This window comes from Mytilus californianus, unplaced genomic scaffold, assembly GCF_021869535.1.
Source record: "Mytilus californianus isolate M0D057914Y unplaced genomic scaffold, xbMytCali1.0.p SCAF_2, whole genome shotgun sequence".
Lineage (NCBI taxonomy): Eukaryota > Metazoa > Mollusca > Bivalvia > Mytilida > Mytilidae > Mytilus > Mytilus californianus.
This window is the reverse complement of record NW_026262668.1, coordinates 75,585,570-75,657,658: the sequence shown is the minus strand read 5'-3', so window position 1 is coordinate 75,657,658 and position 72,089 is coordinate 75,585,570. Positions and strand designations below refer to the sequence as shown.

Below are 72,089 nucleotides of genomic sequence, written 5' to 3'. Positions count from 1 at the left end.
TACTCAAAATAAACAAAATTTGTCCTCGAACCATCAAATCCAATATGTTGATTGGTTGACTTCTGAGTCTAAGTACGATAATCGTTCTAGAAATTTGTATGACCTACAAGCACATTTACCTTTAATTAGATAGATATTTCTGTTTCTGTTTTGGTAGTGCATATACCGGTAATTAAAAAGACATCGCTATTGTTGTTATTTTCCTGGTACATGTATATGTACCAGAACTTCAGTAGACATTGATGTTAAATATTTGAACATGTACCAGTCATTAACATAGGCTACAGTAGTTTACGATGTACAAAGCCCGTAAATCGATTAGGAAAAGACAAATCAAGGTAACAAATAAAAACAGGGGGAATCGCCAGAACCACAAAGGGAGCCATTCCGGGTGCGTAGACAGGATAAGCGTCTCATGATATGACTTAAAACCCACCAAGTCAAAAAGTCCCAATAGGGAATAGGACACAATCGGTTGAATTATAGATCGGACGACTATACTGGTATATAAAGATTTAAGACTGCGAAAACATGTCGCTAGTGAGTTGAGACACCGCGACATTGTATCGGTTTACCAATTCGTGATGGTGACCGTCAAACGTATGCTTTGTCGTTTTCAGTCATTCTTCCTCGTAACTCTTAAAAAAATTAAAACAACACGTTATAAATAAATTGATTGACTGAAAAGCCATCAATAAATCTGAAATTGAAATTTAATACTTTATGTTTGATGCTTTTTGAGTAGGTTTTGTATGAAAACTGTTTTAAATGAGTACAAAAATAAGTCGACCAGAAGTGGTGCAAAACTAATACCAATTTGAATACCGACAGCCTGCTGAAATATCAATCCACTAAACTCAATAAATATGTTGCCGATCAAAAGGTTCGGTATTTTGATGATATCATCTGCGGTGTATTTGTTGAAGGAATCAATGTGGTTCTTCACAAAGTTAGATTTTCATGACCTTAAACAAAGAATGTGTAACGATGTAGTCGATCTTTCAATTGAGTATGAGGAATAAAAGTGTTAAGTGTAGAAAAATTAAAGGTTTTGATAATACTGCAAATTGGTAAAGATTTTGAAGATTTTTGGAGTATATCTTTAGAATTTTTAAGAATCCATATCTGATCGACACCACTGGTTGAATATACATTGTCAATATTTCTGAAGGCCATATTTCCTGACAACAAAATCGTGCATGGTAAGTTTAGAAAGATATTTAGTCAGAAATCTGGACGATCCGCCTATGTATCGTTCTTTTTAAGAATTTGGTGAAGTTTAGGTATCCAGTATAGAGATGGGGTATTTTCATCGTCCTTTATATTAATACCAAACAAGAGAAGGACAAAATTGCAATTTCCTAAAATCTCCTCTTTCGTGTATGATGTAGGGGTATAAGAAGGATTCCCAGTTTTGCTGAGAATTCCAAGTTCTTCATTAGCACGTTCCAAATAATGGTGTTTGCATATACAAACAATATTGGTTGAGGCTTTGTCTGCTGGATCAACAACATATGTTTCGTGAAGGGAGGATAGGCATCCACAACCTCGGGCTTCTGTTAAAGGCCGGAATAAAAACCCGTAGGCTCATTGTACATCGTAGATTTTGAATGCGCTTCTTCTGAATGCATGACAGGATAGCTTTGGTCCATTCAGATAAAGTGTCTTATTTTGGTTCATCTGGTTCGCACTTTACAAAATTGCTAGCATAGTCCTCAGCTGCACCCATCAGTAACCTGAAAGTCTTCTACCAGTTGATGGGATAGGAAATTCGATATTCCGGGCCTTTGGCTAACAATTCTCTAAGTTGTTCATTGTTTTTTTTTTCTTTTGTCATTGATGTTTGGATTTTACCTGAAGGTAAAGGTCTTTAATATCTTCTCGTGGATGAAAGTCTTCGACGTAATAAGTTTGGTGCAGGAACATGTATATGAATGACAGATGTAGTTTATCTTTGAAATAATCAGTTATCAGTTTCTGCACAGATTTGTGGTTGAAAAGATTGCTAATAATGATGGCATCCAAACCCTTATAAGCAAATTTTACATGAGGAAAAAAACTAGGTTTGGTCGTTTCTGTTGTTTTTATATTTTTGGAGTGTCAAAAATTCGTCGGAAGTACTTGATAAGTTGCATGGTCATATTGGTGCTTTCGAATCTGTTGAAAGTTTTGATTTTCTATCCTATATACCACTTTGACTCATAATATCATTAAGAAAAAAAATCTCATACCTAATTAAATGAGCATTTAAAAAGTCAGAATCCATATATATATATATATATATGTTCAAAATATTTTGGGTAATTTTTTAGTAACAACAAACAAAAGAACTATGTCAATTCGACATTTTTTGCTTGCTTTGGAGTTTCTGTATATCGCCAAGTTATCGGAATTCCAATGGGGACTAGCTTTGCACCACTTATTGCAGACCTGTTTCTGTATTGTTACGAATTACAATTTATGACTAAAATCAACGACGACAAAACCGAAACAACATCTGATACAAACATTCAATAACACGTTTAGATATTTGGATGATACATTGGTCCCCAATAATGACGACTTCGGTATGTACACTAAAGAGATTTATCCTGTTGAACTGACATTAAATAACGCTAATACTAAAAATGAATACTGCCCTTTCCATGATCTTGATATATATATATCTTTAACGGGAAGCTTAATACTAAAATGTACGTTAGAAGAGATGATTTTTCATTTCCTATAATCATTAATTATATACTTTTAGATGGTGACGTTCCTTTGGCACCATCTTATGAGGTTTATATATCTCAACTTGTTCGATTCGCTCGTGTATGTAAAAACGTATTTGATTTTAACCAAAAAAATTTTATCATCAGTACAAGGACATCATACGTAAATATAAATCAACTTGCAGACATCCCATCTTTTATGATAGTATTCTATACAAAGCACAAACATGTCGGCATTCACCTCAAAGGGTAACCAAACCTTTAAACAGACTTATTCAGTAGGGATATAGTTACGATACTGTTGTCAAGTCATTAAAAGAGAGGCGAAATATACCAAAGGGACATTCAAACTCATAAGTCAAAAATAAACTGACAACGCCATGACTAAAAAAGAAAAAGACAAACAACTGTACACAAAACACAATTAACATAGAAAACTATAGACTGAGCAACACGAACCCCACCAAAAACAGGGGGGTTATCTCAAGTGCTTCGGAAGGGTAAGCAGATCCTGCTCCACATGTGGCACCCGTTGTGTTGCTCATGTTAGTACAAACCCGGTAATAAGTATAATTTGGTAGGTCATATTCGAGGAAATGGGGACGGTATTGTAGTTACGACGATTGGAACATATCATTACAGATGGCATTTGTTGGAATTAATATTGATTCACTCATAGGATCTTTGCATCGGAAATAATTACATTTATTCTAAAAACAGTTGTTGGCATGAATACGGGTTATGTTCTTCTCGTATAATTTATGATGGCATGATACTAAACCCTTAACGGTAGGAATTGTGCTTGATTTTCATATAATGGAGACATAATCTTTCGATCAGTTTAACTGAGGTCTGGAGCTGGAATGTCAGTAACTACTATAGTCCTTTGTTAATTTATGTTGATCATTGTCATTATGCTTAGTTTCTTCTGTTATGTATTCTCAAATCGGAGTCGGACTTCTTTTAAACTGAGATTTACTATGCGTATTGTGTTTGTTTATTCAACATTGGCTACAGGTATAGGGGGAGGGTTGTGATCTCACAAAACATGTTTAACCTCCCCGCCATTTTGCGGTCCCCGGTCAGAAACCTCTTGCCTTTGTTAGTCTTGTGTGTTTTTTAATTTTGGTTCATTTCTATGTTTCGGAGTTTAGTGTGGCGTCCATTTCGCTAAACTAGTATACATAATTGTTTAGGAACCAGCTGGAGCCCGCCCTCGGGTGCGGGATATTTTTCGCTGCGTTGGAGAACCATTGTAAGCCTTGGGCTGTTTTCTGCTCTTTGGTCGGGTTGTTGTCTCTTTGACACATTCCCCGTTTCCATTCTCAATTCAATTTAAGATGGTATCAATGTTGTCAGAAATGTATTTCCTTTAAACTTGTACCAATAACACATTTAGTTTTGCTACTCGCTGCCTTTTCGGTGTTATTTGACTATACATTGTTATACCCCAATAAGAACTGTCAACGGCAATTTATGAAATATGCATTGCCCGTTGAATGTATTCCCGTGACATTATAGTGTAATCCGTACACGTCTTTCAAAAAGTTCATCGAAAAGTACCAAGACCTATTAATATTCAGTGGCTACTTCACAAATAATGCAAGATGGTCTTGAGATAAAGATTCGAGGTGCCGAAGTTGTGTATTTTTTATCTACTTTACAGTTTTCCCTTTATTTGTCTTTGTTCTATTATATTCCTTTTGGTCGTATGGCTCTTGACGTGACTCGGTATTTATGCATCCAACTATCGGGTGTTTGGTTTTGTGCGTTCCTTGTGCTGTTGGATCAAGAGGTATTCTGACGAAAGAGTTTTTTTGGCGTCTTTGTCAAATTTACTATCAACTACAAAAAAAAAATCTTTTCGTCTATGTCAAAGTTACTATCAACTACAACTTTATTGTTGGCGTCTTCGTTAGATTTATTTGTATATTTGTTTGAATTGTTTTATAGTGAGTTGTGTTGTATGTCTGTGATGTATGTTTACACAGTTTTGGCTTTGGATCTCAATAATTGTCATATAAACCTATTATATCTGTTCTGGTAGTTCACCCAATTTTGTCAATATAACGGAACTATAAACAAAAGTCATACAATTGAGAGGTTTAGCTAGCTGTGAAACCAGGTTAAACCCACCGGGTTTATTTTTGTTTTTTTTTTCTGGAAAATGCCTGAAACAAGTCAGGTATATATCAGTCGTAATCCATTCGATTTTGTCTGTTTTTATGGACTTCCCTCTTTTAATTTACCTTGGAGTTCGGTATTTTTGTTATATTTGTTTCCATGAATTTATATTACGGTTCAAATTAATGACAAGTACATGTAATACAGAGTTGTTTGTATTGACAATGAATGAAGAATATGGAAGAATTGAATATGCTGCATATATGGATGTGAACGACGTGCAAAAATATATCCTTTTTTTATTAATTTTTAAATCCCGAGAGCCTCATTATCTCTTTAAACATAACTTTCCCCCTTTTTTTTAGTTAATTTATTATCGTTTGAATCATCATAATGTGTTTTTATCCTTAGAAGTATAGCCATAGTGTTTTTATTAAAATAAGTTTAAAATATTGTTTTTATTCAGAAGACGAAAACATGTCTTTAAACAGAAGTTAGATATAACTTAGGATTGTCCGAAGACCATCCTGATTATGAATTTCTATAAACAGTTTTGATTTACAATCTAAGACGTGTCCTATGATAGTTCTTAAATAGTCCTAAAATCTTTATAGGACATGTCATATGAAACTCAAAAACCAGGCACCAGAATAGGTTTAAACCTGAATGAGGTTCATGAAGATATAGTATAATCTGTATTTACTTTACAAATATATCGTAGACCTTCAAAGTTATAAAATAATTATGATTTCCAAATAAATCTTTATCTTTTATCAAATATTACGTTTTTCTTGATTGAACAGTGATTGTTATTCTTTTCGTCAGTTATTAATTCTGATTCATTAATTTAAATACGATTTAAGTATCTCTGTATTGATTCCAAAAACGATATATAGGAAATAAAAATATAGTTGACATCGCTGCTTTCCATTAAAAGTAAACATTTGCCATATAAAAGAGATAACGGGGCAAACATGACAAGTGAAGTTCCGGAAGTGCATTGAATAAAAGAAAGAATCTAGACTGTCTTCTGTAGCGGAAATACGCAGGTCGCGTGAATTAAAGCATTCAAAAGGGCACGATGCCAGATTTATTGTTTTAACTTCCGTCAAGGTAGTACCCGGTAATGAGTGAATGAGATTTTGATCACCATTTTCATAATTGACATTTAAACTGTATTTTCCTTTCACTTTTACCTATTGACAGAAACAATTGAATGTTGTTTCAATTGAACATGAATCATTTGAAAACTATATCTTTATAGCGTTTCCATGTTAAGTTAGTCATCTGTGAAAGTAAATTGGTGTTGGATCCTTGTTTAAAATAACAGTTTCTCTTCTTTGATTATTTTTCTATATCTTTTTACTTTGTTTCTCTTTGATTTCAAGTTAGCAATGTATTTTTGCCACACAACCCGATGTCTATAACCAATCATTTAAAATAATAATTTTGATAACTAAAACCTATAAATGCCACTTCGAAATTTTGAACATTGACAGGACACTCACACATACAGGTACATGTACTAGTATTATAAAACTTTCTCAGTGGTAACATGTTTTTGTCCCCACGTATGACGTTTATATGTCTATGTTGATATGTTACGCACGTTCTTGTATGTTTACATTATAAGGATTTCATTAACCATTAACTGGATGTGCCCTTAACACTAAAACTCCTTCAGCAGGATTTCGAGTAAGCAGGATTGAATTCAACACGTCCATACAAGTTTTACGTTCATCCTCATGAATTTGTTGACTGTTAAGATGTGTACGAGTATCAAATTATGATAGACATGTTTTCGTGGTCTTAGATCTTTGGACACCAGAAGTGTCGTCTGATATCTTACGTCCTGTTCCCTGTCGTGGACATTTTTACCTAGTCGGGATTTCATGGCGGTTAATGTATGCAAAGACGCACCTCTTCTGTTACAAGTATCACAATATCTTGTTTCTTCCTAGTGAATTTTTTTAAGACTTTTTTCGGCAATTTCTTCACAATCTGGGTGTGTGCATCTTGCATTCAGGAAAACTATTGAACTATTGAATGCAATTTTCACACTATTTTCAGCAAATTTAAGTAAGAGTTCATGCCTTACCTAAAAAGCTATTTTACCCACCTTAACATCTTAGTATGAGACACCGTGTAGTAAAATATGTTTTGGGGTCAGGCCTTGACACATATCCAAATATAAAAAGATCTTAAAATGAAACTTATTTTTGCAGTTATTAATTTAAAGCAAATAATTTGAAGTCCTAGCTCAAATGTGCAGGACACAATTCGAAAATTTAAAATTTAATATCTGACAGACTTTTGTCTTGGGAACATTTGAAGAATGCGCGTTGGTGAAAATATTCGTATTTATTTAATTTTCGAATTAAAAAAAAAAGGTGGCCTTATCATAGCTTCTCATTTAGTTATGTCCTGAATTGATCCTATAAACCAGCAAATAAAACTAGAGGACCAAAGATCACGTGTCGCTCACCTGGATCTATCAGCATCTTCAACAATGGCCACTCTCTTATAGTATATACTAGAATATAATTCAAGACTATTCACAGTTTCTCTCAATCTACTAAAGCTTTTTCTAGAAAAAAATGATTAAAAATCATTATTTCTTTATTTAAGGGCAATAACTCCCAAAGGTAATAGACCGACTATTTTAGATTTGTTGACCTATTTGTTGATCGTGTCATGCTGATAACTTTACTGTTTACAGTGTCTCTCTTTTTTCATCAGTTTTTTGCCTAAAACACCAAAAAGCGTAAAAATTGTCATTTAAGGGTCGACTGTCAGTTTCGTCTATGTTAACAGTTCGTAGGTAGTAACTCAAATAAGCAGTTGACTGAAGAGTTTTGGTCATGCGGACTCATTTGTAGATCTTGTCTTGATGGTCATGTTTAGGCAATTTGACATATCTGTAGATCCTACCTTGCTGATCATTCTTGAAGTCTAAAATTCATCTCAATGTATTATAGTTTTCAAGATAAAAAGCGAAAATAAAAAAGGGTAAAAATAATTATGTAATGGCTATATCTCCTATACGCAGTTTTCTGACAGTTTTATTGTAAATAGACAGGAAGTAAATCTCAATCTTCAGATTTTCTCTTTTTATAGCTGTTTGCAAGATAAGAGACAAAACTTGCATTTTACCCCTTTGTTTTTAGCCATTTCAGCCATGTTGGTTAGAAGGCGGAATCACTGGACACATGTTTTTAACTAGATACCCCGATGATGGATATGGCCCAGTTTGGATCCAATTGACCCGTAGTTTCAGAGGATAAGATTTGTGTAAAAAAGAAGCGAACGACGGACGCCAAGTGATAAGAAAATCTCAATTGACCCTTTAGGTCAGGTTAGCTAAAAAGGGTTCAAAATATTTTAAAATATAGGGAAAGACACTTAAGGGCCTTTTAAACAAAAAGTTTAAACATTGCATGTCAGTACTTGCTGTGTAAACCCTACTAAGTCTAGGACTTTGAAAACACGTGTGTGCGTCATAAGGAATAGAACTTGTTCTAACTCATAAGCCTTAACCTGGCAAATAGACCAATCAGAATGAGGATTACCAGGTTTTGCACAAATAAACCTCCTCAGCAAACCCATGGTTTATGAAGACAATGGAGATGCAGAAAATGTTAATTCCAATTAAAAATAGAAGTTTTTTAAGTGAAACTCAAAATATCTATATCAAGAAAATGTGCATATCTTTGGAATATCTAAGTCTCTAATCAATACCGCCATAGAGGTCAAAGAAATGCTGCATTTAACATTAATGTATGGTGGTCCCGTGTCTGATTCTTCGTCGCAATTTTTATAGTAGACGAAACATATTTTATAAAATCATAACTTTTGATCAAAAGTCTGTCGAGCCCATTACAATCCTACATATAGCTTAAAACCCATATTCAAGTGTAAGATAACAACACAAAATTTAATTGAATTGCAAATACTGTTTATATTAAAAGGAAATTGGTATTTATTCTTTTTAATTTCAATCGGAAATGTTTCATAGATCAGTTGTACGTTAATGGCGAAGTACATGCATTGTGAAGTGTACTTTTTTCTCTTTTGTTTTATGTAGTTATTGAAAAAAGTTGTGTTTTCTGAACAAAATAAAATATAGTGCAGGCTTGAGGTAAACCATTTTAGTTAAATTGATTTATACTTCATCAGCTGTTAAAGTAATGTTTAGCGTCAACTAATGACTTCTTTATATCTGTTTACAATTATTAATTTATCGACGTGACACTACGGAAGTGAAAGGCATTTTCCACAAAACAAATGTATCAATTTTCAAATGTATCTAATAAAAAATGCCAAGAAACTTGAAATCATTAAAGTTAATTATGTTTGACATTGTTTACTGAGACAAGATTATAAAAAATCAGTTATGTAGGGAAATTCGTGGTGATTTTTCATTTCTTATAACTGTTGTGGAAAAATTGGCCAGAGGGAAACGCGAAGGCATGACACGAGTATAGGTCACGAGCTCATCATGATGTTTTAAACGACAATGCGCCACTCAGCGGGTTGGACAGATGTAATAGTCCTAATTTTTAACACATTCTTTGAAATTGCGCCTACATTGCGTTTAAATTAGCTCTTCTCGCAAGGAACGGATAAAATGGCAAATTAAATTGACAGTGTTCGATTTTGATTAAAGACCAAGATGCCAATGGCAAAAATTTTAAATGTTTCATAGGAAGGAAAAGCAAATGACCCGTTTATTTTCTTCATTTCAAAGTTTTGTTAACCTCTTTACAGACGACAGTTATGCACGTGCAGCTATTCAATTGTTCTAAATCTACTATACCTGGAAGTTGAAACACAGGAAGTTGCGCAAGTTATGGGGAAAATATGAAGACTTCTTCTTTTGAAAAGTATAACGAAATCAATCTATGAATTTTAATACAAAGGAAAGCCATTATTATTAGCTTTTATTTCAAATTATTTAATTTCCGAGTAAGTGTAAATGAATATTTGATGACCAAATGAATTTGAATCCAAGTGATTTATTATTGAAGTCTTTTTGTAAAGAAATGCTCGATCAGTCATACATTTCTTTAAATTTACGGCGTTGCTTCATTTTAAAATGAAAAATAAGATTAATGAGGGTTGTCAGTAACAGATCACCTAGTCCGGTAACAGATCACCTAGTCCGGACTTTATTCATACGTTTAGGAGACGATTAAGTATAGTACAAGCATTATCTAAACGTTAATGATCAAATCAAAAATAAATCATTGCAAACGAAAATAAGAGTTGACTAAAACAAAATCTGTAACACTGCCTTATTTTTTTCTTCTTTCTTTTCTTATATGAATACGAAATAGTTTATGGTCTATTTATTTATCACCAAGTCAATATAAAATATTTCAATTGTTTCTGATTTTTTTTCCTTTAAGATTCTTTACCGTGGCTTCAAGGCAGTTCTATAAGATGTAGCGATATTATTTGCAGTCATTGATAATTCATACACATTCGAGTAATTACTGATACTTCATTTAATGTTTCTATATGTATTAATCCTATTAATATGTGTAAGGCTAGTATTACAAACTTTATTCTCTTATTCGTTTGAATAAGTAAATCTAAAATATTGGGAAATCTAAAAGACATCATTCACGACAATTTGAAAATATGTTTGCTGTCCAATCATAATACCATATGGCACGTACCAGGTGAGTTTATTCAAGGACTTTAACAGTGAAAGAAAAATTGCTTTATTAAAATATAAAAAAAAATCTTCGTATACTAGATACATGCACATATATGGTAAAATATAAAAATGAGGAGATGAGGTATGATTGCCAATTAGACAACTATCCACCAAAGTTCAAATGAAGTGGCTGTAAGAAATTATAGGCAACCGTGCGTCCTTCAACAATGAGAAAAACCCATACCGTATAGTCGGCCCCGACATAAAAAAAATATGAAACAATTCAATTGAGAAAACTAACGGCCAAATTTATAACAAAACAATTTACGAAAAACAAATATGACCGACTTGAACCAACGGCAACCACTGAACTACAGGCTCCTGACTTGGGACCGGCACATAAAGAATGTAGCGGGGTTAAACATGTTTGTGAGCACTCAACCCTCCCCCTTACCTGGGACAGTGGTGAAACAGCACAACATAAGAACAAACTATAAGAATCAGTTGAAAAAGGCTTTACTCATCATATCGATACAAAGCAGAACAATCAAACAAAAACACAGATCGGACGTGGCAGGATATTTATCTATCCCTCATCCCTAACAACAAAAAGGACAGGAAGCACAGGTCTGAGAGTACTCAGAATGAGAATGTGCATTTGATAGAAACCGTTAAGGTAATGGCGCAAGGCTTTTTTATTTCATCATTTTGTTCCGATGCCCATAATTACTTATGTATGTTAGACCATAGAATACCCCAAACCCCAACCCTCTTTCCTCTGTGTTGTTCTTTTTGTTTGATATTCCCGACGTCAGTTACTTTTTCCATATTTGGTACCTTACAGAACCACGTATCGTGTGTGTGGAAATTGGTATTAGTCTGGGAGAACATTATTTAATTATCAGTAGAAATTGGTATAAGTCTGGGAGAACATTATTTAATTATCAGTAGAAATTCTCTTTAAAATAGGGTTCAGTAACTGCAAGTTTTCTAAGATCGGCACTTTGTGTCTTTTGTCTTTATTTGTTTTCGTGCCAATCTGATAAGTCAAGCCATTTCCAACTGTTTCTTCTTATGTTGTGCTGTTACATCACTGTCCAGGGTAAGGGAAGGATTTAGGGCTCACAAACATGTAAACCTCACCACATTATATGATGTGCATTACCCAATTCAGCAGATTGTATTTCAGTGGTTGTCGTTTGTTGCTGTTTGTTATATTTCTTTTTAGTTTTTGTTTTGTCCTAAAGCATGCTGTCGGTTTTATCGTTTAAATTGTTTCACATTTTTCTCATGCCTTTTGTAGCTGACTATACGGTATGGGATTTGCTCACTGTTGAAGGTCGTACGATGACCTTAAGTTGGTTAAATCCGCGTAAGTTGAACTATTTTGGATAGTTGTCTCATTGGCAATCATACCACATATATTCATTTTATATTACACTAACTGAGAACAATGCTTAGCCAACTGAATACTTAAACTTCTAAGTTGATATGGAAAAATAATCATAAATTATACTTTTTACAATTTATTTTTAAGAAACTCAGAATATATTTCATACCACTAGCATCGCCATTTAAATTTGAACGAAAGATCGGACGAAACCATCCAAATTCAGACTTATTCAATATCAGATCCAAATGTAGAGTATATAGACAAGTTTGAAAGTCGTGCATCGCTCAATTTTGCAGACAAAGGTTAAGTCATTATAAAATGTTGAACGTTGAAAACAAAGAATAAATATTCTATCAAATTCACATTCGCTTATTTTCTAATTTTTCATCAGGAAGTATACATAGCAGTGGTTCTAAATCTTACAAATAACCTTAATTTCTCAACAAAATAATTTTTACTGATTTCATTTGTCTGTTCCATGTTGAAATATAAGCATGACGATATTTTATTCCTTTGACTGTTAATAGAAAAGTAGAAATTCAACATGTAGATTGCTTTTATATCAAGTGTGGGTGCATTTATAAAATTATAAACAATTATCGATAATTATCTTATCAAATGGGTTAATGAAGTTTGATTTCTTGTCGAAATAAACAAAATCACATATAAATGCTTTTTAAATTGCATAATTTTGCAAAATTATGTAATTATTTCAAACACTTTTCCTTTTAAATATCTCAAATTTTCGGAGATCTCACTTTTTTCCGATACGACCCTTGTTGTGTTGATAATGGGATAATTTTGACATTTCTCATTAAGTAGGGTTGTTAGCCCTTGACGATAGGCATGGAACGACTGTTAAATTGTAACTTCATGCTGTTTTAACTGAAAATTTAATTTTAACACCATTTAGGGTAAATGTTTAACAAAATTATAGAAATTATTAGTCGTTTAAAGTTGGCAACTTTTTATTATAAAGAAAAGGTAAAAGGAAATATCTTAATTGGGTTATGAACCTGGTAATTTTTCCTCGTATCAAGTACTTTTATCTTAACAACACCAATTTGACAATTGAAAGGATGTAAAAATTGTAATTTCTCTAATACCGCAATCAACTTTATTGAAGACTTATTTTGTGAATTATCCGCCAACAAAGAAAATAAGCTTAACTATTCTAAATTACCCCCATCCGTATAATATAAACCAATAATTCTACAATTTTCTCAGAATTTACTAAAACACTTTCTCTCGAGGTGGTTCGTGTTTTCTTTTAAGGATTTTATACATTAATATAAATATGCGACGGAAAGTAACTATTATATTTCTTTCCAATATATTAGCTGTGTGTTAAAAATATGAGGAATATGGGTTGGAATAAATTAGAAACTCAAAATAGTTTTCAAAAGGTAAGACTAGTAAAAGCAATGCCGACACTTCATATCCGTAATGTTTATCCGTTCCACAATTACACGGGACACCAGGAAGTATGCAATGGAGTAATATTGTCTTAATTTGTTGGGAGTTAATTCCATGTCACCAGCTTATGTTCGTGTTTCAAAACCGAGTAAATCACTGAACTTAGCTTAATTTTTATTCAAATTCCTCCAGGATCGTTTAGAATTTTTCAAAAATCTTTATAGAAGAGAAAAGTTTGGCAAAATTTAATAGTTGCTTGATTTCGAAATTTGATTTAATAAAAAAAACACGAAATAAAGACAAAAAATATAAAATAATAAAATATTTGTTTACCTTTATATGGCAATGTATAAGTCATTTTTTTTAAATTTATGATTCTATTCCATTTCTTATTACTTTGAACTTATAAAGCTTTAATCATGCCTTTATTTAAGCACAATGTCCCTTGTTTAAAGAACTCTCACTGGTTTTTTTTTCTTTTGTTAATCCCGTAGGATATCTTCCTCTCGTTAATAAGGTTCAACAGTTATCATTTTAATGAACAATTTTCGCCGTTTCAACTTTTATCTTCTTCCATACACATAAATGGACTGTTATACAATATGCCGTTTCTCTTACAATATGTTCCTTTTTAAATTTCAGATTTGATCCTGCAGTGGATCTCTAAGTTCCCCGCATTAATTTTATATTCCATTAGTTAATCATATTTATAATATCATTACCAAATATATAATTTTACATTTTTATATTGTGAGTTTGTTTGAAAGAGGATCAAAGTTGGAAGCAGTCTTGTATTCTTTTATTTCTTGTAAACAATTATAGATCAATGAAAATTTTTTTTAAAAGTCGTGCGTCCGAAGCCATTTTCTGTATTAACTTTTATCGGGAACTCTCAAACTGAATCATTTGAACGCCAAGGATGTATAAATACGTAGATACAATACGGCTATATGACCAAAGGAACCGCTGAAAAATTTTTAAACTGGTACTTAAAAATAAACAAACATAAATACAAAAATCAAAATATACATATAGAGAAAGATCAATAACAAAAATATATTTAATGTTTTCAAAACACAGAGATTATGTATATATGTACTTATAGAATAATGACAAATAAAATTAAAATATTATTACATATATTTTAATTAAAAATTTATTTCTTTTATTTTAACATCGAATTTTATTCAACTCGAGGTCTTTTAACTTAAGAAAAAAAACTTGTAGAAGTATGCGGAAACTACAAGTTCGATGATCTTACGAGAAAACATGCAATTATTAAAAATATGATGAAGAGTTTGAATTTAAAATATAGGATACAAAATGTAAATTTACTTGTTATTAATGTTATCAATATTTTTATTGTGATAATCCTTTTATGATTTGAAAGTGTTAGATTATTTCAAGAATGCAGATTTAGAAAGATAGGTCAAGCGATTTATTTTTTATTTTACTTTTTTAAAGAAGTATAACTATATGTCGAACTAAAAGTTAAACAAAGCTGTCTTTATTCCTTTTGTTAAAACGAATTGTCCTTTCACACCAATCAAATTTCTACGCATATGTCACGAACATTTTTGCAATTTGGTCCCAACAAATTAATTATGATTTCTACAAATTTAATTTGTTAATCAAGCTGTTTTATTTTCTTTTTATTTTGCTTTTAACTATAGAGTGTTAGACAAAGTACTGTCAAAAATACCTCACAATTCATAATTCTCACCTAGTAGCTAAACACGGACATATACCTACCGCGGTCCGGCGTCGTACCCAGCTGTTTCTTATTCTTTCGTCATTCGAAAACATTTTGTACTTGCGATCAACAGGGTTGATCAAGTATTGTTGTCAGTTTGATCAGACGCAGGTCGGCTTCTCAAGCAACCTGTTACTCGTGAAAGTTAAGGACGGGTATATTTATGCTCTAAATTAGCCAATAAAAAGTGTGATAATGAAAAAAAGTTACAAGTTTTCTTGATTTTTCACTTTGCAATATCATTTCCACTTGTCTTCAAAGGTCACCGACAAAATACCTGAGCTAAAGTGTTATCAGTCTCGTGTAAGACTAAGGGAAAAAATAATGTGCTATCTAAAGGTGAAAGCGAATTGTCATTTTTTATCTAAACATGAGTATTATAAGCTTTAATGATCAACCACCGGTGTTCCCATTTTATTTATAAATTGCCATCATTTGGAAGTCTTTTTGATTCATTTTACTTTCATATATAGTTTTTAATATTTAATATCACTCCAAAGAAATAAGTTACAAATGTATTTGCATAGACAGTTTTTGGTATTAACTTAGCTGATGTTGCAAAAATATAAATATATATTTCAAAAGAAGCGCATTCGTAAGTATTCCTAAAATTTTGTTATTTGACATATATTCAAACCAATAGCTTCTTTAAATACGAGAATTTTCTTTGTTGTAAATTTAAGCTACATTTTATTTTCATCGAGCTTTAAGTATCGGTAGGACATTTCTTTAGTCAGTGTATAACCTGCAAAAATGTGACTCTTGAGTAAAACGGATATAAACATTTTATGTGAAAAATGATACTACTATAAAAGGAAAATCTGAGGTTTTATATTTTTGAAAATGTAAATATAAACACAAGAGACCTCTGTGCGTCTTGTTGCTTATGAATCGTATACGACCAGTAGTGAAATTTTATAACGTTGAAAGACGGGTTGGTTTTCCTTCAGCAAGATACAAATTACGCTTCAACCGCATAATTTAAACTGTCAGTTTTAAAAAATTTAAACAGACATAAAACTACTTCAACCCTCGGTGGAATTCAGAGGCGGGACTTTAATATTCTTTATTGCGGTATTATCGAAAATTAGAATTCATATGGACTACTAAAAACTTTGAAAAAATATCAAATTTCTGAATTGCGTGTATTTTGGAAGTAATAATAAATTGGTGGTATGACTTATTACAAGCACTTCCAAAATTGTCTTTATTGTAGATAAGTATTAAGGACATAAGCTCGAAATTAAAATGTTTAGTATTTCAATAAGAAGGTTAAGTCTATAACAAATATTGAGAAACAAATATTTCGAACGGGTTCTCTAAGTCTACATACAAGTCATCAGTTCGTCTAAACATCAAATTCTTTTTAAAAAACGCAATATTTCTGTGTTAATGAGGTAAATTGTAAATGCTTAAACTTGAAATTTATTCAAATATATAAACATTGGTATACAATCATGCATATAAAGGGGGTCAAAATTGAAAGAAAAACATAAATGTGATAGTTTTATCAGATAGCGCATACACTCGGTTACAACAATGACTCATATTTGAAATGTTAAGATATTCAAGTTTTTATGTAAAGTGTTGCATTTCAGCAATCTATTTTCCTATTTTAACTAGTTTATACAATTCGATGTGAATCATGGCCAGTAGGTTACATTCTTAAAGACAAATTACATACTTCTGTTTTATGTTATACAAGTCTTTAACTGAGAGATTGCATTTCAAAACATCCCACATAGGGTATAATATTTCCCAGCACAGATACATATGTTAGTATGTTATAACAATATTTTAATAAGCATATTTTAGCAGTATTGAGATTCATAATGATGTGCTAATTTGAATTTAATCGAGTGAGAAACCGTTAAGTATTTTGATATGTTATTCGAGCAGACCCGAATCATCTGTTTAAACGATAGTTTGCAACAATTAAGAAATGTAAGCTGTTAATAATGTGTATATTAGTAGATATATGGCGGTAATTGTACTTCAATTGAGTTCTAATTCGCGGTAATTTATGGAAATACCTAATTATATTAGTATTCAACAAAATACACCCGTTTGACGAACTGTTAAGTGGAATGTGATACACATTTAATTGTTGATTTTTAATACAGTCGATATGTCGATAAATTTAAGAAATTGTATAATGCTGTTACCTTGATTTTTACTTGAATTGTGCTGATCTCTGAATCTTAGGAATGGCATGTCTGCTAATACATTATTATTATTATTATTATTATTATTATTATTATTATTATTATTATTATTATTATTATTATTATTATTTTTATTTTTATTATTATTTATTATTATAATTATTATGCTAGTAAACAGAAAAATTATATTTGCCCTAGAAACTAAAAAAGGTTTATATATATATAGCCTGGTGCCTTGTGAATGATATAGCTTTCCAAAGACTACTATTGTGTTTTGATCTGCCCTGTTTCTTTACATATATTGCCATTAATTCATTAAATTGAAAGTGGATTGATTTGTGTGTTACACAATGTTATCATGATTGTTTCGTGTAGGACTATTGTTTCGCAACGCGTGTTTACAGCAATATATTCAAAGAAACGATGGCTTTACAAATGAGCTACTGCTGTTAACATAAAGATTTTGGAGAAAAAAGCGTTTTTAATGAACTACAATTGCAAATCTAAAGCTGGAATCACGCTTAAAGTTTATTTGGTCTCTTAATACTACTAAAATCGCATTTTGTCATAGTTAAATCATATAGAACAATGAGATACTACATATAATTTTAATTAAACAACGATTTTCTTATAGCTCTCAATGTAAAACACCAATGAAAAGAAAAGATATCATTTTGAGAATTTTTTAGCAACAGAAATTGAATTTTTGTTGAATTTTGATGTTTAAGTAATTGCCAAAGACATAAAAGACGTAATGCATTAGGTATGTTTTAGTGTTAATTCTCGACCGTTTGGGTAGTGGTCGATGCACTCCGTTTGTAGTCCGAGATCTTGACGATATTACTGCACGCGCTATTTTCATCATCATTCAAAACAAGCGTTGTCCTTCTTTCGTAAAACACATTAAAACCGTTTTCTATGGACATATTTGTTAATAACCTTGTAATTTGTATCACGTGCCTGCAATGATGAGTTTTCAGTTTTCACTTGTTTAATCGCATGGAAATTCTTTATGTTTTATCAATTTTCAAGCTGGCACGTGCCGGAAAATTAAACCGGAACAACATCGGCGTTCATACAAAAATGCCGATGATTTAAAACTGCACGAAGAGAAAATAATTCCCTACAGAAGTAAATTAGTTTATCATTTCTTTTATCATGCGCTTGAATAGTTTATAGTTTTCAAAACAATAGAATAATTAAATCACACCAAGAGATTGTGAAAGTGACAGCGACTTTATTTTTTTTAGAAACTGACAACCAACATTGTCTCTTTTCCATGTTTATGTTGTAAGTGGCTATCTAAGTGGCTTTCCATGTTAAACATGTGGTTTAAAATATTTATCAATTTAATGTATCAAAATGAACACCCCAGGACACTTTACAAAGTTGGCTAATTTCAACAGTTAGATGCGCTGTCTCTTAAGAGATATTAAATACAATGTTGAATTTCTTTACCCAATAAACTGTGTTTCAATAAAAATAAAAGTGCTAAATTTATATTAGAAATATGTAAAGGAGTGACAAAAATGACAGAACTTTAAAAAAGATATATTAGTTGATTCTGGGAAGGTCAATATATAATGTCCTTGGTATATTCAGAAAACTGTAATGGCGAGTTTAGGGGTCAAGTTGTACGGCGCGGTAGCAGAATTAAAACACTCCTCTAAGGTATAACTCTAGAGTGTCTTGTTCTAAAGCACTCACCCGTGATTGCTGCAGTTATAATGGAATTATTAAAAGCATATTATATTATATCATTTCATTCCATTTATTTTTAAACTAGTTTCTGTTCTACATGTTTTGGTGCTTCTCCGTTTGTTGTTTTTTTCTGACGAATTTATCATTGTTCGTTTACCTGAAAAATAATCTGTAATTTCTAAACTCTTTCTTGTTTTTTTGCGCTTTATTATAAATGTTCATGCATCTATTTATTTTGAATGTTTATTTATTTATTTGTGTTTGTTTATATATCTTGCAATGTACACCCTTTAAACATAAATCTTAGACAAGTTATTTACATCTTACAACATTTTCTTTTCACCAATGTAGTGCTTTGATATCTTTTATATCGGAACACGTGAGAATATATCTAAATCGCAGACGGTGATTTCATAAGAAAAAATCTTTTAATAGGGGACGACAAATTGATTTTCAGAGGGAGGAAGATTATTTGCGGATGGAACATTCATTTTTCACTGGTTGATTGCATTTTGTACACAACTATTTTCTGCATTGTCCAGCATTTTGTAGGACAGAATATTCATTTTCATTCTATCTTTGGCAAGGTTTTTTCCAAATATTACAAGGCCAGAATATTCATTTCGAAAATCCTCTTGCTGCCTAGATTACAAAATGTCATCTCCTTAAACAAAATCTAAGCAAATTCTTTTTAAATTTAGAAAAATATTGCGTTGTTTTAATCAATATATTTGCTTCCAGATTTCTGACCTGACTTGCATCTGGAATGTTGATAGGAGAACCGGTGAAAAATGAAGAGATGAATACAAACAAGGATGAATATTATGAAAATTTGAACGTCCATAGGAACTCATTCTACAAGTAGAAATATACATTACATAAGTATTTATTCATATAATGGGTATATTATGAACACTTTTGGTTAAATTTTATATTCTTAATAAAACATTCAATTAAATATTTTTAATTATGTTTGTTTCCTGGTTTTATTTTGTTTACGTCGATAAAATGGTACAAGTTGATGTCATGAGTTGATCAATTCATTAAACGGGCCAAATTGTTTGGTTCAGTTTAAATTTGAAAAACGAAGATACGTTTGCACTTTTTAGTATTTCTCTATGTGTATTGTTTTACATTTTTTTATATTTTCTCAGCATTTTTATTTCCTTGAACTTTCCTCAATAGTATTAAATAATCTATTGCTCACAAAAACATCTACATTATGGCAAACATATACGCTTCTCTTTCTCGTCATGTTTTGTGACTTGTAATGCCGTAAGAGTTTTCCCAATGTTATACACTTTTGCAGTTGTTTGAATTTAAGCCTTCGCAAAAATAATCTTCCTATTGGTTCACTTTCATGAACATGGTGCAAATCATACCTACAGTCGGCTACATTCTCGTCCTTCGGTCTCATTGGCAATCATTGCCTTATTTTTATACTTACCGTAGGCTAATGTACTTTTCAGAAAAGCACACTTAAGTACTGTCTCGCTTGATTTTTTTTTGGTTTACCGGTTGTATTGCTAAAGCGGCGAAATAGCAAAAAAGTTGCATATGATATAACATTTAATAACATTGGATAATATCAAAACTTGATTTTATTATTATTATTATTATTATTATTATTATTATTATTATTATTATTATTATTGGTTGTGATGGTGGCGATGTCTATTTGTTACATCCATCTTAGACAGTAAATTGATTTTTGGATTTTCTATCGTGTTTGTTTGTATTTATACCAACATACACAGTGCATGATCCATTATTTGTTTCTATATTTTTTCCACATTTAATTGCAAGTTGTACTTTTATTTTGATTAATGTAAGCGTAATGATGTTTTATCTTGACCGACGTCTCTCTTCAAAATCTGAAACTTTTCTGTGACTTTGTCTTTTAAATTTCTTATACATACATAATCAGATTTTCCGCTTATCAAAAATGGATTGTCAAACTATTTTGTAATTAAGTTTCCAATGCCGCCATAACAAAACAAGCTACAATTATTTGATTTTTTGTCCTGATAAAACTTCGAGAATGTTTTGTGTTTATTTCTCTATTTTTGTCTTTTTATGTTTTGAAACTTACAAATTTCAGGTGATTGTTCGCGGTGATTTTATCTCCGTTTTTATTGCTCTTGGAGGTCAAATATTTCAAAGTGACTTCAAACCGATAAAGGAACAAATTAGGACCAAATTTTTCATTTTTTCAAGTAAGAATCATATCGCATTGTTAAGGATGTTGTATGAAAAATTATATTTTTGACCTGAAGATCGTCAAAACAATAAGCCACATTCTGCTAGTGGAACAGAAACATGAAATTCCTGATATCTGAGATTATAAATGCCCTATTGATATTTTCAGTAGGAAGTTTTAAATTGTTAATATATGACTTGCATAATTCTGATACTTAAATTACTCCCTCCTCAAGAGTAACATTATTTCAAAAAAATTTTTATATAGTCGTTACTGCTGAGCTGCTGTAACAAGACCAGTTTTTTTCTTTTATTTCCTTTGAGTTAGTTGGTTTCCAATAGTTAATGTGTTGCGTTCAGCTCCTATATCGATTGTTTCGTTGTGTATACTTATTGTTCAGCATCATGTTTGACACTCTGGGCTATATTTCATGACTAAGTGACATGAATAAAGTTGCGTTTATGTCGATTTATCTAAAACAAATAGAAATGTATTGCCATTGCGGCCATCTTGTATATATAGTTTCATTATAGTCACGAAGATTGAATTATCTCTGAGTTATGTTTTGTTTTCCGGTTTATTTATATATAGGACATATGTATATGGTAATACAAATGATAATCACCACAACATAATTGGTATCACTATGACGAAGAAATTTCCTTTATTTTACAGGGATTATATGTTCTAAAACCACAGCATGTAGTTTATTTAACTTAAAAGAACCCTTTTAACTCAGCAACTAACCTATAAAAGTGAAAGTTCATCAATCCCAAATGTCCCCATGACAAATTATGCAAAATTGGATTACATTTGACAAATTTGTTGATCATAATGCGTAGTTGTGCATTCGAATTTTTCTATCAATTTACTTTCCCGTAAAGTTATGTGGTTCTTTATGTTTTACGAAATGATGCTAATTGCTTTGCTCATATAGTTTTGTTTGATATGCTTAAACAGTAACGAACAACGATATAAAAACGTTTACAACTGATATAACAGCAGGCTTTTTGTATGCTCTCAGTTTCTACATGCATTCTTTGATACAGTATTGTTTTTTACTAGAAATAAGAAGATGTGGTATGTGTGCCAATGAGACAACACTCCACCCAAGTCACAATGTGTAAAAAGTTAATAATTAAAATTGAGAATGGAAATGGGGAATATGTCAAAGAGACAACAACCCGACCAACGAGCAGAAAACAGCCGAAGGCCACCAATGGGTCTTCAATACAGCGAGAAAATCCCGCACCCGGAGGCGGGCTTCAGCTGGCCCCTAAATAAAAATGTGTACAAGTTCAGTGAAAATGGACGTCATACTAAACTCCAAAAACATATATAAATGAACTAAAATTAAAAAAAACATACAAAACGAACAAAGGCCAGAGACTCCTGACTTAGGACAGGCGCAAGAATGCGGCGGGGTTAAACATGTTTTGTGAGATCTCAACCCTCCCCCTATACCTCTTGGACAGTCACTGATAAATTTATTCACGACCCAACTACAGACTCAGGGCAATTTAGAGCTTCATATACATTGTGTCCACCCTTGTCTATTGATAAAGACTATGTTGATCAGATCCCTGTCTATTGCTGAAGACTGTATGTTGATCAGGTGGTGTCTTTTGGGGTGGTGTTGTGTTGTTGTCCCATTGGCGTGTACGCCAAATCTCCTTGTATTATATTGTGTGTGGTTTGTCTATCATTAGGAATAATTGTCTCACAAATTTGTCACGATTGTTGACAAAGATAGTCATGAAAACTGTGACATGAACATTTCCAAGCCACGATGTACTTTTCCAGAAAAAATGTAATGACGTTCATTGCTCATATTTGTGATTGAGGATCTTGTCCTGTCTATTTAGTTAAATACCATAGCTGTCAGATATTAGTGATAAACAAAATGTCATGTCAGTATACGAAAAATATTACTTCAATTTTACTTGTTTTCTCCTAAAATTGGTTGTTATTGTATAAATTATGACAATTAACATTTGTCTTCTGACTTTTTGGTACCATTGGAATGATTTTGATATATAATAAAATGATTGTGTCTGCCTGAGAATTGACACACATAAATACACCCTTAAATTGCTTATATAATATTTATAAGTATAATATTTTTAATCGTCAAAACTAAAATCATCTATATATGTGTTGGCTTTCTATTTTGTAAATTACAAGTTTTATGCAGTTGTCAATCCGTTAACATTTTTACTCATATGTATTCAATGCAACAGCTGGCTTCCGCTTATGAACTGATATGTCCCCATTTTATTAAGTACTAACCAGCACTAGAAAATGTTATGGCTTTTACAACATTTTACTTTAGATGTAAATAAAACCCTTTCTTTGGGTTTGGTCTTTTTTCTTTTTGCGTTGTTTTTTGGGGGACGGGTGAGGGGGGTAGTTGTGATAGTTATATTATGTTAATATCTTAAAGGGTATTGTATATAATCGTTAGCAACCAACGACATATTTTTATGTCTATAACTGAGTGTTTTCTAAAGTTGATAGCTATTACTTCGAGAAATGTAGAAAAAATATCACACGCATAATTCGACAAATGAAACAACGAGGAAGAGAGAAAGTACAAAATAACAGAATCTAAATAACAAAAATGGATCATTCATTTTGTAGAAATTTGAGATAGTGGGTGAATGAATATAAGATACCAAACCTCATTCTTTTTCATTTCTGACGCATCATTAGAAAATGCACACATCTAAAATGTCATTTTCTATTGAATTACAACATCTCCACGACGTCACTCTATCCGCCATCCAGCGCCGCCGTCATGTTTAAGTCATGTGACGTTTGACAGCTGGCTTAAGAAGATTTACTCAAATGTCATTCCTATTTAAAATGTACACGAAAATAGTGTTGGAAAAGATGAATCCCCGCTTATGTTACAATGTTAAACAAACCACACACAGAAAGTTGAAATACAACTTTGTGTGTTTTGGCAATACGGAAAAAACTCTTCAGGAATGGATTTGGACGGACACTTTAATAAACAAAATAAAAAATAAGGATTCGTTATATAATCAAGGACCCAGTGTTTCGAAGGTATCGTAGGACTAAGACATATCTTAATATGGTCTTATGGCATATCGTCGTCTTAAGTGAAGTTTTTGAACGTGTCTGAAGTTAGTCTATGTCCTCAAATATATATATTGTAAATTTAAGACATTAAAAAAATGTCTTAGGATAATCAAAGAGTCAATGCCTTTGCAATTATATTATTTATTGTGTTGCACACTGAACTTTCGTGCTTTTGAGGTGTTATTTGTATTTAAAAAATACCATTCCATACAGTCATCAGCAGTTTATATTGTATTCTCCATAGAATGAATGTCCACGGAAATACCATGCTGGACGTACATGTACGTGTCTGCATGACTGGTTTGAATTCGTCTTCTACGGTTTGAAACAAATGAAAGGCATCAATGAGGTTCTATTCATTAGTTTTTCCTCGTATTTTTATTTTTACTATGGTATATAAGATATAGGTATCATATAGTCACCATGATCAAATAAATAATTACCTTTCATACTATAATGATAATATTACTTTTATATTAATTTTAATTAAATGTTTTAGTTTAATGTATAAAAAGAAAGGATGCTTTTAATTGAACATGAATATATCTTAGAACAATCCTCAGACCTTCATCATTAGAACTATATATAAGAAAAGCGTTGGTTTACAGTCTAAGACATATACAAGGACAGTTTAAGGTATATCTTAGGACGGGTCGTGAATATATGGATACGTCAATGAGACAACCCAACGACCCAACTAACCAAAAGACTCGCAGTATTCGACAATAGACGTACATGTGTTTATACAATATATCAAGCTCTAACTCGCCCCGAGACGAAAACAAATGTGAATAAATTTAACAGAAACTACCAGGAATCTAATACCATATTTTATATATTCTTCGTCTGAAATAGAGCCCAACAATGGGGAAATAGCAATTTGCGTTAACAATTTTTTTTTCTTCCCTCAGCGGTATTCGAACCCCTGCTTCTGTGACATCGTGACAATAAGCCCGAACTGTGTCTAGCGCCCTAGACCACTCGACCAACTAGGCTTTAAAATATGGCCTCTTTCGTTAATCGGGTAATGCCTTTTCTCGTCGGCTGTATCTAGAGGTGTAACACAGTACATGATGTATAGTAACAAGTTACCGGGATACCTTGCAGACTCGGATGATTTTGTCTATTGCAAAGAAAAAAAAATATCAAAGAATGATCGAAGTAACTATACCAGGCTCAGGATTTCTGTTACAGCATTGAAACTGGCATGCAGATTTACCACTTTAAGTGAGGTATATGATTATATTGATTTTACGTACGACATCAGAATTTATTTTTTACATCTTCGCCTTACTTTTTTAAGTACACTGTGATATAACTTTAGAATCATATATCAGCACTATATGTGCTTTTGAAAATGGGTTATGTCGCATTGGTGGTAATAAGAATAATATCTCAAATCATGCATTATAAACGAAGGTATATAAGAGTCAATAAAAACCTTACAATTGATGGTTTTATAAAACTTCGGAAATTGTGGCTTGCGATACATTGTTTATTTATATGTCTAAACATATGATTATATTTTATTGAACATTCGGTGTCAAACCTTCAATCAAAATGTATTCATTGAAATATTTTGTTCAAAATGAAATCACAAAAATAGAGCAACAAAGAACATGGAAAAACTAGAAAAACTAGTTGCCACTTGTTCAAAGTTATTTTTTCGATTGAAATTTAATCAAATACTACGATCTGGTGTTTTATTTCAAAAACCATAAATCCGTAAACTATTAGAAATTACAATACTTGGTGTTTACAATCTTTTAATCGATTATCGATTAGATTTTTAACCGATACAAAAAAGTCAACATACAACACTGATAAAAATCAAAAAGCAAATAATTTGTAATTTTGTAATAAAATGATTTTAAGCAATCCTAACAGAATGGTGAAGTTTTTATAAAAAATGGACACTATCAGGAATATTTTTTTTAAATAATACCTTTTATTATTCAATTATTCCTTTTAAAAAGAACTGATTCCACAATGAATTTTTAAAGAAATGACTAGGACTCTATATCCCAGAAATATACATCAGTCATATATGTATTGTTGCTAATTCAATTCTGCTAATTTTTGGTTCAGTTTCTTAAAAAAGCTTTTGAGTTTTAATCGATGAATTGCATCTTAAAAAACGGAATCAATTAAGAGACACAAAATAGCAATTAAAAAAACAAATAAATAAAAAGTCAAAGTGATGAAAATTTAAGAAAAGATTATTATTTTTACTTTTAATGAAATATCTATGCAACAAATGTCAATATAATTATAAAAACGGTAACTTAGATGTGCCTAAGCAATAATTTACTAAAAAAAGAAATAAATTCATAATTGTTAAAGAATTGTGAAAATATCATAGGCTTAAAAATTCAGAAGCAAACCATGTAATCTTTCATTTATTTGATAAGGAATTGCGAGAACAAATGTTCATTGTTTACTTATCATTTAAATATTTTAAACAATCTTATTTCTCCTGGATCTTTCATGTGATGGATATGGTAAGGCGGGCATTCTATTCCAAAAATCAGGTTAAATGTATAAAAGTAGCCTTCCCAATTGTCCATATTTTTTTTACGGATTCTAGAATTGAAAATTAAGCCCGATAGATCTTTTTATATCTTCAACTTTTACATGGTAATTTTAACACTCCTTGTTATAATAATTTTGACAAATATCTAACTTAGATTTTATTAATAGTAAGTTTAACTTTAAATAATGTCCAATAATATACTTATACCATTTTGCTTTTATTTAATTTTCACCTCATAGGAATAGCTTTACAATAGGCATACAAGACATTGATATAACGTATTTTTTTCAGCTATAATTAAAATCTCTGAAGAAACCTTAATGAGAGTTGATTTGTTTTCTTTAAGTATGTTACGGGCCATTTCTTATTACAAGCTTTTACTCAACGGGCCGTACTCCGCTATCTCTTTTTTCAAGTATTTACTCCGCTATCTCACGTTTTAGGAATCCAGTTTGCGTGCTTGCATTAATGCATCATCTAAAGTCCATTTGTAAACCTGCACAATAAAGCAAATACACATAACCATGTAATTTATCCAAATATTGGTAATTTATCCTCTATTTTAAATAATAATCCTCTCGGGTCTAGGAAAATGGTAGTTAAGCTTGTCTTAAAGCGTGTTATTATCTGTATTTTTATTTTATAAATGTAATTCAAAAATAACAAGATTTTTAATAGATTATGACACTTTTTACGTTAATATCTTATTAAATAAACTCCTAAATATGTTATTATAAAACCGCTATGTAAATCGTCCCGGTGGATTCGAGTGTGATTGAGTTATCAATGAACCCGTTAATCACAGGTTATTACCGGGTAATTAGAAGACATTTACAAACCATTTTATGGAATGAAAATAGTCAAGTACCCAATTCAAGTATCACTTAAAACCCCGCTCGAGCGAAATACACAATATAAGTCACATGAAAAAGCTAAAACAATATGGATTATTATTTTGAAATTTGATGGGTTTTTTTTTATTTAGATAAATAATAACCAATGAAAGACAGAGAAAGAAGACAATGAATACAAAAAAAGACAAATTAATGAATAAATATTAACATGTTTTTCGATTTCAGACTTACAAGTTTTAATATGCATTATTTGATTGAATTACTCTAATAATTACGGGTTAGAAACAAATTATTATTACTAAGATTGACCCTATGTTTTGTGCATTTTCAATTAATATAGAAAAGGCAATTTTACATTTGTTTGAATTTTAAACAAATACGTTATTGTTTTTTTTGTTTAAAGATTTCATTTTATTATACATGCGGTATAGTGCATTGATTCTAATCGCCGTTCGAAGTTTAGAAGGAATGTTTCTTTTGAATTTTTAATACTTATTTTTATATTGTTCTTCCTTTTTTGTTTCTTATAAGGCCCCCCCCCCCAAAAAAAAAAAATTGAAAAAAATCTTACATTCCAATAAATGAAATAACAGTTTTCATGTAGAGAATTATGCATAAAAATTATGCATAAACAATATGAATTTTATAAGATATAAACTACTACTATTATTGTTTTATCAATTCATTTTCCCACGTTATTATACGCGGCAAATAAAAGACAACTTTAAAATGAAACTGAGAAAAAAATCACAGGAAAAAATATAAAGAAAGTTTGGTCAGGTACTGGCGCCAAAATATTGTGAAAGGTGTCTGCGCCTGGTAGCAAAGTTTAAACACAACTATTTAAATATATGGTACGAAAAGCCACGCTGAGAAATTTCAACAAAAAATGTCATTGTATTTTTTTTATTCTTGTGATGAATTTGCTGAAGACAAAACAATAGATGTTAATTAATTTCTAAATCAAAAATACTTTTTTACCTTTTCATTGATTTGATTAGCTATCTACCCGTGAAGTAAAGCCACTCAAGTGTAACCATTGTGTAAAATAACATGTGTATTTAACACTGCTTTCAAATTTAATTAACGTTGATTTTTGTTTGTTTAAACCATGAGTTTTTCTGACTTTCTTTATTAGAGTACTATTACTTCTAAATTACTCGACTGACTCGTGTGTAAATGTCAACTCAAACGGAACGGACCAATCATGTTCAACATTAACATAAATAGGCGGGGTTAACTACAACTGATGAATAGACTAAATAAGTTTTGGGTCGTGTTCACAGATTTAAATACAAGGTTTATTCTGAAAGTAATAACATTTAATAGCGCTCTTGCATAGAGAATGAGAGTAGTTGATCACCGGGTATAGGACTATTTATCTAAAATTACCCTTAATAACTACAGTCAACATTACTGTGTACCGAGCTTTGTTATTGATGCCAAGCTCATTTTGACAACTTGAAATCGAATTTCGATCACGAACATTGAACAACCATCAACAAAATTTTTGAAGTTGTGTATCATATCCTGAAATCTGGATATTCACCAATATAACGATTATAAGATGTTGAACGTTGGTGGACCCGAGGGTCTCGACCAGGAAATGGGTGGCAAGTCAGCATTCATGGATCTACAACAACAGCCTGGTATGCCCCACGGAATGACTCACCCGGCATACCCTAACCGTTCTCTGTACCAAGGACATCCACATTCGGGACAACATGGAGACAGTATATTCTCTAATCCTCAACATGCACGGTCACTTGGGTATCCATTTCATATGAACTCTATGTCACCCTCCGGGTATCAGCCACCTGCAGGACATCCGTTTCCAATGCCACATTACCATCAAAGTCCTTCACCTCCGAGAGATGGTAAGTAAAATTTATGTTTTGTATTTATTCTACAGTTTTTTCTTATAGCATAAAACGATCGTATGATACCAATTGTACACATGACGAATCGGTCATGCAACTTTACGCCCACCTTAAAGCGGTTAGTAAAAGGACAGTGTTGTATTTTTGACATGTATGTTTCTCTTGTTTATTTCAAGGTTATGTTTATAAAACGGTCTCTCCTTAAAACATGATCACATCTCAATATAACGTTGTTGATCTTTTAACCATGCGTTTAAACAAAAGAGTCGAACATGTCGGAAGTTTCTAATGAATACAACTTTTTCACGACCAATGATCACAAAATTAAAAAAATCTAAGCAAAGGGTCTGGTAAAAGTATGAAAATTGAGTAATCAAACCTCCTTGAGATTTTCCGATTTAAATAAAATTTTCAAAGTAATTAAACGCCATCAAACGTAAAGATTTTAAGCGATAAACAGGAATCTAAAATTATGTTTGATGTCGAACTCATTTTTTTTCCAAGGAACATTATCACAATGTTTTATTTAACATAGTATAATAATGAGAGACAAAAATCATTAATTTCAGTTATTTTTTGAAGTAAACATTTTTTAAAATAGCATAGAATAGCTTAAAAGGGCGAAAATGAGTGCATTTGTAAAATTGACACTATATATTGAAATGCAGTGTTAATATATCACAAAAATGAACATTGTGTGCCTTTACCTGTTTGGCACGGGACAATGAGTAAAATGGAAAACTGTCACAAATAATATTTCACTATTGCTACTTAAGACGAAGCGTATTTAAAATTTAGAAATAGTATCATACCCCATTGAAATTAATATATTAATTATAATGTTTTAATTGCAAACACTTGGAAAAATTTATAATGGAGTGTTTAAATTTTGATAAAGATGGACTCAAGGAGATATTGTTCAATTGAAATCCTACCCAAGGTGTAGAATTTTAACAATTTTAACATTTATAATATATATATATAAATAAAGACAAAATTCAGCACAAAAAAATCCCAAAAGCATGACTTAGTGGAACAGCTTTATATGTTAAATTTCTAAAGGTGGAAATATTTGTTTGCTGCAGTAAATTTTTCAATATAAATAATTTCAAAATTATAGGAGAAATAATTCCTGTAATATTCATATTTTTATCAAAGAATTTTCTTTTTGATTTGTTTGATATTGTTTATTCCTCCATTTTTATCTTAGCAACATTTCTGTTTATAGCAACTGAAGATTTATTTTTTATGTCTATAGACAAGTCTCAGATAGAGGAACTCCGTATAAATGGTAAGGGTAAGAAGATGAGGAAACCCCGGACGATATACTCCAGTCTTCAGCTACAACAGTTAAACCGCCGATTCCAGAGAACGCAGTATCTTGCATTACCCGAGAGAGCAGAACTAGCAGCATCCCTAGGCCTAACACAAACTCAGGTAAGTGTGTCTCCATTTTTAATTTTTGTGAAAAAAATTATTGTTGAAGTTTTGAAATGATGGTACATATAGCAAGAGTTTTGTGCTAACAATCAACTTTACATTTGACGAAAAATTAACTGGCTTTCAAAATTAAAAGGCTTGCTTGAAGAATATTTTAATTTTAATAAATAGTTTTATTGATAAAATAAAATGTTTTATATCAAAATGCAAGTTTGAAATATTTCTTTATTTACCTTATACGGAAATTGTTAAAAAAAAATCCCACAAATACAGGTTTTCCTAATATCAGAGAATCTGTTATTCTTCTTAATATTTGTCCGGTTAAATTCCATGTCTAAAAATTGAATTTTATCTAATTATATTTCGCTAAATTTAGTGCACCTTTCTTACTTTATAAGTTTAGTCCCTACATTTGCTACTGGAGCTTTTCTTTAAACTCCAATTTATATATCCAGCGTTTTGCCATCAATTTACTTAAATTCTACCAAAATTAAACAATTTTAGGGATGAAATTATCTTAATTAGGGTTCTAAGAACAGCATTTACCTGGGAAATTACCCTAAATAATCAGTTTAGACCCAAAGAAAATAATACATGATTATACTCAATCAGCAAGCACGCTGGTGCTTAAAATTTCATAATAATCTTTGATAAGATGCTGTAAACACAAAGTGGCTTATTTATTTGACAAGAAAAATACGCAGTGTAGGCCGAATTCTCCTTAATCCATGTTAGAAAGTATCTGTTCGAACATAATTATATTGATTTTTGGGAGAAAAGTGGTGTTATTTTTTTAATCATAAGGAAATTTAGTGAAATTATCTATTATTTTCTCTAATTGAATAAATCACATTCACGCTTGTGTTTAAAGAAAATGCTTATTATTTAGTAGTTATTGTTTTGAAATGGACGATAGAAATTATTAAATGACAGTTATTTTTTTACTGTAACAGAAGTAGCAGTTTGATTAAACATGCAAACATCTTTGTTTTGTTTTTTAAATAAGAATATCAAAATTGTTAACCTATCTCATGAATAAATGGAATACTTTCAAAGCAGTTTCAAAGTTTTATATAATGCAATTGTCCTTGGTCTATATTTTATTGCAAAAGCTGCCTGACGTTGGTATCGTGCTTGGGAAACGGGTTTCTTTTTGGCTTCCAAAACTTTTTGTATCGATCATACCTAATGAAGTTTATGGCATTGGTATCAGATAGTTTATTTGGATAACAGAGGACATTGACTATATTTTTACTTGTATACTGTTACAGCTTATCTGTATTCCAGTGCAACACTGCACGTACTTTTGTTTGCTCATGGTTAATTTTTTCTTTTTGTAAATTTCCATTCTCTTGCATTATTATATTATTAAATTTGAAAATGTTGACCTTACTGAGGATTGAATCAAACGCAACAAAGACTATTCATACAACTTTATAAATTTAAAAGGTCATTTGCCGAATATCAATTAATTCACTTCTCATGGAATAGATTCGCTAGTTGACATATCTTCCATCGTTGCCTCTGGCATTTCGTATGTAATTTCAATACGTATAGGTGTTTATCAATCTGTAATTACAAGATTAGAATTATTAAAAGATAAAAAATACATGAAAAACAAACGAGCGATCATAATCTTTCTTCGGGATTTTCAATTTATAATATTTTATTTGATTAACGGTTCCTCGGGCAAAGTTTCTATTGGTAAATATCCTGGTCTCATTGTAAATATTCAGAGAAGGTACGAAATTAGCCAAGGGCCTGTCATGAATGCCAAATTGATTGACACTAAAACAATGTACTTCAGAACAATAGTCCTGATTGATTCCAACTCTGCGAATATTCTCCTGTTTACAGAAATGTTGCGTTAATATTCATGTGTTTTAATTGGTATACAAAAATGAATGTATTTTACATTAACATATTCTGCGAAAAAATGAATCAGAATACAGATTGCGTTATTTTTTCTTGACAAGTATTGGCTTCTGTCTCTCCACCTTGTTCAGCGTTTTTCTTCTTCAGGGAAATAATATCTTGAAAATAAGCTTTTTCATTATGTTAAAAGACCAAATCTGATTGTATGCGGTCAATTAGCATTATCAAATCAATGAATCCCAATGGTCCAAACAACACGAATTAGGAATTGCTAATATTGCCTTATATCGATAAATTAATTGGTATTATCAAAATATCTTGTTCAAAAACACCTCTCAACAGGGAAATAAAGCAGGATGTTAACCACTTAGAATGCGTTTAGGGGAATTCAATTGCTATCATGCGAAGACATGACAGATTTGTAAAGACAAAAACATTCTAGAGAACAGTTATAACGAGTCTCATCTAAACAAAAATCATTTTGTTTTGTATTCCGGGAGCCTTTAAAATAATGCCTTATTTTATGGTTCTTTCGTTATAAAAGACTACGATACCGCCTAGATGTTCATTCTCGTATACTTTGTAATATATACTACATTCCTTAAAATGAAAATTTAAAACATTGGAGCTCAAGAATGAATCACAACCATTGGAAAAAAACCGAAATATTTTATGACTAGTTGAAATGTATTCAAATCATCCTGTGGTCCATTGATTAGAGGAAAGATATAAAATATATAAGAGAAAATAAAACTATAAAACTTATTCATTGTAACTACATACTTGAGTGTGGGAAAATGTATCATGCTTTTGATTCAGAATACGATCGGGTATAAATATACCCGCAATGCCCCACATCATTTAATTTAGTACACAATCTATAATATAGATGTGATACATCTCTAAAGAATTTAATTCAAACCAGAAGTGTTTGGGGTAACTTTGTGGGTGAAATATTAGCTTAACAAGATAGGCCTTTAAGGCCAGAAGACGGCCATGTTCACACTTGAAAAATGTGCATTAATATAAATCATGATATAAAGGAAAGAATAGGTATGAAATTTAATTCCTGGGTATAAAATGTGTATCATTTCACGAAAACAATTCACGTACGGAAATTAGTCGATTATTATTCAGGTACTAGGACCATAACTTGTCAAGTATTGGGTTATCATTTTACATCGCAAATTTTATTTTGATGTTCAAACTATCAAATATGAATAAAAGGAGATGTGTGGTATAAAGTATATTGATAGACTCAGACGTATAAGTTATCCACAGATGTTCACCTGGATTTTTTTCTTCATTTATTATAAAAGCAAGAGCTTTTCCTGGAAACGGGTTAAAATACTGTAAAACCAGTTCCAACTTTTGGGAAAACAATAATTCACCTGAAATGTTGAAATGTTGAAGCTTCATATTTATTTCCCAGGGATCAGACCAATGTTATACTCGTTTTCCCCTTTTCTTTTTACCCTTTAAAACAACTGCTACAATATTATTTACGAATTGATCGTTCCACCTTGTACTTTTGAATGTTATATTAGAAGATAAAAGCCACAGTTTTAACAGGTCAATTATATTGTTTTCTTTTTAAAACAATTAGTTATAGGGTGGATTTCAAGAAAACGTATTAATTTTCATTCTTTCAAATAATAACGTTTATGACAACAATCTATATTTTGATAAAAGATAACCATTTGGTCAGGCTTTTGCGCGAGGCAAGACATATAGCAAATTTAACAACATTCGATGAACGTTTGCGTTATTTCACAATTGTTAATCATATCAGTCAAAAGAAACTGTATTCCATATGCTTTGGTTTTCATTTCGGAGAAGTATAGCTTGGCTTGATGAAAAATTGCGTTAATTCATTTCGGTAATAATCTGACACTTAAGGCATATGACATTAAAGGAAAACACAAACAAAAGTTTCTCATCTCGAATTACAAAAAATCTATTGAAAATCCACAATAATGATTTATGATTTTAATTATTTCACTTGGTTGATGAATTTTCCTGTCGGGACCTCAACGTAACTGACGACGGGGCGGTCCCCACATCACACAGGAAATGACTTCTCCCCTCCCACCCCAACGTTTTGTCAGTCGAGTGTCTGCCGTGTCAAGCTGAGAGAGCACAATGGAGAAATCATCGGTCTAATCTCTCTTTCCCATATTCTCCGTTTAATCTGTTATGTTCCTAAATAGCTTGTTAGTTTAAATCTTCATTTTAATGGCTGAACGATGAACTGCTTAAAATCAACAAGACGATCGTAAAATGTGTTCAATACATCCATTCTGCCTCGTCAAGCAGATGTAAAACTGTGGACGACCATCTGTAAAGACTTTAATAAATATGAACAAGCATTTGTATTCAGGAAAAAATCAAGTATAAAATCGAAAGGTCTAAAGAATTATAAAGGGGAGCAGGAAAAACTATTTTACTTTATATGTGACTACCTAGACATTAAAATCATTCCAAAAGGATTATGTTGTAAAAATACGTTTTTGAAATTGAAATAAATTTATCCATCAATGTTGTCTTTTTTCTATCGGAATAATCTTTTAGTTGGCTGTTAAATCCCGATTATGATTAAATTCACATAAGAATAATAATTGTTTCCCCCAATGACTTGCATAATAGTAGTATTCCGCTGATTAAATTCTGTTCTACAAAACTGTCAGTTACATTAATACATTAAAAATAACAGTTATTAATTGAATTTATATTACAGTATCAAGCTGTTTACGATTAACAATTGATAAAATATAGTAAAAGAAAATATACGGACAATAAAAGAAATTAATTAATTATTTGTAGAACTTATTTCCCTTGGAAGCATTTCCGGTTTCCAATATTTAGCATTATTTTTGTCGAAATGGAAATAAATAAGACACAGAAACATATGCTGTATATATTTTAACAGATAGTTCTTAAATCAAAGTTAACACATTATAATCTTTTTATTACATTTTATGGCGTTAAGCTTCGATTGATTTTTTAATTAAAGCTTTTTTTCGTCATTTACAACTTCATGTGAAAGTTTAAATATAAATCTACCTGTGAAGTCAAATTTGTTTCATATCAGATTGTGGGAAGATAAATTTTGTCGAAGTCGTTGATTAAGAAGACATTAAAACTTTACCCTTCAGCAAAATTCGCAGTTTTTGGATGACATTATTGTTATGTGCTTGTGGACCGAGCCAACGACATAATACCCGGAATTTACTTACGACTATATACCCCTTGACTAAGCATGATAACATCGATTTATGTTTCTTTCCATTTTGTATTTTGACATGTATAAAATACACATCCTTAAGTGTATAATAACGAAAGGCTTATCCTAATATATCAATTTTTCTGTTACTTTTCCTTTACCGGATAACCCGTTGAGGTCAGTTAGAATTTACTTCGACTTGTGGAATTTTGATTGCCTCTTTTGGATCGCTTTGGATGGCTTAGTAAATATTTCCGATTGTATAATTGTCTGTTAATGTTGTCAAATACAACTTTTTAAAAGATTTTGTGTTTATGATTTGTTCTTCGTGCTTGATAATGTTCTGAAAAAAAAACTTGATCTCCAAGTACTTAATATGAAAATGGCCCGCATGCATGCTCATTTTTATGAATAATTCTCAATTGCTTAATAAGTTAAGGGGCAGATGAGAACGCTGAGAAAATTTGAAACTTTACATCATTGTCTATTTCTCTACTGAAATGTACAACTCTTCCTTCAAGCAGAATGTCTAAAGCAATTGTAAAACTAGTGACACACCACGCCCACCCTATTTCTAATTCAAACTGTTTCAGATATAAAAGAAAATCACTCAAACTTTGAAAAAAGCTGTTTTGTTCGACGTCCTTAAGAAATCGTTTAGTAAAGAGGTCTCCTTTGATTTGCGTAAAGCAGTCGTATTTCAATGGTCTTTTACAATGTTAGTACAATGGACTCACAAATCAAACACTGCATATAAAGTGGATAGTCTTTTTTATGATTTTTTAGTTAATTGCAAATATTACTTAAAATTTGAGAACGTTATATTTTAAATGGTAAAAGTGAAACTTAATTTTCATTTAGAAATGATTTGAATACGTATTAAAAGCTCAAAAAGTGGTGAAATAAATAGCAATTATCCATTTAATTATAAATATCGTCTAATTTTACATTTCATTATATCATCTAATAAGCTTTGGTTTATGAGTACATTATCGTATTCTATATTAGGGACAATTCATTCGGGTTTTTATGTAAGAAACCATAGCTTAGATCTACGGTAAAATACATCTTGACCTTTTGCATTCCGAAGGTTCATGAATCAGATATTCTATGCTCGAGTAACAGCAGATGGCTACGTAAACATACAAATATTTATAGGAGGGTAAACAGTAACATTATAGTCCAGTAAAGGGGGAAATACAAAGAAAATTTAATGGACCCTATAGGCAATGGCTAGTCACACGTTACTGTTTACTGGAGGTGGTTGGGTGCATCGCACGCCGTTTAAACGATGCATAATTAATTATAAAGTTAAACTTATTGACCTCGATAGAAAATTAATCTACTAGAAATTTGAGAAGGTTCAGTGATTGTTTCGTATATTAGTAGGAAATTTGAATCATTAAGACTTAGAAATTACTTTTTTCACCGTATATGTTTACTTTTTAAGTAACTTCTGTTGAAATTTTGTTCGCAATTTAAAGTGTGTATTGTTCTTTTCAGGTTAAAATCTGGTTCCAAAACAGACGTTCAAAATACAAGAAGATAATGAAGCAAACTGGACCAGTAACTAATCAAGTTGGGAACAATGTACAAACACCAGTGACGTCACCAAACCATCCTACTCGACAACCTTCACCAGACGCTCAGCATCCTTCCGATACGCCTGCACCTCACGTACAGCCAAACTCACAACAAAACGGACAATCGCATAACAATAACCAACATCCTATGATGTCATCACCTTCATCATCTGTCAGTCCGCAGCCAACATGGGAAATGAATTCAGGTGCACACCAGGCGTCTGCACCAAATTCATATATGCCAATGTCTACAATGTCGATGTCCTCAATGCCAAGCATGGGACCAGGAATGGCAGCTATGTCTCATTATCATTCGTGGTACGCACAGCCACCAATGAATCAACAGTCATGTTTAACATAAAATGTCTCTTCAAACTGTTATTAATTTATTAATGTTATGTAACGACGAATGAGCTAGCCGAAATTGGAACGTTGTCGTCGACGACCGGTGCCTGTGATACACATTAAATGTGGACATTTATCACTTGCTTAGTCTCGACAGTGTTCAGAAGATAAACAGCGCGAGCTGGCCCGAGTCAACGGACGGCTAGTTGAAATGTGAATGTGCCAGTAGAAGTTACTTTAGTATAAAAGGCATTGAAATTTCCTTGCCATGAATTGTATAAATGTGCAGTTGTATTTATATATTGGATAACATTACCTCGCTAACAATTTAATTCAATTTCTGAGGTGGAAATTGAAGTCGCTCAATAATTTCTTTTTGTGTATATGTTGTTTTGACATAAACTAACCATAAACACATACACTATCATGGTCGCTTTCTTACAAAAACAATATTCCATAAAGTGCAATTCTTATTTTAAAGAATTCGTAAGAATTCCCGACGTTTGAAGCTCTTTTTATTTTTAAATAAAACAAATGTAAAACATGAATCCAATGCTGATTTTAACGTTTTAATTCATTTCATATAGCGATCCATGATTTTTGTAAATGTATTTTTGTTTATTTTGCATTTATTGTTGATATTTAATATTCTCTATGAAGATAGTTATTAATTTTTATGTTTTAAAGATATGATTACCTTTACATTATTAAGCCTTATGTTTTCTTATTGTCAATGAAATCCAAATTTTATGTTTAATGCTTTCTTTTTATTATAAAAGAAATTGCATTATGAAATGCATTTAATATTTAAAAAAACTGTAAAGATGTTAATAAATTGAGCAAATACCATTTTTTCGTTTTTAAAAAAATATTGAAACTTAAAACGCACGAATGGCTTACACATTTGTAAGGTTTTGGCGTTGTTTCAGTTGTTCCGGTTCTGTTATGTAAGTCTGGTTTACTTGACCCATATATATTCCATAAGCATTAACGGTTTCATCAATATAAAAAGAAAAGATGTAGTATGATTGCAAATGAGACAACTATTCACAAGATACTAAACAGTAGTTGTAAGCTGTACTACCATCAACAATGAGCAAACTTTACCGTATATAATGTTATGAATAGCCACGACATGACAAATGCAAAACAATGCCCTCGTACTATTTGAGACTTTCAAAAGAAACAATATATCGAGGTTGGATGGTACCGGTAGGCGGTGGATGATTAGGATAGAAAGTAACGTTTAAACCTCTTGTATGATAGGATATGAATAATAACAGATCTGTTAAAAAGGTCAATGAGACAGTAGTTACAAACCAAAATATACATCGAATAGTAGCCATACATTTTCTCTTTTGAACAAACACTCACATCAAATTGCCTCCAGTTTGAAAAAAATGACGCCCGAAATATCTGACAACCATACCAAATTGTAAATAATGAGAAACATGACGGGAAGCACATACACATGGAAGGGGGAGGAGGGTGGTAATTTGGTTTTATTAGCAGATAGTCTGTTACATTTTTTCTTCACTCCGGACGCTTAAGAGTTTGAAATTTTGTACAATATTGTCTTGTTGAAAACCGTATGTTGACTCTAAATGTCTTTTGGTTTTGTGTCGTTGGGTTGCTTCCTCATTGGCTAATACCCCACATCTCCTTTTATTCGTACAATGAGGAGTCGCATTTACAAAAGCAAACTAAAAGTATGAAATCTGTTAGTAAACTTGTACCTCGACAACTGTACAATATATTTAAATGCAGATGGCTTTCATATAGCAACTTCATAAATAGTGTATTTGATGGCCAAAGATATGTCTTATGACCCGAAATTATATTATGATTTGTGCAAATGAGATGTCATATATACCATCAAACTCGGTAATGTTATACATAATAAATTTATATACATGTATCATACTGTTGTAAGAAAACAGAGATGTTTATTCATATCAAGAGAAAGAAGATACAAAGTGAGCAATAAAAAACTCAATGTGATTGAAATAAGTCCAATTGCTTACTAGCAAAGCGTGAACACAAGATCTATATTTCAATGGTCTTTCATCAGATTTATAAAAAAAAAACAAGAATCGAAGAAATACACCATACCATGAGATAAAATAAACCAACTAAAGACATGTCAACAAAACACTCCACAGAAAACAAAAGATTGAGCAACACAAACACCATCAAACCCCGTGTCGAACGCAGGTAATCAAAAAGGGTAGGCAACTCCAGCTCCAAAAGAGGCATGTTACTCTTGTCAAGTATTAAATATATGAATAGTGAAAGCTGACTGTTTTCACTAATTATTTATCATTCAAGTTAATCATCACTTTCTGTTTCTCCCTCTTTTTACTGATACATGAGTGATAAATTAAGCATTTCTTTCTACTTTTTGTTTTTACCTTTAAACAATTTCTTGGGACTTGTGAAAAGTTTAGATACTTAAGACCAATGTCTAATAAACGCATGAAAGATGTCATTTTGAATATGTATGAAATTAGTAATCTATGTTTTTTTAACTCGAGGGTCAAAAAGGGACTCAGATCGTCTCCTTGTATTTCGCTTCATAGTGATGAATGTGGAATAGTTTAATAGCGTGCGACTAGAATATAAACAAAGTTACGTACGTTTTGTACAAGCATGATAGTGAAGCTAGCCAAATAGGCTTATGATGTACATTCATGTCTAAATTTTACTCATAAAATATGACATGGTGGTCTAGAGACCCAATCTGGTGTCCTCTTGTGCAGTTTTATGCGTATATATAAATTTGTGAATAAAACATCAAGCTGGTTAATACGGGAAGATAAACAGCTGGGAGAATGTGTTTTTCAAAGTACAAACAAAATATACTTATAGCTTTCACAAAACCTCTGCACATAAAAAACTGCTGTGCTTCAGTGGAAAGGAAGATCCATTCAAATAATAATTATAAAATCCTAAACAAAGCCAAGCCAAACCAAAAAAATGAACAGAACAAGATCCAGCATGAAAAACAAGACAACACAAGAAAATTAAAACAAAAAAGACAGAAAAAGAAGCAAAACAAAAGCAAAAACAAACAATTAAAACATCAATAAAAAACATGAAACAAAGCAATAACGAACAAAATAGACAAAATATCACATATCTCTATTCATAAAATCAAAATAACTGGGAAAACTTGCATAGTAACTTGTTTATTGTTTGCAGGTAATATGAACATGGTGATGTTAGTACGTCCGACAATATAAGCACTCTCTGCCAATGAGGGTCTCGCACGGTCGGTTATAAAGTTTATGTCGATGATGATGATGATAGGTTTTAGGGTCTGGCTATCCTTTTGGATATTGCGGACTGATGTACTTAAGTTACAGATTTGGATCTGTCTGTTTTTTTGCTTTCATCTTACTCCGACTGCGTTGTTGTGGCTGGTACGGAGTGTTAGGCCGTTCTGACAGGATGGCTGCTTCTATAGTCTCTTTAGATTGGAGGTTCAAGGGCGACGTATGAGGTGGTGTGTTAAGTAGGTCAGGGTCGTCGATGTCAAACCCATCATCAAAGCGACCCTACTGCGATTGCCTCTTTCTGTTGTCGATGCATAGTAAATGTTTGTCAACGAAGTGATCGATTCTAAGTTCAACTCACCTCGAAGTTTATGTCAAAGGTAAACATCATTTATATATCGGACGATTTCAAAATTCCGGACTGGGCGATTATTATAATTTTTGAGTGTTGGGGGAGTTATGCCTCTAGGAAATGTAAAATCACATCGAAGCGCTCTCGTGCCAACATTTCTCCCGGAAGTTAAATGCAATTTTTGTTTATATCTTAGATGAGTTTCAACATCAGAACCGATAATTCATTTTTGACGGGATTTTTTCTCCTTGAAAATGTAAATCATTTTGGAATTCAACAGTGTAAGCCTCCATGCACTGACATTTCTCATTTTGAGTTAAATAGAATTTTGTCTAAGTGTTTATACATCAGCAGACGCACTTGATAATCAGTACGTATAGCAATTTTACGGGAGTTATAATTCTTTGAAATAAAAGTAGCATATCGGCGGGGACATCTGTAGTAATCTTGTTTATTTTGTGGTCGCTTATTTTGTATATAACTTCAATAGAGAAGATTTAACCCATTGCATAGGAACACATTTTAACTGTTAAGTATCGACAAAAAGCTATAAAGGTACTGGTATATTGAGAGTTGAACCTTTGTTTCTGGCAGACTATATCCCCAGAAACATACCAATCATTGCATCCATCCAAATGCAGTAAAGAATAAGTAATCATTCGTGTAGCGTAATATTCAGCCAGGATCTGTACATGTTTTGGCGCTTATACAAAGCAATAAGTACCATTTCGTTGTTTATAAAGGGAAAGCAATGAAGACAAAAATGTACAACGAAGAAGAATGCTATATTTCAGAATGACACAACAATTCGTTATGTAAACATTTTTTAATTGTCTTTACACATACACGTGGCTTAGTTTGTGTTATGCTTGCAAATTTGATGCCAGTGTTGTCATTTTCGCGTGTTGGTCGACATCATAGTTTTGCGATTAAAAACTAGTTTTTAGTTGTTTAATGTTAATCATTTTCTTTTCCTGTTGACTTTCATGGGTTTTTACACATTGATAATTTACAGTTTATATTATTGCTTTTTTATCTTTCGCAGAGAAACAATGGGACACCATTAATCAAGTTAAACATCATGGTTCCGTTCAAAGTTACATTTATTTTAGAACGCAATGTAAAATTACCCGCCGTTTCCTGTTAAGGAATTATCATCTCTCGATCAATGTTAAATTGTTTTCATGGTGCTTAGATTTTACGTATTTGCCATGAAGGACCATTTAATGCCATTCAAGCAGACGACATTCTGCATCCATCTCAGTGCCAGAAACGTTTACAAAGTTTGAGGCCAACATCAGGGGAGATCGACTTTATTCTTTGCTGATTTTCCTCAGTCATCTGAAAACAAAATACTGCGTGCCTGCTTACAAAATACCTCCTGTTGCAATGATCCTGCATTAATGTTTAAAATAGACGTTGTTATTCAGTTCTTAGCATCAGTCGTTCGGTTTCTTTTACACGAAGATAACACTTTAAACAGTTTGTGCGTCCTAGGCGCTTTTCTGGATTTACCTTCATCAGGAACGCTCAAACCTAAACATTTGAAAAGCAGGGATGTATGAATACGTAGAAACGTTAGAAGCTATTTAAAGATCAAATTACTTTCGCTCTTCTATGAGACTCTTTTGACTTTCATATAATATGAAAATGTGTGCATCTATTTAAAAAAGGTATTTTCTTGGATAGAACTATTCAAGAACATGCATATTTCATTTTTATAACCCTATCCCTTTGGGGTTCCCAAAACAGATACTTTTATCACTTGTGAAGTTTTCCATTTATGACTGTACTTCCAGTATAATGTTATTGAATTTTGTCCTTAATTATATATAATTGGGTTATTAGTTATAATATTTGAGAGGATACTACCGCCAGGGGTTGAGTTGAAGCAGCAAGTTCTTTATTAAAAACAATTATCGTTAATTAAATACAATTCAAGAGATATTTTAAAATTGTAATATTCAGATCCGATTACTTTAGTTTAGTCACACTTGTGCGGGCATATTCAAGCTATTTAAAAGTCATCTCTTCTTCATAATAAAAATATTGCGACACTCTCTAATGAAAAGGACGGAGACAACGGCCTAGCGCGTTTTATAAGAACTGGCATCTCTTGCAATATCATACATTTATTGTATTAGATAAAGCATGTTTAAATCCACATACAACAGCCAATATAAACAGTAAAAACATGACTTAAAGAAAGTGAGTTAATAGAGTGCACGGGAAACTTCTGTTCTTTCAGATCGACATTTTCTATATTGAGATCGTTTCATAGTTGTTGCTTCTTTTGGTTAACAATCTTCCATGATATTCTAGCTGTGCCTTTACGATAATTAAATAAAAATACTAGTTTAGCGAACTTCTTTACTATGATTTTGTCCTCATCATCAGGTATTCTGTATGTTATAGCTTTAAGTTCAATATACCTGCTAAATTTACAATACATGGTACAAAATGCGTTGAAACCATTGGACAAAAACATTAGTCGAAGAAAAAAAACAGCAACCAGACCAAAAGAAATAGAGCAATCATACAAATAACAGTCCACCAAACTCTAACCAGAAAACAAAAATTGACCAATGTGAACCCCACAAAAAAACCGAAGGTGAACTCAGGTCCTCTTGAAGGGTAAGAAATTCCCATTCAGTCAGTGACACCCGTCGTGTTAATCCAGTTAATATATTCAGAAATTAGGCATCACACAATTTCGAACTGGTAAATGTCTGAAGTCCAACCCTAAGACATCTCTGAAGTCGTTAACCATCGTTACCTGAATACACTAACCCTAAAAATTGACCAATGTGAAAATTTGAAATGAAAACAGGACGATGGATGGCTAATATTGAAATCGAAACCTTTTCTTTCAATGTTGAAGAGAGAGAAGCACTTTAATAATTTCGTGCGTCCAAAGCGCTTTTTTTTATTTACCTTCATCAGGAACGGTCAAATCTAAACATTTGAAGGCAGGGATGTATAGATACTTATATGATGTAAGTAGCTATATGAACAAAAGGGGCATAAAAGAATAACCAAATTAATCTAAGGCGAACTTTGCTTGAATGTGTCACTTCTCAACTAAACCTCAATGTCACTTTCTAGATGTACGTCCAACTATGCAGAAGACTTAAATGTATCTAATATATATTCTTTATTCCAATTTCAATGTGATAGAATCGATCAACATAGTCATCAAACATTGAATTATTCGGGCAGTGTTTGCACCTCCAACTAAACTTTATCTTTATTCTATTTTTTGTAAGTAACATTAAGTTTGCAAATGATTTAAAGATCATTATTTACTGCCGTAAGTCACATTTGAATGAATAATCAAAATTACATCAAATCAAAATGTAATACATTAAAGCAAAGTCATTTGGATTTTAAACTCATTAAGATTTTCCGTGTTTGGTTTATCTTGCTACACTATTCAGTGTCGAAGGAAAGTCGCTCAAGTGATAAATAGCTACATCATACAAAACTACAGGGGCCGCACAACATATTTCCTCTTTATACAAAAGTATTTAATAAAACACACAAACTTCAAATGTAAGTTTTATAGCTATGGCTGATCGGATGGGTAATCTTAATTTCAATAGATGGGTTAATATTTTAGGCGTTTTTATGGGTCAGTTTTGTGAAAGAAACTTGCCTGAAGGATGGTTTTGATTGACAATGTAACCGTCAAAAATCTATATATTTCGAAAAATTTGGATAGACGAGTAATAGACACGCCCCTATAGTTTTATTGTTCGTGCCGAATTGATGTGGTTTCATTAATATTGATGCTATTACCTCCAAGCAAGACGTAAGGAATTGTCCCATTAATGAAACGTTATAAATGTGGTTTTTACTAATCTTTCAGTCTCGATCGAAATCTTCATAAAATTAGTTGTAGTGAATAACGGTTCTGTTCATTCTTATTTCTTACAAATCAGGGTTTGGGAGACATGTTTCTAGAATTGCTGACTGTGTTGCCGTTGTTAGTTTGTCTTCGACTTATGAGTTTAAATGTCCCTTTGGTAGCTTCAGCTTCTCTCTTGGAATCAAGACATCACAAGGATTTTTAGTCTGTTTTAAAAATGCTACATCGTGTACGTCTCTCTTTGTTTCGTGTCACAAGCTTCCAAGGATACAACCATGATTAGACGAATGTTTGACTTATAAATATTTACTTTAGTCCAACTCTTCAATCTGAAAGTAGCATCAAGTTAGGAATATGATTATAAAAAAAATATAGAGGTTCCGCCACTTCATCCATTACGATATGATATTTCACCGTACGACACAGAAAATTTTCAAAGATTCAAGCGACAGGTTGCTTGACGGGTGTTGAAATTTTTGGAATTATAACGAACTAAGAACAAGCGATATTAAAAATTACAAATTAATAGAAAAGATAATGAAATAATTCCCTAAAGACACAAGGGAGTTGGTCCTGTTGAAATTACCTCGGGATGTAGTAAATGTGTTATTTCCTTTTCCCAATCATACTACGGATATAACAAAATCAGAAGTTTTTGTTGTGTACTTTTTTTTTATTTGAATAACTCTTTTGTCTTATGGCTCATCTATATAAGTGTTCATATTTGAGGAATATTAGTAACTTAAGCCATCTTGTTCGTTTACAATATTACAGACATTTTAAATGTAACGTTGGTATTCTATTGCTGAAGAAAATGACATTGGACAGATTAATATATACCCAGAGATAGGAACTAAAGAATAGAAGGGTTATCGAGTCAAGAGTTTCATGAATACTTGAAAATAACAACATACATTTATTTCCCTTGTTTAAGGGTGAAATGAAAATTGTTCACTTAATAAAATCATCATATCTCCTTAAAACAAGGGAAATGAATGATTTATTCCACTGCTTTCATTGACCTCCAGAAAATAATAAATATTCAGTTGCATGAAATTTCTTATATCACTTTGATTTTCTTATTTACATTGCATAAATAGTTAGTCAATCATTTATTATTGATAACATGAACAGTTTTATTTTCTGTTTTGATTATATGCATGAAAAACTTCAACACGATATTGAAAACGCTATTAAAACCGCACATTATCCGTCTTTAACTTGCATAGATTATGATGCTTTCCCTGAACGATACATCTGATTTACTGCTCCCATTTCAACTGGCCGAGGTAGCGTATTTATGCATCCCGCCCAGCTATCTTGTTTTCATACAACTCAGATGAAGAAGAAAACACTAGGGACATTTCTATATCTCGGGGTATGCCCTAAAGATACCCGACATAAAACAAATGACAATTTAAACGGATAAGTCATATCTTTTAACGTGAATTTAAGGAGTAAAACTCGTTTAAAACCAATGGGTATATAAATATTGATATCCATTTTATATTTATTTGTCTAATAATTCCATTCACTTTTCACTAATCACTTTTGTTACCGTTGACCTTCTTTTTCACGTCATCTCATCGTAGTATGCTCGTCTCGAATGAAGCAAAATCTCAAAAATGGTATTTGCTGCTTCTCCGCTTCCCACGTGATTTTTATGAGAAAGAGCAAATTCTAGTTAGTTAAGAGACATGAAGAATAATGCCTTCCTATGGCAAGTTTAAAATCCAACACAGCTTGTCGGTCTACTACACATCATGCATGTTTCCTATACTTATTACATAACCAAGTTCTCGTCCGGATCTGCAAGTTATTTTTACCATAGGACGCTAAACACCAATGAAACCTCTTTTAAAATTCATAAATCCCATTGGTCGTTCTCGACCTTTCTAGCAGGTATATAGCTGATTTTACATATGTTAATGTTTTATTTTATTGCAAAATAAGCAGTATCAGATCCTCTATAACCTCTGATAGGACTGATCCAGATTTAACCTTATTACAGGTTAGGTTTAATATGTAGAAGTTCCCTATTTCTGAAAAGTGCTCCAAAAGGAAATTTCTGATTTTATAAATAATGATTTGGATGTGTCCATGTCAAGACATGTAACTTTTTAGCCAGGATTTTTCATCAACCCCCTACAGTTGCTCTTTTCTAAATAAAAATATTTGTTTCAGATTTTTCATTTTTGCCTATTATCTTTAAAATTAAAAGATAGAGAGAAACTTAGAATAGCAGACATGGCCGAAATCGTCAGATGACTCCTTGCTGGAGTTATTGTCCTTTAATGGCGTTTTTACTGATGTTTTGCCAAATATCTTAAAAACTGTATATAATAAGAAAAAAGATTAGCAAGTCTGGATAAATAATTCTAACGGCGGAAATCATCAGGCGACTCCTTATTTCAGTTATTGCCCTTTAAAGACAAGTAAAACTGTAAAAAGAAAAAGGACCAGCAATACATGATCGACAAAACAGATATTTGGGTCATGAATTTTATTCTAGTCTACGATGTTGGAGAGTGTCCATTGTAGAAGATACAGATTGACCTAGGTGAGCGACACAGGCTCTTTCGAAATTTGAAGAACGGATTTGCTCGATTTTCCATACAGGCCTTAAAGTGGTTTGAATTGCAATCTGAAAATGCTAAATAATCAGGTAAGGTCAAAGTAAAACTTTCAGAACTTATTATTCATAGAGTGACATATTATTTTCTTACCTTTTCTTACTTTTTACATCCTATAATTTATTGCGGTGTTTCCTATAAAAAAAATTACTAAATTGTATCAATTCATAATATGAAAAAGGAAGGTCTATACTCATCAACAGTTCCTACATACCAGATGAAAAAGTCTTGTTCAGTAAATAATGCCACTGTGCCTAGTTTATATGTTTAATCAGAATAAATGTTCCATTGCAAGCATCGACTTTGCAATTTTCTGTAAAGGGATCTCCATACTGAACTTCTACTGAGTTCAGTACACGTTGTAGCAATTTGACTGAATATCTTTGATTTTGTATACTATAATAATAAATAAAAAGGTTTATGCGAATCACCAAAAAAATACTGGAGAGTACAACAGACAACAACAACCGACAGCTAAAAAAAAATTAACAAACAAAGACTGCAACGTTTATAAACATGTTCCAGATAACAATTTTACATGGCACCTTCTCTTTACCTTATTTTCTTAACAAAACCTTTTCTTGATAAATTAGTCTGCAAGCATGGCAGACATCTCTGAACTCTGTTCAAAGCAAAACTAGTTTAAAAAAGGTCCTTTAACTGTAATTTAAGATAGAAAATCCAAAAGGCACAAAGGAACATATTTTTATCAACAGTAAGATTCAAATCTAAATTCTGATCTTGCTGATGTCTATGAGGAATATGCTTTAGCTTGTTTGTGTAAGAAATCATGCGCTCGAAAAGTGAAGCTACTTTAGTTTAAATTGACGTTAAATCAATATCAAATATTCCCTTTCAACAACACAAGTTTTTCTTATTGCTTAAATTTGCAGCAGAGTTTTAAAAAATTTAAACGCCTTTCAAATAAATCTGGATTTTGCAATAACTCGCTTTGTTTATTTTGTTGTTGTTATGTTGTTTTTTTTTTTTTTGGGGGGGGGGGGGGGGGGGGAGAGAGATTTTTCGAAAAATATATGACCGTATTTCAAAAGATACCTTTCTTCTCCTGGGGGCATCTTTTTTTATTTTCAAGATGTTTCTAACATCTTCTAGCCGAGTACTGAAAGTGTTGTTAAAGTGCAAAAACTCTCCGGGTGGCGAAATAAGATTTATGTAACCACAGCTTAGAATAGTAATGACAGGAATCCTATCCTTATAGCCTTTAAATATGAAACTAGTTTTGATGACGATACATGTAATTATTGAGGTAGCATACGTACTTTTCAAATTGACGACATCTTCATATAAATCGCAGTATAAATCAAGTTGTATTCTCACAAACTCAGACAGGTATAATACGCTGATTTAACCTTATGCAAATTACAATTTTAAACTCTATTTTTCACAGGCAGTAATAACAAAACACACACGCAGAGGCTTTATTAAACATGAAACAATAACAATATGAGCAAAATCTTTCAAATTTTCTTATTTTTTTCCATCACTCTTACTATTTATTTTAAATTTAGTCGCTTACTATGATTTTTTACATGTGGTGTATTGACAGCGTTATGAATAGTTGCTATGTTACAATAAAACTACCCCAATAGTCAGCTTTTTTAAAGCTTTATCGAATGACATACAAAAACACTATGAAAAGAACCTTTCAACAAGTTGGTCAATATATTTGTACTGATAATTTAGGATTTATAAGCCAAATGCCGTAATTCGTTTTTTAGTTTAAACACAGAAACTCATTCTTTTTAAAAAAAAAAATAAGGTATATATACACAATAAAAATGATGAAAGATGTATTGAATCTTTGTATTTTTTGTAAAAATTGTTAGACTATAATTATAACATGCATTTAAAGTAACCCTTTGCCTGCCAAGATATTTGATCAATTATTAATATTTCTTTGAAAGATCAATAACGAAAAACTATACTGGCATCATAAATAATCATACTTGTGTCCAGGAAATGTCATTTTTTATTTCTCCTACATAAAATGTGATTTTTAATTGATTAATTACGACAATTGTTAGTTGAAAATATTAATAGCAAAGGTTATGTTACAAGTGGCCATAACAATTAAAGCGAAATAAAGTGATATAGAATCTTTAATGCAGGTAAGTCACGTGCACAAAGATGCTATGTCATGCTTAACAAAATAAATTATCTAGAGACGTGTAATTCTAACTTAAATAGCAGTAAAACTTATTGAAAATATTATATTTTATTTTTTGTAATCTGAATATGATTTAAAAATAAAATGATATCAATTAACAACATCCTGTTAAATTTTTCTCATTTAGAATCATATGGACCAATATGTCTTTGTCGAATTTCCAAATATGCAATTTGTCTTGGGTTTCTTGAGGATAAGAAAAAAGTGAGAGAAAAAAAATATTTAAATATTTTTACTGAACTATGAGATATCCTAGTGACTTTTATTGTTCTAGCAGGGATTTCTGTTCTTATATTGCTCTTTTGTGTAACATGTTCATGGCATTAGTTTTAAAAAGTTCCAGATGCCCTATTCCCTACGAATGCGTTAAGTCTTTCAGCAATACTTGAGGTTATTACATCATGGACATTTAAAACTGTACATGGAATAAACAATTGTAAATCATTAAAGACACTTTGTCTGTTGCTAAAGACCGTATCTTTTATTGTTATTTTGGTCGTTTTGTTGCTGTCTCCTTGATATATACCCCACATCTCTTTTTATTTTTTTTATTTGGCCCTAAAATTGGACTGTGTAATATCTTATGTAAAAACCAATATTTACAATCTAAAATATACAAAAGAGTTGGGTAATGTAGGCCTAGATTTGGTTGTAAAAAAAGACTTAGTTTTATAGCGTATTTGAAAACCACACTTTAAAATCTAAAATTTGCATATTTAGATTAAATAGACATTTTTCAGTCTATTATATGTTGAGGATATGTTGGCATCTCTATATAAGTATGATGTTTTACTAGTTTTTGGCCATAGTTAGTGCTTAGTACTTAAATGCATTTTAATGTATATTTCCTTCTATAAAAACATTGACCCACCCTTCGACCAAAATAAATGTGTTATAAAAAGATGTATAAGGGGTGTTATACACATCCTAACAAAGAATTATGGTAGTCCATGCATGCGATGTAGTCTGAAGCTGAAACGAGCAAAAATAAGCAAAATCAATGATTTTCATCATGAGAGTGCACGGCTATGACGTCACAATGACATTATACTATTGCAATGCGTTAGAGTCTTTTGGTTTTATTTTTGTCACATATTTTCATAAAATGCTGACTATAATTTTTTTTAATTTTCAATGAATTTTAGGGCCAAATTTGACCCTCCGTGAACCTACTGCTTTTGATAAGCTATACATGTTTGCGGTCTACAATTTGTGTTAGAAAGTAAATGCTCTTTTGCCAAATTTGTTGTTAAAATGCATATTAAAGATCTATCTCGCTTTGAAAAACAAGCGCCACACACTTCCATCAAATTAAATGTGTCAGTTTACTTAAGATGGACACGGTAAGATTCACTCCTATAACATATTATGGTGGTCTGCATATATGTGAAGCAAAAACTATTAAACATTTATCAAAATTATGATCGTTACTAAGGTAATGCACGAGAGCTTGTTAATTTCGTATTTCTGTTTTTTTTTTTTAACTATTTACATATAAATTATTTACCATGAAGTAAATTTAATGGATTTTTTTGGGGGTCCATATTGACCCTTTGTGAATCATATACTTTGTTATTTGTTTGATTTCCCAGATTTATGCACAACTTTTAAATTGGTTGTTTTTATCTTCAATATTTAAGAAAAAACTAGTGCTCTAACGTTACTTTGTGTATTACTTTCTATGCACGATTTCAAACAAAAAGGATATCTATATTGAAAACTATTATGCATTTAAATTTGGCAGCCCAGAATTAAAATTGTCAGTGCAACCTTTAGTTCTACTAAATAATAGGGTGTGTTCATTAAGAGAAAAGATACTGGTTAATTTCATGGAGAAAATTATAGCTTTGTTATCTAATTAACTGGGATCAATCTGAAAATCAGAGAAATCCAGAGTCTAATTGAAACAAACGAAACGTCTTGATTATATATAATGATATTTATTATTTTAAAGAAATAGTGTATTTTGTGTTATTATCTATAAAAAATTAAAAGTCTCATGGGTTTTTCTATAAAGAATAAATTACTAAATTGGGCATTTATGTTTGATTTGGACTTAATTAGGGTAAATTACAATAAGGGGTAGTTATTTCCTACCAAGTAATTTATAATCTCTCCAAAATTACTACATATATAAATATCAAGAGAAACATTGCTTCTCTCAATTTAGAATTTTCCTATACAATGTGTATGTTCATTTTATAAATTAATTCTTTTCATTAGATATACATTTTTCATGTCATGAGGATTATTCAATTTAAATTAATCAAATAAAGGTAAGTCTATTTGTATTTATGTTTGATAAATACGAATGAATGTGTTTTCTCAAGTTGTATATCTATATTTTTAAGACGGATTTTGGCGCGTAATACACACACAAACAAACACACACATACACACACACCTTTCACCAACAGTTGACTCCTCAGTTATGAAGAACATGACATATATTTGTGCATACAATGTCTTTTTTATGTCTGTATATTTGTTATATTCAGGCAATCTGTATAATCGCTCCTGAATATTTTTATTTATTTTGATATTGGATGATAGCATACCCATTTTTTCAGAAGGACAATGTAAGACAGTACAAGTTACAGTCCAGAATGTTGTTTATTTTTCAAATTTCCGATCTTCAGTAGACTGTTTTACTTCACCTTTTCGATAGAAAGGGACCAAAGGTTTCAGATAATATTATTCAAATGCATTATTCAAATGCAATGTATTTGGTGATCAGTTTGATAATAGAAAATTTTCATATTTTTAGTTAATCCAAAATCACTAATAAATAGATGGAACTGTTTATAAACCTTTCTGCTTCAAACTGTAGAAAAGGTCATATTACAGAGAAAGCTATAAGTATGACACATTGGAAAAAATATAATTATTCACTTTTAAACTGAAAATATTGAGATACATCAGTTAAACAACTTTCGCTGTATTTTATCTATGAACATAATTGTCAACTGATATACTCTTATATAATGCATAAAGTTTATATATTACACCATTTCTTGTCAATTACAAATATTTCAGGTTAAATATATACCAATAGTTATGTTTTGTGATTGTCATCAGGAACTGGTTAACTGGAGAAATTTTCTTTAGACAATGTTAGAAAAATATGGTTTTATCAAACACATATTACAAAATCAAACATTTATTTTTAATCCCCAGAAAGGGGGAATAAAACCACACGTTGAAGGTTGAAGAAAAACACACAATACAATGGCAACAGAAAAATAATGTATTAAAGACTTCAAATATTGAAAAAATCTACACAAAAACTAACTAAATATTGAGGAACACCATCAATAACCCGGGTGGAATTAGGTGCTCCGGAAGGGAAGCTGTTCCTGCTCCACTAGTGACACCCGTCTCGTAAACCGTATATTCAACCTCGAAGTGTATTAAGCACTGTTGTTACTATCAAAATTTTCTATCAAACACTTGGTCAAAGAAAACTTTGAACAAAAAAACTTGGCCAAAGTCTTTTGTTGTCATAATCAAAGTTTTCATCAAAAACGTTGTCAAAGAAAAGGTTGGTGTTCAACGTTCACAGAGTGAAACATGGCTCTATTGTACTTCTCACGGAATGATTGCATTACACTTTCACTGTGTATTACGATTTGAAATCAGGAATTATTTTAGAATGGACAAAGTTAAACCACTGATCGAAATAAATTCAATATATTCATCTTTCAGCTCATTTTTCCCTTAATAATATCATTTTACTTTTACTAGATTCACCCTTCTTTTCCGCCAATTTTGCAGAGTACTTTTATTTTGATTTCGAGCATGCTTGGCTTTCTTTGGCATTTGAAATCACATCGGTTTTAGGGATAAGTTAATGCAAACTTAAGTTTCCAGTTGTTTCCATGCATGGTTGAAATAGCTTTTTGTTATTCATTGTGTGAATTTGATTTGTTTTTGGATTTTTTTTGTCTTTGGTTTTGGGTTGGTTGGTGTTGTGTAAAATTTGTGTTTATCTTATATTTATTATTATGTCTGTCGCGGCCTGGAGTATTTTTTGTTTTATGAACTTGCAGAACATTGTGTTTGGTTTGGAAATGGAGGGGTCGCCATTATAAAGTCTATGTATTTTCGAAGTATTCATTTTCCATATAACATAGTCGCTTTGGTATTCTACTAGCATACTTGAACCCCCCCCCCCCCCCCAAAAAAAAAAAAAAACAGATACAAAAGGTTAGAGTACACCCTTTTTGTTGATTTGCTGTTTCAATAACATATACCTCACATCTCTTACGCTATTTACACTTTTTAATATCGATTGTTGTTTTGTGGTGTATCCAAACAGCTACGTTATCCAAGAGAACAAAAACACAATCTTTTGAAATGTCAATTGTTTTCAAAATACCTATACAAAAAGAGAAATAAATGAAACATTTTAGTCATGTTTAAGTGCATAGATATTGATAAAAATACAAAATACAAAATACAACAACAGTATAATGTTATATTTCTTAAAAAGTTTAACGCGTAAGAAAAGAAAAAATAGAAGTGACAAAAAAATAAATGTTTTAAAAGGTTCTGCCGTTTGTTTCTGTTCATGTTAAATTCTTTTTAATTGTCTAATTTTTTGTTATAAATTTTTCCAGTCAAATTGTTTATCAACAGATTTGCTTTGTCTTTAATTGTGAAAATGCGATATCATGGTATAAGTTATAAGTATGGCAATGTACTTTTCAAATATATTTCATGAATTATCATAACTATACATCGAACGATGTATAAAATGGTTCATAATCAAGATGTTTCAAGCCGCCGTGTGATTGCTTATGACTCCGGATATTGCTCATGTACAGATCCCATGAGTCAAAAGAGCGATGCGGATTCACCAAAACTGATGGCCAAATATAGAAATGCAAAACACAAATTTTATATTTCAACAGTTGTTGATAGACATTCCATAATCTGTATAAATATGATACAAGAAGATATGGAGTATGCGCCCACGAGACAGGAAGCATACAACAAATAACCCATAGACATCGATATCTAAAGAAAATACAGTGTTGAACAAAAGACATGGGTCTTTACAATTTCAAGCTCTACATAGTCTCCATAAAATAGTAAATAAATTAAACAGAAAGTATCAAAGATCTACCATCAACATTAAAGTCGGCAAACAACAAAACCACCACGATATGGCATGAACCAAACAATGGCGAGTTTGGACATGGGAAGGGCTATTGCAGGGTTCAACTGGTTTAAAAAGATATCAGCCTTTAATTTTAATCAGTGGAACAACAAAAGGTACACAAAAGAACATACAATAAAACAAGCACAGGAAGAGACATAGTCTCTATAGTAACGGTACAATAGACAGCACACGCACAAACAATACAACAGTAAGCATATTACAACGCATTAAAGAATGCTCGTAGTCACCGAAAGCATGCCCATAGAAAATATTTTTGTTTTGTAACCATGCCAATTTCTCTCATATTTTAAGACGTAAAATTTTGTTAATTTTCCTCAACATTTTATACCGCGGACGTTTCTTCTCTAAATTCAGACTCGGCTCTAAAATATGTTAAAACATTAATCGAAGTTATGTATAAAAATATATTTTTTTTAATTCTTAAACTTAAAAGATCATATCAAAACATTTCTCAAATTTAATCATAATTCATTTATAGGGATAATTGAAATCTCCAAATGCAAACTGCAACATGCCGTATGAACTGAAGTTATATTTCTTATTATCAGATCTAGTCTATTGTAAATTATTTTATTTTAATTGAAACATTTTCAGATAATCGAATTTAATTATTGTTTTCTTTAAGTAAAAAGTCTTTAGGTGAAGAGTACCTGTTATATAGTAAAAATAAAGCTGAAGCAGCCATAGAAATTGATGAGAAGTCATGATAACATTGATATGATTAAATGTTATTAATCCCTTTGGATTTGTTTGATACTTCATTAATGTTGTTATTACACAGAAATGTCAATCAAAGTGCAGAATTCTCAGCATCAAACAGTTCATTAGTAATAGCGACAAATTCATTAAGGCACTAAAACGAATGAAAACAATACAAGGATTAATGTTAATTTAATCTATTGTGTCAATTTCAGGAATATATTGGTCGCATTCGGGGCAAATGTCTTAGATTAAAATGCTCTTTTTGTCAAATATGGCATTTTTATAAGAGATCTGCCACGCAAGAGACAATCTTTTATACTTGAGTAAACTAATTCAAGGATTTTGAATAGACCAGTTAAGATTAGATGTAGAAAACCACGGTCGATTCCAAAGATCATCGTCAATGCATTGTATTCTTGTTGTAATGGCTCATTGATGCTAAGTGACTCCATATGGTCACACTTGTCTTCCAATAATATTATCATAGAGAAAAACAATGCACAACGTCTCTGAGTACAATAAATAGAATACAACAAACATAACAATTAGAAATTATTATATTTTCAAAAGGAATACATTTTGCTTTCAGATTAAGAATTAAATGAACCTAATTCTTTCTGCCATATGCTTTAAAGATCTCTTTTTAATATAGTTGATTGTGGTATAGTGATGAAAAGTAAAGTAAAAAATACATCTTTTACAATCCCTGCAATTATATAAAATTGGAATATTAAATAGAATAAACAAAAAATACAAAAAGCTATGAAGATCCATTGGAAGAATACACTGTGTTACTGCATTTGTTTTAAGTGTCACATACTAATATTATACCAGATTTATGGTAGACTTTAACGTTTAATGATTTCATTAATATTAAGTAAAAAAGAAACGTAATGCATTAGAACACAAATAATTTTTTTAATGTAACGGGTTAAGATTCATATACTAGTACGTTGGCATTTTTTTAAAGTCCGTTATATGTATATTGCTTTGACTTTGTGACAGTTATCGAGAATATTTACATTTTTCATCCTCATCTGTTCCAAGACTTGGATAAGCTTTATCGTCGTCAATAGCATGATAGATTTAGTCAGATTAATCAGCTGTATTGCCATCATGTACGTTATGAACTTAAAGAATAAAGTATTCGAACTGACGAGCAAAAAACTACAGAAAAGTAAGGTTATTATAAGCTGTCCTGTGTTCGGAGATAATAAGCACCCTTAGAGAAGCTGTATCTCATTAAGTCATATAATTGATACCTTGCGTTAGAAATTGGGAAGTAGATTTATTACAGAAGCAAGATGCCGTTGTCACTTTAAAATACATTGCATTAGCCTTCTATTTTATGTCGATAATGAAATAAATTGTATCTGGCAGCAATCTGAATCAATAAAAAAAGTTTCTAGTTATGCATAGTTAGTTGTCGTATATTTATACATGAGAGAAAGCCAACAAACAAGTTATTTCATTTAACATGCATATTAGAAAGAAAAGAAAGAAAGAAATATCCACTCTTCTGCATGACATATTTGCCATTGGACGTTTAACAAGCAACAACCAATCGTACAATCAATCAAGTACTCTGCAAATCTTAACTGGTAGCGAGTCTAAACATAAACCTCCAAAATGTTTGATACACTGTGAAAATAGTAAAACAGTTTGTAGTCTTTTAAAACAACGCCGAAGATGTATCAAAAGTCGAAAATTTAAAATCACTGCAGAAACAAAACCAGGAAAACATGATCGCAAAATGTAAAATAGCTTATATTCCCGACTGGTATATGCACTTATTATTATGGGACATACAAATATAATATCCTTATACTTTGCAACTGATAGAATTCTATAACTTTATTTCCTGTTGCTGCTACAATATTTTTTTTACCGTTTTTGTTTCCTTATAAGGAAAGGGGTGTGGCTTTAAATGTAAAACAATTATAAAACAAAATAGCCTTACACAAAATTTTTTTTAGCAAGCACTACGATTCAAAACAGATAGAAAAATATCTGAAATTTATGCAAGACAAATATAAAAAATAGATTATTAAAGAATTAATGAAATAACTTCAGAATTAATTAAATTGTTGGTGAATTCATAACCTCTACTTTTCTATAATGAGAACAATTGCGAGTCAACAATGGAAATATTTACGCTTGTCATATATCCTTCTTGCAATATAAATGCTTAATGTTCTACCGATTATTTTTTTTGTTGAATAAACGTTCTTTGTTTTCAACTAAGTCCGATATTACGCTGTTCGGACTTCATTTCAACAACATCTTATTGTGTATGTATTATTTATAACGATAACAAACTGGGGTAAAACATATATATAAGCAGTAAACTATTTAGTTCTCCTAACTTGCTCAGCTAGACTCTCTGAGCTGTAAATATTTGACACCTCAGTAAAGGAGTGAACACTTGGAAAAGGGTGTGACTAGACAGCCAAGAAACTTATTTAACTGATGAAATTCCGATTTCTTTTTATTAAGTTTACCTATCTGTATACTTTTGATATATGACAAAATATTTGTGTATTATAGTACACTGAAAAGTATGCAAAAAATATATTCAGGATCCAATTGGTAAATTGACAGATACAAGTACTAACGCTGCGTGCACTACACATATTTGTATTTTATCGAAACATCCTTTATGAAATGTATATACATATAACCTTTTGAACCATTTACGTCTCTGAAAAATGATAAATTTAGGACCAAAGAATCCAATGGTGCATGCATTGTAAAATTTTAATTTAAAAAAAATGAAAAATTAACATATCTATCAATACGAAAGTAATGAGAGATACGTTACCATAGTACACTAGATACATCTTTAAATAAATCAATAATTTAAATTGAAAAACTATGAGAATATTAAATCATTCTGCTATAGTAAACATACAGTCTTATAACTCAGTTAATTTTAGTGTGATGTAAAAATGTATTTGCATTTATCTGCGTTTTTCAATTTATGTACACATATCTTTATCCCGACTACTAAAATATTGGATTCCATATATATTTATCCGATGTTATCATAAAATGTTCTTGAAATCCCTTTTGGGAAATAGTGATTCGTACAGCATTTTTATTGAAATGAAATATAATTTATCAAATTATTATATTGTGTAAATATATTTCAGAATAGAATTCCATATGCAATGTGAATAATTTGATTGTGTTAATTGGCCATCATTTCCTAATGTTTCACCTGTACACTCCATTTTGGATAATGTTCACCCTTTTGCTTGTTATTTTCCCATTAACACTTACAAGGGTAAGTATGAAAAGAGATAGATTGTGTTATCCTGCTTTTTATTGATTTATTTCTTAGTTTAAATTTATGGTCATCTCTGACTCCGATAGGTCTTATGAAAGAATCGGGAATTAACCTCGAGGTTTTGAGATAGTCCCATCTTGAAAATCTGAAAGTACATCTCTTTTTATTCATATCTTGAAGGTGTCTCACCCTGATCATTCTGAGATTCAAGTATGTACGTATTTGTAAGGACATCCGATGAAATCAAAACATTATTTAGTTATTCTACTTTTTGAACAACCCCCCAAATTCATGTGTCCCAACATCCCGGAAAAAATGTAAATACATTTACGGAAAAAACACAATTTAACGATTGACACATTTTATCAAAAAATCTTTCTCTACTAAGATTTATTTGTCCCAACATCCCCGGAAAAAATTGTAAATACATTAATGGAATAAACACAATTTTACGAATGACATATATTATCAAAATTTCTATCTCTAATGTCTCTTTTATCAACCTCGAAGTCTGTGGTTAAATTTAGCAATTTCGAATGAAAGTTTCTCTTTTTTTTTCTCGCGATTTAACATGCGACAGACAAAAAGAATAATTTCAACAATATTTAGTATTTGTTGTTCGTGAATGTATAGGAAGAAAGATGTATGCGGTTACCGACGTATTGTCAGACGAATACATATCTATTTATGTTTCAAGCAGGGACGAAATACTTTCTAGACATTATTTACCACATTTAGGGTTGACTTTTTATATTTATATTATTATCATTATTATTTACCAATATGACTTATTTTCCATATAAAGAATTGCTGCGTGTTCCCTATTTTCTCACCATCAATAATAAACTACTTTAAAATGTTATATTGAATTAAATGGTAAACTTGTCATCTTTAGCAATCTAACAATGTGGTTTAAACATCAACAATTTTGTGAAATTGAATATAAGGTATTATAAATTCTGATTTAATAAACTACTGTATTCAAATTGGTGATAATAAGCTGAAAATTTGGTAAATTGTACCCTCAGATTGTTAAATGTTAACCTTTTACTCGCTACGACAAATTGGGCAATTTTCTATGGTATTTATCCCTACAATTTGAGAGAGGTAAATTAAGTTATCATATGTTAGTAGCATAACCTTGAAATAAAAGCTAATATAAAAATATGTACTTTTGATGATATCTTTTAAATTTGTAAATCATTCATATAGTCATACCATTCTTTTTTAATGCAACGCATCAGAAGTTTGTTCCAAATGACTGATATTTTTATTTGATATCTTTATTATGTGGGAATGAAAAATTGCTTGACATTAAAATTCATAATAACAATTTGGACGATTTATATTAAATATTACTAAATTCTTTTTTTATGTTATCTGAAAACGTTTGCTGTGACTACATACAGTCGATATGTGAGGTTAACAGGATTCTTCAGTCAGTTATGTACCTTTGAATTACAATGCAGTTTTACACAGTGGTTAGTTATCATTATCAGTTAGTTAGAATTTTCTTTGGTACTTTATGATACAAAATAAAGATAAACACAGTTTTATACTAAATAATCCCTTTGTACATATATATTATAAACAAAAAGATGTGGTATTTACATCAATGAGAATGCAAGCCACGGCCATCATAAATATGAAGTCATACAGAGAACACAAGTTTGCAAACGAAACTGACGTGCAAAATTATTAGCCTGGTACATGTATCTTTTAAGAGATTTTTTAAAAAGTGTTTTGAAATATTTAATTTCTCATTTCACAGATTAAAAAACCCAAAAAACATAAATTTATTTTGTTTATGCACCCTATCATGCTACCACCAACTTTACTATATTTGTTCAGCGAGTGGAATTTTGTCTTTGACGTGTTTAATAAAGAGATTATAAAATTCAGATTTGGTCTTAATCAAAAGACCGTACTAGTAATCCCGAAATTTATATGACTATTGGATTTAATTTGTTGTAATGATTTTAAAATAATACACCAATATGCTCATAATTTCATAGAAAATTTGAATTTAAAATGACTCCTATTGGCATGGAACAAAATTTTTGTTTTTATTCTCTGAAGGGTGATTACAAATCTCAAATATTCCCACAGATTATTCAACAACCATCTAAAGGGCTACATACTATTCAAATTATAGAATTAAATTCATAAATGGTTTTCATAATGAGTAATGTAACTTTTTCTGTATTAATTTCTTTTGTTATGTTTTTTATGTTTTTTAAATATCTTTTGTGGCGAACAAAAATTAAAAATAAAGAACAACCTTTACTATAGAATTAATCAGATTATTATATTTAGCAGTCAGTGTTTTAGTTTACGCTTTTCATTTCTAGATTTTTGCCTAATAGTTCGATTTTTAAGCTTGTATATGAGTCTATTCTTTTTAAAGATTCCTAAACTTTCAATTTGAGACAACCAACACAATCTAGTGTTTATAGAGCATACCGAATCTATATTTTGTGTATATTCTGGTATGTCTTTTTGATTATGAGTTATTTTAGGTAAGAATAATCAGTGACTTCACCCTCTACCATCCAAAAGTAAATAAAGGCGGAGAAGAAATAACATTAAAGAGAGATATTTCAAAGATTAACTTTGAAGTATTTTCAACAAATTTATTTACAGTCCCAGAAGTTGACGGAGAGACGACATTATTCTGTGGCCTATTTGAGAAAGCCAGAGACAGATGTGTTGACGCTGTTGACATTGTCTGTTTTATGCTTAAGTCGGCGCATACTGCAATTATTGTCCATGGACTGACCAGTGTAATTATGGGTTGTCAAAACGCTTATATACCCTTCAGTGCAAAATGTTGAGAAAGTACTGAAATGACAGTGAATATTTTAAATTGTGTTAAAATGACATTTTCTTAACGTGCCTGAAAGATCTTATCAAATGACTTTGATTTTTATCATTTCAATTGTAGTTTGTTAAACCATATTAACACGTTCTTGTTTTAGCAATTACACGTGTCCAAAATGAGAGTTGTTTGTTTTAGATAAATATGTATTTATAACGTATGTGTGCATACAGTTAAAATAAATTAAGCGATCTGATTTTTTAAAAGCAAACAAAACATAATATCATGTCTCACAAGTATCATAGTTGTAAATGATTTTACTTTCAAAAATGTATTGTCGGTTTAGATAAATGATTTTTGTGAATTATTGATTTCTTTGCAGTAAATATAAACATATGGTAAAAATACAACTTAATATCAAAGTATATTTCGAAAAAAAACTCATACATTTATACATTTTTGAAAATGACGGTTTTTTTTAAATCTCACAACTTTGTGCATATCTGAGTTGCTTCCCTTTGCACGTACGGAGTCGTTAAATTTCATCGGAAACGAGCATGTTGTAGAACGCTTTCCTGGATTTTGAACGTAAATGTTTTTAAAGTTTTGCGCTAGTCTAACGAAACAGTTTTCAACTAAGTTCTAGTAAACCTAGTATACAATTTGAGATTATTTCATTTTTGTTTAACAATTCTTTTGTATTCTACATAATAGGACCGGTCATGGGTTATCTTTATATAAATCATTTATTTTTTTGATAAGCATTAATTTTGTTTGTTATACAAGTAAATGTATGCTTTGTTATTACTTTTTATTTATATTTCAGCCCAAGGATTTGCATAGTGACAATACAAATCCTTGTTCAGCCGAAGTCATCAAATGAAAAGAAAAAGTCATACCTATGTGAAATAAAAGATAAAAATAATTCACAGAAAATATCAGTAATTATCAAAAAATATCAGAGCAATGGGTTAAACAAAATATAAAACACACGTCGAATAACTCTTTGCAGTTTGAACAATGCACACACACACACAGATAAATATTTATGGAAAATCAGAGAATTGATAAATTAACTTCAAAGTTTGAATAACATTATTTTTTATGGGTTAAAACAGTATGTTTGATTTTATCAAATAATATCGTATGATATTCAGTTCGACCGTTCACTTACACACTCTTTGAGTCAAGCGCGTGCATTTTAATAATATAATGCTGTAGTCTACACACAGTAAATTCTCATTGTGTCCTGCAATATTTTAGAATCTGTTATATATCCATCTACTTTCTCTTTGATTTCATTCTACATGATCATTTGGGAAGGATTGTTGGTTTGACCGACGATGGAAAACGAAAATAACATTTTATAAACTTCGTGCGCACAAAGATCTTTTCTGGATTTATATCCATCCGGGACGCTCAAACCTCAACATTTGCAATCTAATTAAAATTTAGATTTCTGATGTCTTTATGCTCATACATCTGTATGTTATTATATGTAAAAAATATCTTTCTTTGTACCATTAACTTGGTTTTATAAGAAATAAAGAATCTTAAGTCTTGAATCATAATCCGAGTATTCGAGTTACGATAGATTTGAATTTCAATCAGATTGAAACATTCGAAAGCTCAGAATGTTAAAATATGTGCTCTTAGTTCTATCTAGTGTCTATGGGCAATAAAGCCTACATGGTGTTGAAAGAGAACATAAATAAAATTTTCACAAATTTAAGAATTTTATGTTTGAAAATCTGTACCAAGTAACGCTATTAGAAAAATTAATTTCAAAGTTGTTTTTTTGTTATTTTTTGTATTAATGTAAAATTATTACTGAAAACAATTATGGTTTCTTAAAATCAGTCTGCTAAATCTTGATCAAAGTAACAAATATCATGTTGTAAATTAATGACGCAGAAAGCCGTTTTATTTTATTTTCTGGTAATTTCAAAATTTATTATGTTGATCATTAACCTTTCCACTGATTTTCTATGAGCAAATAACTGCATCAAAAAATAATAAAACTAGGTATTTATACATCGTTTTGTACAGCATTAGTCACTGTATTCAATCAAAAATATTTATTCAGAAATTTATGACAAAAATATAATATGTCATCAAATTTCTGCCTGGAGAGAAGACTAGTATCAAAATTATGCATTCATCAAATTTGAATTATGAAATAAACAAATATAGAAAATATGTCTCAGTTTCTTCATCCAACTGGGGCTTGACAAAAGATGCATGCAGAGCTATACAACAATCTTTATGACAGAAGATTCACGCATTGCAATACACCATTACAATGACAGAGTTGCAAGCATTGCAGCATATACATCATTATATTGACAGAGGTTGCAAACAAAATAATACAGCATTACAATGAACGAAGACACATGCATATCAACCCAACATTACAAAGACAAAAGATACAAACATAGCAATACAGTATTATATTGACAGAAGATATAAGCATATAAATACAACATGATACAAGCACAGCAATACAGCATTATATTGACAGAAGATATAAGCATAGAAATACAACATGATACAAGCACAGCAATACAGCATTATATTGACAGAAGATATAAGCATAGGAATACAACATGATACAAGCACAGCAATACATCATTATATTGACAGAAGATATAAGCATAGAAATACAACATGATACAAGCACAGCAATACAGCATTATATTGACAGAAGATATAAGCATAGAAATACAACATGATACAAGCACAGCAATACAGCATTATATTGACAGAAGATATAAGCATAGAAATACAACATGATACAAGCACAGCAATACATCATTATATTGACAAAAGATATAAGCATAGAAATACAACATTAAAATGACAGACAATGCATACATAGCAATACAACATTACAAGGATAGAAGATGCCGGCATACCATTACTTCATTAAAATAACAGAAAATGCACGCATAACAATACATTACAATGACAAGATACAAGAATATCTATGCAACATTGCAATGCAAGAAGATGCATACATAGTCAAACAGAAGATGCATATAAAGCAATACACCATTACAATGACTGAAGATGCAAGTAGTGCAATGCAACACTACAATGACAGATGATGCAAGCATAGCAATACACAATTGAAATGACTGAAGATGCATGCATACAAATACACCATTACAATGACAGGTGATGCAATAATAGCTTTAAAACATTTTTGTTTGTAAGTAAATTTCGGTTACGTCTCCGTTAATAAGGCGTCACAATACCAATTCAGCATTACATTACAACTTATAATATACACTATGTGCACATTTCGAAAATTACTTCTCGTTAGAGGTTCTAGAAAAACAAATTCGAAAATCTTAAACGTTAGAGAGATATAAACCAGAAATAACACTCCAAAATGAGGTTACATCAGTTAAAACACCAGTGCATTAGCATCAAACTAAAAAAAATACATCTTTTTGTCACCAGAAAAAATATTTAATGAAGTAGCACCGTTTATCGGACTAGTGATACAATCGAAATATATCTTTAAATTTCTGACTGAAGTAATTATTTCCTTGAAGTTATGCAATAAACAATATATTAATATTTGAAGAATTTTTGATACTCAATATGATGGATGCCTTATGAAAATGCCATCAAACACGGCAAGTTGCAAACTTTAAAAAAACTTTCCACTGTTTTTATAGCATTAAAAGTTACATTTAAAGTGCATCATTCAAATATTAACAGATTGCCTGTGTTATAACAATAAAAGTAATCCTTCAAAATGTAAACACATGCATGTATTTACGTACTGAAAAAAGGAAAAAAAGAAGCTTTGATTATGTCTTCAGTACTGACACAATTTATCGAAATCAATGAAATAACACGAACTAGATAGCAACTAATCTTTTTGAGATCTTTCTTATGTTTTTATGTCATCAAAACTCGTCTTGAAGAGTTAACAGTTATATCACAACACTTTCTATGTAAAAGTTGAACCCTTTGAGAACCCACTCCTGATCACCTTAATTTCAAATGAGAATTCTTTTGAGAGAGAAAAAAGATTGTATGTTTTTAACCAATCCTTATTCAATACCAGATACACCAAAACTAGACAATATCAAAATGTTAGATTTTTTTACTTGTGGCATATTTGTTTCGTTTTGTGGAGTGAAATCCCAACATACACTTGATATTCAAATGGGTATTAATGGTCACTGCTAGACGACATTGGCTTGTTTTTGTATTCATATGAAGAATAACACATATACAAAACTTCCATCACTTTATATATTGAATTCAATGTGTTTACTGCTCATATATCAAAGTGAACTTTTGTAGTTGTATAAGTGCTTGTGGTACTTTTTTGTATATTTTCAGAGAAATATAGCGTCACTATAAAACATTCAAAATCCAAGATCGATTACACTTACAAATATCACCTTGTTGGGACACTAGTGCATATTCTAAAATTTAATTATATAAGTAGCTTAAGTTATAAATATCACGTGGGACGAACTTTATGAATGTGTGTTTATGAAATAAATGTTTAGACGGATGAATCATCTATTTTTTTTTTCTTCAAAAATTTCATTCATATTTTTGAAGTATGGAATGGATACGACTTGTCATAAATTAGGCTCAAATTTACTATTGTTCCAACAAAGTTCATGGGATAAACAGGTACATTAATAAATAGTCCTAAATAATGCATGTCAAATATGGAGTCAAACCAATTTCACCTTGCCACGCGCCATTAAGAAGTGAAAGTATATCTCCATTTTGCACTGAATGAACCCATATTTTGTGTGATCAGTAAATATATCTACTGTATCATGTTCAACCCCATCCCGTCTCATTGCACCGAAAAATGTGATTACTAAATAGAACCTTACAGAGACGTCTCTAACTTATTTCATTGAAAAAAGTGAATTTGATATATGGCCAAGATGATTTTCTATTTTTACCTTTATATATGAAAAGGTTTATTCAATTACAGCATAACATAAAAGCAATATTTTTTTTCATCTTCAGAAGTAAGCTAAAACCGAAAAGTTTACAGAGCAGGCAAAAGTATTCGATATATTTCATCATTTTATTAACGTTCAATACAGTAATATTGTTTGAAGGTCAGAATTTAATCTAAATTGATTAGTGAGCAGTGATATTGTTCTTGTATAGTGTAAAAGTGGTTATATATGGAGATATTTAGGAAGGTTTGGTTGGCAACTTTATTTTCTATGCATTCTTTCATGGATAAATAACTGGAAATAGAAAGGCACACTTTCATAGATAGATAAATGGAAATAGAACGAGATGGCAGATAAAACTGGCATATTTCAAATATTTTAAGTCAACGAGTAATCTCTTTACATCTATAGGTCACACACAATCACAGAGATAAGTGTTTCTTCTGTCTTTATATCGAAAGTTCAATTGTTTCATTTTTACAAAATTTGCGTTTATTGCCGTTGTCAATTTTTGTTGTCTTATTCTATAATTAGAGAAGCGTTCTGAGATTACGGCCATAAAACTTTACTCAGTACTCGGAGTACACAATGTGTGGTCGAAACACCAAATCCAGTATTTTGATTGGTTGAATTCTGAGTCTGAGTACGATAATCATACTCCAAATTTTATGGATTCGAATATGTGATGAAGTGGTTTAAATTTCCGGCTTGGTCCAAGCAGACTGTACTAGTCATATGCAAACCTTGCGATGATATGAAGTATGGACAATAACTGGTTTGTGTGCAGTCAGTCTTTAATAAATACAGAAAGTGTTTTAAAAATACTCTTTTCTGTGATAAAAATCTAAACAAAAGATAAACAAGAAAATTGAAGTAACTGGTGACGTCACGTGTTATACCAAATGACATAATGGTATTGGATTCTACTATGATAAACAATTATTGAGATAATTTGTTCAGATTGTTTGTTTGTTCATTTTCTTAATGTTATCATTTATCAGCAAAAAGTTCAGATTTGGCAATTAAACCATAAAAAGACAAGATAGTACAGCGATTCATATTGCCATACAAACGCAGTGATAAGGTATCAATAACTACAAAACATCCTCTGAAAGTGTTACTGCATCTGGAAAATTTGAGATAATGACACTTTTCCTGTTTTATCAAAACTTATTGCTAATTTTAAGAACAACAGAAAAGATAAAATATTTATTTATAACTTCTATGTAAATCAGATGTAATCGTCTCATATCTTTGGGAGTGACGACTCTCAGATATGTGAAGCTTACATCCAATACATATTATGGATACAAGATTGATTAGTTGCTTTCGATCGTTAAACGTCCAATGGAAAATATTTCATACATATTCATAACGAGAATAAATTAACAACAAATCCAATTGATTGATTCTGCAGAGTAGGGAAATGGGCGAAACATTTAGACTGCCACATGAAAAAGGTGGTATTTTGGATAGGGACAATAATTTTTCATAGCAACAAGTCACTTACGGAATCTTCAATGAGTTGTTGCAAAGGATTTTTAAAATTGCAGAAAACTTTTGCACTCTGGCCGTAAAGAGTCATTGGATTAAACGTCTTCATTCTGACAGGACAAGGCAGCGTATTTATTTATCCATCACAACCAAACAGACGTCCCCCTGAGCATGGGGTTTACTGTCGGAAGGAGAAGTCCAGATGACCCTATTTCTATACCGCAATCAACCTTTTATGTCATGGGTAAAATAATATTTTTTACATATTAATATTACTTAAATTGTATACCTAAATAGATATCAGTTATAAGATATGCACAAAGGAATAAGGGGCATAATAAAATGTTTCAAACAAAAATGAAACAAGGCTATAAAGTTATTGAATCGACATCTGTATGGGTCATGATCTGACGTTATTCTCTAGATTGTATACGAACAATGGTATAGTAATATTGAAATAACCTGACATTTGTATTGCAAAATTGTATAGGTAATAAACCCTAGTTATGCTGGATGAATCACTTTATGAAATAATTTGTCCGTTAACTAATTTTGATAGTGGACAGGAGTTTGAAACCTGTGTCATCAAATGAATGCACTCTATCAAAATGAAAAACTGTATTTAAAAATATTATACATGTTGTACAAACATTTAATATTCTAATGTCACTTACCCTTCAGTGTCTTTTTTGTTTTGTACATTGTGTCTGTTTTTTTATATTTTTATTTTTTGTGGAGTGGATAGGGGTGGGTGCGTAACTCAGATCTTATTTGATATGCATTTTACAGTTACAGAACAACAGATGCTTTGTTGGTATTCTGCGTATAAGATGTTTTTGGCATTAACAATTGCTCGGACACTCCAACATTACACAATACTTCCTTTTTCGAATGAAGAATATTTAGAAAAGGTTAACTTTTATGTCACATATCTTCTTCTTGTGCATGCACACACACACACAAACACACACACACACACACACACACACACACACACACACGAAAAGAATAACTTAGTTGACAGACGAACACAGTCATTCATAAACTTTAACAACATTTATCATTGAAAATTAAGATTGATTTACAGACTCCGGGTATTCTAGACGAGAAAGGTACAAAGTACAATAATCACAGTTAGTCATTTGTGTTTTGAAGTGATGGACGAGGAGTGAAAGATGGGATGGAGATTTAAAGAAATGAACACTTACAACAGCTGATCGAAAATAGAAAAATATACGCATTATGAGACCATACGGTACAGGTAACCTGTTAACATGCACAAACTAAAATATATACATGTCAAAATACAATTTGCTGCCGCTAACTAACGTTTTAGAGAACAAGGCGATAAAGAATTTAATACAGTGGTAAAAAAATAATTATCAATTAAAGAATGGACGATATGGTTTATGCCAATGCATTGGACATTCAGGACAGTGAGGTCCTTTAAAGTCTGTTTCAACCTTGTAATTATTATTCGATTTTACATATGCATGGTTTATAATATACGTAATACAGAAATTGACTTTCTTACCAAAATGATATAAATGAAATCACTTTTGAAACGGCGATAATCTTTAATCTACCAGACTTTGTTCTTATTCCATTGTCAAAAAAAAAAAAAAAAAAAAAAAATTGCAAGAAGGCAATGGATTGATACACCACATGAACATTATCTTTTTTGATATTGCTCGTCAGAAGGTCAAAAAACGCCTCGGTACTCATATAGTCTATAAATTGCAACAATACATAAGAACTGCATCACACCTGACATGTTTCTTCCCAATTAACAGTTGTTCTATGTATTTATCTTTCAATTGTTCATTAAGATTGGGCATATTTTACAAAACACGTTTGGAGACAATGAAACAGCTTTCGTGCTGCATAACTTATAAACTTGATAAATATTTATTAATTATTCTTATAGTATAAATTATAGAAAAAAATCTAGTAGACAGCAGTGAAATTAGCTTTCTCATTCTCAGGTAATTTAGTTGTAAATTGCAATTATTCTCTTAAACTTACACAATGCCATTTGTGTGTGTCATTATATTATAGATGCTCAATTACAATATAGATCTCAGTTTTTCAACTTATACTATGTCATAGATCCAACAGATCCCATTTTGTCTCTCTGCCATTATGACCAGTTGTTTCATAAAATTATTTTTGAATTGTGACACTTGTTATTGTGTTTGATTTTGGAATCCTGTGGCGAATCATGCATGTAAACGACAGGAAATGCTTACCCTGTTTACGTATCTGGTCATGTTCCGTTTGCAGGTTTTTCTTTTTCCATTTGTATCTACATTTACTGATTCTACTGAGATTATAATTGTGTCTACGCATTCATTTTTCTTTCATTTCAAATGAAAACTCCATACTGGTATATTTCCTCAAAATTATTCTACACCCAAGTCAAATATCATGCTGTTATTCAAATCGGTTTCTTGTTTTAAAGAACTAGTTCATGTTTTAAGTATGTTTATTTTGTTAATTGTTTATTTCATGATTTAATGTTTGATGATGCACTTGGTTTCACTCCGACCGAAGTATAAGCTGTACCAATTTTTACTACTGACATGATTGTTTTTTTTTTTTTTTTTTTTTTTTGTAAATGGACCGCTATGTTTTATCTGACATGGTTACACATCCTTTATATCTAACACGGTCGAATGCCCAATGTGTCTATTTCAATCCAGGAATGTATCATTGTTTTTCGCTTTATATATAATGAAATCGTATAACACCTTTTTATAATATTGCCCATAATCCATCCGTGTTTCTTAAATAATATTTAGCAGATACGCGAGATCTGACGTTTTGAAAGCATTATTTATAAATGTCTAACTTATCTACCAACAGAGAGTTGTCTCTCCTGAATTTTATTATTTAGTTTACTGGCTAACTCTTTAAGCTTGACTTACAATATTGTTGTTATTCCACTGTTGAAGGCCATATGGTAACTTATACGTATGTAAATAATCGCTTTCTTGTCTTTATGGTGTTTGATGGATATTTTTCTCACTGACAATCATACCATACCTCCTAATATCATAAGATAGGGTCTGATATATGTCTTTGACCTGTGAGGTCCTCAACAAGTTAAATTACATTTATTACCTTTTAAAACATACATAGCATATACCTATACCTGCTCATAGTGTGGAGTATCACATTTCCTTCAATATAATAATAAACAATATAAGGATTCATTATGCTATAGTTTTGAAGAACTTTGCTCTCGCGAAAGAAGTGATATCGTTTATTTTGCTATCTTATCTTCGTGGTTCAAATTTCGATTAAATTTGAACAATCACGTTAAGTATATTACTAAAGAATGAAACTTATTTAAAATAAATATCTT

At 31.1% G+C, this 72,089-nt stretch overlaps 1 protein-coding gene and 1 long non-coding RNA gene across 2 annotated transcripts; both read left to right on the top strand.

Moving 5' to 3' along the window:
* Positions 1 to 13,090: 13,090 nt before the first annotated feature.
* On the top strand, positions 13,091 to 19,898 carry LOC127728222 (uncharacterized). The gene is made up of 2 exons (XR_007994047.1): positions 13,091 to 13,299; positions 19,670 to 19,898. It is a non-coding gene; the product is annotated as an uncharacterized LOC127728222 (long non-coding RNA).
* Positions 19,899 to 28,881: 8,983 nt separating this feature from the next.
* Positions 28,882 to 38,815, top strand: LOC127728211 (homeobox protein Dlx1a-like). The gene is made up of 3 exons (XM_052235442.1): positions 28,882 to 29,497; positions 30,759 to 30,937; positions 37,542 to 38,815. The coding sequence occupies exons 1-3, from the start codon at positions 29,188 to 29,190 to the stop codon at positions 37,980 to 37,982; spliced, it is 930 nt and encodes a 309-aa protein (XP_052091402.1). The 5' UTR covers positions 28,882 to 29,187; the 3' UTR covers positions 37,983 to 38,815.
* Positions 38,816 to 72,089: the final 33,274 nt, after the last annotated feature.

Bases quoted from the DNA above. Each gene is read 5' to 3' on its own strand.
- LOC127728211 (XM_052235442.1), top strand. From the start codon at position 29,188: ATGTTGAACGTTGGTGGACCCGAGGGTCTCGACCAGGAAATGGGTGGC. The intron at 29,498-30,758 runs GTAAGTAAAATT...TTATGTCTATAG, and splicing joins TCCTTCACCTCCGAGAGATG to ACAAGTCTCAGATAGAGGAA. The intron at 30,938-37,541 runs GTAAGTGTGTCT...TGTTCTTTTCAG, and splicing joins TAGGCCTAACACAAACTCAG to GTTAAAATCTGGTTCCAAAA.